The 72,089-nt window shown below is 38.9% G+C and overlaps 1 protein-coding gene and 1 pseudogene across 1 annotated transcript; both read left to right on the forward strand.

Annotated features, from left to right (window-relative positions):
• The first annotated feature begins 5,071 nt into the window (after window positions 1-5,071).
• On the forward strand, window positions 5,072-24,861 carry mslna (mesothelin a). Its single transcript, XM_039775052.1, has 11 exons — window positions 5,072-5,161; window positions 8,581-8,665; window positions 9,838-9,887; window positions 13,494-13,578; window positions 13,800-13,984; window positions 14,725-14,880; window positions 15,611-15,744; window positions 17,358-17,491; window positions 18,068-18,162; window positions 21,635-21,833; window positions 23,016-24,861. Exons 2-11 carry the CDS (start codon window positions 8,608-8,610, stop codon window positions 23,102-23,104), a joined length of 1,185 nt encoding a protein of 394 aa, XP_039630986.1. The 5' UTR covers window positions 5,072-5,161; window positions 8,581-8,607; the 3' UTR covers window positions 23,105-24,861.
• On the forward strand, window positions 23,771-32,692 carry LOC120543347 (annotated as a pseudogene).
• Window positions 32,693-72,089: the final 39,397 nt, after the last annotated feature.

Genomic DNA, 72,089 nt, shown 5'->3' on the forward strand with positions numbered 1-72,089 from the left:
CACCTTATATTCCAAATCGTAACCTTAGATCTTCAAATGAGTGTCTGCTTAGAATTCCAAGAACAAAACTTAAAAGAATTGGTGAGGCGGCCTTCTGCTGTTATGCACCTACAATCTGAAATAGCCTGCCAATAGGAATTCACCAGGCTGATACGGTGGAGCACTTTAAAAAACTGCTGAAAACACATTACTTTAACATGGCCTTCTCATAACTTCACCTTCATTTAATCCTGATACTCTGTATATTCAATTCATTATCATAACTATTCATGGTGACTCTAAAATCCGTACTAACCCCTACTCTCTCTTCTGTTTCTTTTCCCGGTTTTCTGTGGTGGCGATCTGCACCACCACCACCTAATCAAAGCACCGTGATGTTCCTACATTGATGGATTGAAAGCCAGAAGTCTACATGACCATCATCATAAAGTCCTTCCATGAGAACCCTAAATACAAAATGGACTGTTTCAATTATGTTACGTAGAATGCCCAGAGGGGACTGGGCGGTCTCATGGTCTGGAACCTCTGCAGATTTTATTTTTTCTCTCCAGCCGTGTGGCTTCTCAAAGGGCCATCTTTCTTTTTGTCAATGTTACTGCTGACTTGAGGAACTCCAATGTAATATATCTACTGTTAATGTGTCTGAGACAGGCCTCTCCTCTGCTCACATGTGTGTTGCTTTTCTTACGTTTATTATGAGCAACATGCTGAACATAGTTCTCTGGGGTGGACAGCCCTTCAGGCTTCTTCCTCTGACTGGTTTGTTTGGAGTGTTTGCTAAATTAAGCTGCAGACGTTGTGGCTGAGGAAGCTCCACACCTTTGGCTCTTCAAGACCGTTTTCAGCCTGCACTTAGTGGCTTATATGTTCAAATCAGTTGTATCTGTTATACAGAGCCTTTTCTTTCTATCTGTCTATCTATCTATCTATCTGACATTTGGACATGAACCAAGCATATGCAGGATTGAAAAGAAGAACATGCAAATAATGAATAAGACTTTATGACCAACACCCTCCAAACCCCACCTCATCAATCCCACCCCAACCAATCATCCACCTGTCCTCCCCTCCTTATTTTATATATAGATCCTTGGGTTCCTGTAAGTCTACTCATTTTCCTCTGATAATGATTCCTGTTAGGAACCAAAAGTTTAGGAATAAAAAACTATTTAATATACATGATTCATGTACTGGAGGCATGGTGTCATAGTGGTAGCGCTGCTGCTTTGCAGTAAGGAGACCCGGGTTCACTTCCTGGGTTCTCCCTGCATGGAGTTTGCATGTTCCCCCCGTGTCTGCGTGGGTTTCCCCAGGGTGCTCCGGTTTCCTCCCACAGTCCAAAGACATGCAGGTTTGGTGCATTGGCGATCCTAAAAATTGCCCCGTGGGTGTGTGTGCCCTGGGGTGGGCTGGCGCCCTGCTCAGGGTTTGTTCCTGCCTTGCACCCTGGGATTGGCTCCAGCAGACCCCCTTGACGCTGTGTTAGGATATAGCGGGTTGGACAATGACTGATTCATTTGGTCCTTTTGTGGATTTCTAGATACAAATAGGCATCTATCTATCTATCTATCGTATAGAGTGCCTATCTATCTATCTATCTATCAATCGTATAGAGTGCCTTTCTATCTATCTATCTATCTATCTATCTGTTTTCCAGCATATATTTATCTTAAATATGTATCTATATCTGTCACATATACAAAGCACAAAATGTGCTTTTGAATTAATTTTAAATTCCATTAAAAGAAGTTCCCAAGAAACGACCATATTTCCCTGTTACTGTATAATATAAATTTTCTTATTCTATTTAGCTGTTAATTCTAAACAAGATTTTTCAGGTAAGGGAGTGAGACATTTTAAGATTGTTCAACTCACTGATCATGGTGATGTGTTGTATGTTATATGGACAGAATTTTGCTTTACTCTGTCCATGTGACATTACTGACCCTAAAAGCAAAAGCCTTCATGTTTATAGAGAATAATTTATATTACTATTGGCTTTATTTGTTCCTTACTCTGATATAAAGTTGTTTAGTTATTTTTTTTTTTTGTCCATGAACATAAATATTGGTTCACATATAGAAGTGCAGTCCAAGCAAGTTCCTTTCTTCAACTTGTTCTCACACACCATTACCTGCAGAAACTACTGATAAAATAAGACAAATATGTAAATATTTCAGGAAAAATTCAGATTTAAAATGGTTTGATATAATGCTAGTAACTTTAAATATTTATATTAATGATGTTAAAATATATCACTTTATAATTGTATACAGGTCACAAAAATCTAAATAAGTATAAACAACCCTACCTTTACTAATAGTGAAGAAGAGTCACAAGAGAGAGAAACAGAATTAATAATGCAAAACAGAGTGAAATTTGAAAATATCACAAATTCACAGAAATAATAATTATTTCAAATGAAAGCTGTCGTATTAGTTAGCACGTTCAACTTGTTTATTTTGTTGTTTTTGGCGTTGGCAGTATGGCAGTAGCCATGGTGGATTTTAAGTTTCTACCCCTTTGACATACAGTATATTTTATGACTGTTCCAACAGATTGGTCATAGCTGTAATTATAATTCATTTTCTTTCTCAAACCTCCCTTCTGAAATTAATTCCTGTCTGCCCCTCAGGTGGTATGGTGGTCTGCACTGCCTGCTCAGTCATGGCCTGTGTAGAGTTTGCATGTTCTGCTTGCCTCTGCACAGCTTTAGGTTTTCTTTGGGTTCTCTAGCTTCTCTCACATATTCCAAAGCTTCTATGGTTCCTCGCTTGTACACAAAATTGCCAGGATGAGGTCTTGACCCGATACACTCAGTTGGAATAGTTATAATGGATGGATAGTTTTCAAAATATCTGTGATCTAATCTGGCTATTCTGAAGGCATCTTTCTCTGAGGTGTGTGAAATGTCAGGCCTGAAATGATCAACCATCCTTGTTGGACTGTGATGCATTAAAAACAATTACCTGTCTTTTCGTGGGCAGAGTCATCTGTTTTTCGCTTTGTTTGCTGCTCTATTAACATTCTTTTGAAGGCTGCATTCCATTCAGGTCATTCTGAATTCAGTTTAACAAAATGCACAACTAATAAACGCAGTCTTTTAGGGGTGGAGCTCTTTAAACAATCAAAACCTTTTCATGCAGCCCTTTGCATTTATGTTTTTGGCAACTGGATGGTGCAAAAATAAATAACATTTAATTGCAAGTAAAACAAACAATCTTTCCTAAATGATCACAGATATGAATTGTAGAAAAGTTGTTTAAAGTATCAGGGTTACAAAGGTTCTCACAGATTTGGTTTGTGTTTGACAGGCTGGTGTGCTTCACATGCAAAGAAAAGTACATTTAATTGCTTTGCTTTTGTAAAGAAGCTAATAATTATATAATGAATCATGCTAGGCTTACACATTGAGTTAGAAACATTTATTGAAATAAATGTGCATATAATTGTAACAACACATGTAGCAATAATATTTTTGTGCAGATATGAAAAAGCCAAAAAAACTGATAAAAGGAAAAAAGAAAATAGATAGATAGATAGATAGATAGATAGATAGATAGAAAGTCATTCTATATGATAGATAGATAGATAGATAGATAGATAGATAGATAGATAGATAGAAAGATAGATAGATAGATAGATAGATGTGAAAGGCACTATATAATAGATAGATAGATAGATAGATAGATAGATAGATATTTTTTTTTATTTTTAAAATGACCTTTTGTTATGAACAATAACAAAAATACAGTCATAAGACAAACAATCCCAATATTCAGGATATTAACAAAAAGTCTGTATCACACAACCACCACTGCTCCCCTTTACACTCCTCCTACTCCGCTCATAAATATAATCAAAAGTTGACAATTCATTATAATACAAAGACCACCACTACTCCCCCTTTATACTCCTCCTACTCCGCACATATAATATTAAAAATTAAACTTTACTTCGTGCAAACAACAACAAAAAAAAAAAAAAAAAAATTGAACACAGCAGTAGTATGCAGTTAATAAATATGTTGCATTACTCCACTACTATTGCCCCGTGCACACTTCTTACTCCACACATAAAGTACAGAATTCCCATATTAAATAAGTAATTCATAATTTGTTCATTAACCCACTATTCCCTTATACATGCCTCCTGATCCACACATAAATAATAAATAATTGTCCATAATAAACACACAATTCATAATCAGTTTACTCCACCATCACTCCCCCTGTACTCGTCTCCTACTCCGTACATCGCTCTCCATTATACACACAGCATTGTATTCCCCAGGAGTCTCCTATTCTGAGCTTTCAATCATCCAGTATTTAAATATTTTGAAGGACATTTAAAGAAGTCACCACCCAGTCACCAGCTTGCCCTTCTCAACAGAACACAAAGCCCCCCCAAGCCCCCATAAATCACAGAAGGTCTGTATGTCTCCAATGAGTTGATGGTAAGTGATAGATAGATAGATAGATAGATAGATAGATAGATAGATAGATAGATAGATAGATGTGAAAGGCACTATATAATAGATAGATAGATAGATAGATAGATAGATAGATAGATAGATAGATAGATAGATAGATAGATATGAAAGGCACTATATATATATGTAACTATTATACAGTAACATAAACACACAGGCGTGCATTCATTTTCTGAACCATCTTAATCCAATATAAGTTTGTGAGGGATGTCTACTCCACTCTGCGGTGATTGTACAGGGACCACTGCTTTCATGTGCTACCAGATGCAGATAACCAAATAATTCACTTTTTTATTTAATTTTATTTTTCTTCAGTTAGTACAGTAAAGGCTTTCTTAAATGTACTTTGCCTTGACAGGGGCACAGATTGGATGAGCTGTTGGCATTTACGTGAGAAGTTTTCATTATATGTTTCGATAAGGCCAGTAGGCCAGAGAGTAATTTTGGTCAAAATTAGAAACCAGCAAAGCGTCCAGCTACCTGCGCACATCCCATGGACGTCACGCCGAGCTGAGGTGCGGTCGGTCCGTGACGCTGTTGTGGCGCAGTGTACAAGCCGTGCCTCTTGGCAAGCTGAGACGCGCCCACCCGCACCCAGGAGCCGTACACCTGCTCTCTAGGCGCTAAATCCATTAGCAGCGTCCCAGGGCAAGTGGCAGCCACGAACAGGTGCGTTTTCATTTTACTCCTTTTGGATTTATCTGTCAGATTTACTCATAATGTGCTGCTATAAGACGAATACTGCGGATGATATTGTAACTCTTCTGCTGGGTTCAATTTAACGCCGATGGGTTCAAATGCTTTGCAAAACTTGACTGGTCATTTGCGTTTTATTTTGGACGCTGGATGTCCAGTGGAACATTCTAGGCGGACATAAAAGATAATATAGTAAAGAAGAGATCTGTGTGCTGGTGTGTTTTTTATTTACTTATTTGTTGCTGTTAATAATTCACACCCTGATAGACAGTGTATCGACTTTAATACGCGTGATGGGTAGAGTGACATTGTGGTTATGAGGAGTGTAGTGTTCACTAAATGCGTTTCCACTTCTGTCTTCACACTATTTAAATATAGAAAAATGCACCATAGTGTGGTAGTAGCGCATTGGGGTGAGCCACACGGTGCAAAGATAAAAAAAACAATCATCAATTGTTCTAAATTATTCGTATTATTCCTAGTATAGTGTAGTATCTAGATTATAAAAGGTTCCACACTAGCAAACACGCTGTCCAGTAGGAGTCTCGTATTGTTCCTATAAGGTCCTTGTGTTGATGCAACTGATCGTTAACACAACAGGCTGTTAGGGAAGGCGCTACATCAGTACTCATAATGAAAACTAAAGAATATGCGCGTTTTAATTCGAAGCAGAGGAATGCAGTTAAGAGTGTAAGCAAGAACAACGCGTGTGAAGCGAGGTACGCCGGACAAGTTGTCTCCCTGTTTTAAGAGTTCAAATGATCACTTACGGAGTTTGCACGTTCTTCTCGTGTCTCTTGGGGTTTTCTCCCACGTTCTTTGCGTGTGATGTCATTTGGCATCTGCAGATGGACCCCGATTGAGTGACCGTGGGCGTGCGAGAATGTCAATGGCTGGCTACACTGCCTTGAACTGGCGTCCCGTCCAGGGCTGATTTTATCTTCCTGCGTCCATGAACTGCATAAGAGGATTAGAAGACAGACGGAATGCTGGACGCTATATAGCCTCAAAATATCAATTTAATGAAAGAAAAGGAGGCAGAGGGCAATGGCCCTGCACTTGCTCTGAAACATTCCGATACTGAATACTGCGATCGAACCGATAGGTTTTAAAAAGTGCCATTAATTCAATTAAGGATACGAAACATGACGAATGGCCTAACCGTCGATCCGATGAAATTGTTAAAGGTGTAATGTTGTTTTATTACACGAATAATGTTAGATGGCTTCAATAAGATCATTACCGCGACAGTTAAGTTCATCACTCCCGCAGGAAGCTTAACTTATTTAAAAGGATTTCCATTGTTTTACTAGTTAACAAGTTTGCAATGTGCGCCTCTACGGTATGCTTGAATAGGGAGTGAAACCGCCATACAAGTTGTGACACATTTAATTAGGAGGGGAACTGGTTTAGCAGTGACAGCAGTTTTGTTTTCTTATCTGTCACTTGTAATGCGATCGTGAGGTGTGCCAGCTCGGCTAGGCAGTCCACCCAATTCAAGGTAGCAGGGGGCATCTCATTTTCACTTTCTTTATACATTTCTTTTAACATTTTACCACAGGGGGTTCAAGGCAGTCCAGTAAGAGGGTATTGTTGTTTCATTACCAGCTGACCCTGATTTTAGTTAGATGAAGTTTCATTGGTCTTTACATGGGACCAACCACATGGTTAACTTCATTGGCAAGCACTGTCATGCATTAATTCTAAAGTTGTTCCCCACATTGTGCCCATTGCTTCTGGGCAGGATTCTATAAAACAGATTCAGGAAATGAATGGATGGCCCAGATATGTGGGGGTATTTGCCTTGTCTCCGCAGAAGTTCTACTTAACCCATTTCAAAGTTTTCATGGTAATCAACCAGTTACAAGAGAGTGGCAGGGAATGCTGCCATCAAGAACTATAGGACAATCTGCAACTAGATGAAGGATTGCTCAGTTTTTCTTGAGGACTGTTGGCAAATATGGGCACCTGTGGAAATACAAGAAAAGTGGCGACTGCACATTTATGAAAAACATCCAGGAATGGAATTCATTATGGTATGATAGCAGAGTGATTATAGCTGCTTCTTCACAGCTCCAGGGTACTGAGTTCAAATCATGCCTTGGCCACATATACTGTGCATTCCTCCTCTGTCTATGTGGGCTCTTCTTTCACTTGTATCCCAAAAGCATTTGTGTTAAGTGACCTTCAACTGGCGCTGTGATGGACTGGTGTCTGATCCTGGGCTAGTTCCTGCCTTGCACCCAATGCTGCCTGCATAGTTCCAGCCCCTCTGTGATCCCCAGCTGGGCTGGTGCTGGATTGATGGATCCTACATAGCTTCAGAAATATGCTTTGAAAGAAGGCAAAGGACTGGGTGACACTGGGTAGCAAAATGAGCTTTTTTTGGTCACATGAAAATCTATATAGATGAATCTTACAGTGTTTTTCATGCTGAATTAATATAAAATACAATACAAGACAGTTTATTTTTGTATAGCCTAAAATCACACAGGAAGTTCCGCAATGGGCTTTAACAGACCCTGCCTCTTGACAGCCCCCCAGCCTTGACTCTCTGAGAAGACAAGGAAAAACTCCCAAAAAAAAACCTTGTAGGGAAAAATGGAAGAAACGTCAGGAAAGGCAGTTCAAAGAGAGACCCCTTTCCAGTAGGTTAGGCATGCAGTGGGTGTCAAAAGAAGGGGGTCATATCTAAGCAGACATTCTCTATCATACAAGGATTGTAACTTTCACACAATTAAACGTTACAAAGTACACTTTATAAACATGCTGGGAACATATCCCCTAATTAATAGAAGTGTATAATTTTCTGTTATATTTGCCCCCAAGGATATCCCTTTAAATGGTCTGGATAGCATACTAGGACTCAACTGCCTTGGTACCACTTTACCATTTTAGAAAGGAAGTATTTGCCATGCTTGTCATTGACCACTCTGAGATTTTCTGGGGGAAATTCTGGAAAATGTCCACAAACAGCAATGGAAACATTTTAATCCTGACTTTAACTTTGAAAGCCTTGTACACCTTAATAAGGGTTTATATACAGTACAGTTTTAAAAAGATGTAATACAAAAACTATGGGTCGAAGAAAAATTCTGAGTACATTTCTGAAATCGTCATGAAAAAGTACTTTCAAAACAGCCATAGGATGTTCTGTGACTAAATTTTGGTTGGCCAATGAAGTTAAAACTGTGATATAAAGTGCCAGCGCTTCTCACTTGGATTACAGGCTGCAGAAAACGCAGCTTGCTTAGTCCTATCATTTTTATTTTCCCAAGACAAAACATTTCTTGTACAAAAGAGTTGTGTGAAAGAGAGAAAAAAAATGGAAATAGCAAGTTTGGAGAGTAATCAGATGAACGAGTCTAACTTGTATTATATTTTGCTTCCAGGAGGAGACTTTTTTTTCTCGGAACAAGATGCTGAGACACTGTTTAAAACAGGCAACTACCACAACGGTTCTCACCTTCCTTCTGGGTAAGCGTGTTTTTAAATTGAACAAGATTGATTTTCAGTATGGATTTGCTTTGCTGCAAAACCTTATACAAATAAATTAAATTTTGTTTGTCCTTTGGTGTTTTATGGTTGATCAATAGATAGATAGCTAAAAGATCTATCTATTATATAGTGCCTTTCATATCTATCTATCTATCTATCTATATATCAAGTTTTATATAGCCCTTTATCTATCTATCTAGTTTTATATAGCCCCTTATCTATCTATCTATCTAGTTTCATATAGCCCACTATCTATCTATCTATCTATCTATATATCTATCTCCAGGGTACCTTGGCAATCTGTGTTTATGAATAGGCCAGATCTCTGAACCCCTTGTAACTGCAGTCATCCCAGATGGTTTGATCAGTCCACTTGATTTTCATTTCTTATGAGATCTCACACTAACTTTATCATTCGTGATAATGTCATCTGCATTCTAGGCTCATCTCAAGGACAAGAACCTATTCATTTATCTATGTACCTTTTTAGTCTCTGTGTTTGATTGCTCTTAGCCAGCTCATAGATTGCCCTACTTTGCCAACTGAGCATTAGCCTTAGGCTTCTGGTCTTACTAAAAATAAAATGGGACAGACTCTGGCAAAGCTTTACTCTGTAGAATCTTTACACAATTGGCTTTTTCCACTCAAGTTGCAAATAGAGAAAAAAATGATAAAAAGGAAGTAGGGAACATCTAGGAGTAAAAAGGATCCTTCAGAAAGGGCCCATTGTCAAAGCAGGTTACTGTGCCAACTCATGCCACTTGTATGCCAGGAATGATTCCAGATGTTTCCCCGTATTTCAACAGATCACATCAAAGGTATACTGTCAGGTTATTTGGCACTGGAAAAGTGGTGACTTGAGTGTTCAAGATGAGTTTTTGCCTCCCATTGCTAAAAGCCCAAAATGGCATAAAGCTGGTTTTGAAAACAGATATAAATTTTCCCATTTGGACTTAATGTCTCTTTCTACCTGCCTTTGGTCCAACTGAAAAACAAAATAATTGTAACCAATTGTATCCCAGGTGTTTTAAGTCGCTTTGGATAAAGGCATCAGCCAAATCATTAAATAATAATAATAATCATTAAATGCCTCCCAGTATATTCTGTCTTGATTTGTATTTGAATCTAATAGTTTGTATTTTTTGTTACAGGAAGCCTAATGTACCAATCATATGCCAAGGCCAGAACAGCACCATTGAATGTAAGTAAAGTTGTGTCTCTCCTTAGTTTTTGCTAAACTAATAATTTTCTTATTTAATAAATAATTAAATGTGCTTGTCTGGTTGGTAAAGTTTAGCTTGCAGAAGGCACAATCTACATAAACATGAGTTTTTAAGAGGGCTAGCATGAAGCAGTTTAGTTATTCCAAGACAGAGGTAACTGAAATGTGATGCGCTTGACATAAAAGGTACTATATATATATATATAAAGCTAGCTTTAAGTAAAATGATTACTGTAGCTTTTTTCAAGGTGCTCTTTAACACAAATGTAATATGGTGCTAAATAAGGTGAATTGGTTTGACTGGGTTGGTTAATGAGAAGGTCAGAGGAATGGTGAGGATGTAGAGAGTAGAGTTGATGAGTTTCAATACTTGGGATCATTAGTACAGAGGAACGGGGAGTGTGGAAGAGAAGTGAAGAAGAGAGTGCAGGCCAGGTGGAGAAGTATGTCAGGAGTGATTTCTGCTAGACGGTTACCAGAAAGAGTGAAAGGGAAGATCTGCGCGGTGGTAGGTAGCGAGACCAGCAGTGTTATATAGGTTGTAGACGGTGGCACTGACCAAAAGACAAGAGACAGAGTTGGAGGTGGCAGCGTTACAGATATTAAGGTTTGCATTGGGTGTGACAAGAGTGGACATGATTGGGAATGAATACATTAGAGGCTCAGTTCAGGTTGGACGGTTGGGAGACAAAACCAGAGAAGTGCGATTGCGTTGGTCTGGACATGAGCAGAGGAGGGAGATGTTGGGTATACGCCAGGCAAAAGGAAAACAGGAAAGCCTAAAAGGAGGTTCATGGATGTGGTTAAAGAGGACATGCAGGTGGTGGGTGTGACAGAGCAAGATGTAGAGGACAGGAAGATATGGAAACAGATGAACCACTGTGGTGACCCCTAAAGGTAGCAGTTGAAAGAAGATGAAGAAGAATGTTTGATGAGTTTATGTAGCTCACAGAATTAAACATAGCTTTTCATGATATATTTCACTTTGGAAGATATGTTTTGGTTTGCTTGATGAAATATATATAAAATCAAACTAGATTGACAGTATTGGTTAACATAGCTATTTGTGATGTTCATCTCATGAAAGATGCTATACAGTAATGGTCTCCAACACCGATCCTGGACGGTTACTGTGGCTGCAGATTTTCATTATAACCCTTTTCTTAATTAGTGACCTGTTTTTGGTGCTAATTAACTCCTTTTCCTTTCATTTTAATTGATTCGTTTTTTAAGATTCAGTCCTCTGAATTGCTTCATTTAGGTAGCAGTTCATCTGTTGGCTTGCCTTGTATCTCTTTATGTCTTGGCTGCCAGTTCAAGCAAAGAACAATTAAACATGTCATCCATAATTAAGGCAAAAGAATTATGATAAATTAGCAGCTGTAATTGATTACTAATGAAGGAAGTGGCAGAATGAAAACCTGCAGCCACTGTGGCCCTCCAGGATCTAAGGCTGACACTCTTACCATGAAAGTATTATATGAAAAAAAAAGAGGGAAATGGTGTTCTGCACTTTATATTAATCCACTCTTTAAGAAGTTTTAAAACATACTTAAGTGGGTTCTTCATAAGGATCCTTGTCATGAAAGGTGCTAAATAAAATAAGAAGACTCAATTAAACAGAAGGCGGCATGGTGAGCCTCCCTGCTAACTCACTACTCAGGAGTCTAGGTACTGCTTCTGTAAAATTCCTGCATTCCTTTAAATTACTTGGATTTCACCCCACATTCCCAAAATGTACATTTTAAATTAATTGGCAGATTGAAATGTGCATGAGTGTAGGGGTGGGTGCTACTGTGCCCAGTGATGGACTGATGCCCCATCCAGGATTAGTTACTGTCTTGCTAACCCCGTAAGGAGTTGACAACATAGAAAATAGATAGATGGACAATTAAGTTGATTTATGCAGCTTCTTGTAATGATTAACAAAAAGACTTTACATAGATAGTCATTTGGTTGAATTGCCTAATATACAGTAGCTCTTGTTAGTGATGTCTGATAGACAAAGAGGATGTGATTGAATGGCTATATAAAGTGCTCTGTACTGTAAGGAAATCTTGGAGACAGGAGTTGTATTGTAATTACTTCTCAGACCCTTCTAGTCCTTAATCGATTCACTAAATCATCAGCAGCCTGTTTTATACTTGTTTTTAGATTGATAGTTTTGGCCGATTCTATTCTTAGCCCAGCTAGTCCACATAACGTTTTCTTCTGGGTTCTCCACAGATTTTAACAACACGTGGAGTAAGGTGTCTGTCACCAGTGAATTGGTCCATTGCTGATGGACATGTTAGCACATCTTGCAGTAGACTGGCATCAGATCTATGGCTGGTTCCTGTTTTGTGCTCAATTGTTCTGGGAAAGGCAAGGTTGATGGTTTTAGAAGGGAAGGTAGCAGTAGCTAAAAAGGTCATATTTAGTAGTGGCATTTACTGTCATGCATAGTGACTACACAAAAGAAGGCAGCAATTAGATAAGAAGCTAATTTGTATTCTTCTGTGGTGAGCTGGTGCCCTGCCTGGTGTTTGTTTCCTGCCTCGTGCCCTGTGTTGACTGGGATTGGCTCCAGCAGACCCCCGTGACCCTGTAGTTCGTTTATAGCGTTTTAGATAATGGATTGGTGGTTGGATGGATTTATATTCTTTAATCTCACCATTTATCATATTTCAGAAACCTGATGTTATCAATGCATGGCTTCAGTATACACTTACAACATATAAAACAGGGAATCTGAGAATAATTCACATATTTGTTTGCTGTTTGGATAGAAAAATAAACAATAAACTGGTTAAGTTTGCAGATGATGTGAAACTAAGTGGATTGGCAGGTAAGGTAGAATCCGTTGAATCATCACTGAGGGACTCTGAGTGTATAAAGGCTTGGGGAAATCTGTGGTAAATGAAGTTAAATGTAAGTAAATGTGAAGTATTACACGTAGGAAGTAAAAATGTTAGGTTTGAATACACATTTGGAGGTCTGAAAACATACACCATATGAGAATAATTTAGGAGTCATAGTGGACTTGTAATTCTCAACTTCCAGACAGTGTTCAAGGCCATTAAAAAGGCTAACAGAATGTTAGGTTATATAGCGCCCTGATGTGTGGAGCACAAGTCCAAGGAGGTTACACTCACGCTTTATAACACACTGGCGAGGCCTCATCAGGAGTACTAAGTGCAGTTTTGGTTTCCTGGCTTCAGAAAGGACATAACAGCACCAGAGAAAGTCCATAGAAAAGCAACTAGGGTTATTCCAGGACTACACGGCATGAATTATGAGGAAGGATTAAAAGAGCGGGGCCTTTTCACTTTAAGCAAAAGGAGATTAAGAGGTGGCATGACCGAAGTGTTTAAATTATTAATGGAATCAGTGCAGTGGATTGAGACTGTTACTTTAAAATGAGTTTAACAATAACAAAGGGCCACAGTTGGAAATTTTTTATGGTACATTTTGCACAGACATTAGAGTTTTATATTCGCTGAGGTATCTATAGACAAATGGAACAAATTACCAAGTAGTGCAATGGATAGTAGGACTGTTCTCATTCAACATTCTAATGTTCTGAAATGTTTAACTTGAATGCAGGTGGAAGAAGAAGAAAAGATACCATGTCTCTTTCAAGACAACAGAGAAATCTGCGGTCATTTCAGAGTCAAGCGAGACACAAGTAGTAAGTAGTGGCCCTTGATGGCTGATACTTGTATCACATGGCAAGTTGTAGACCATGTAAGGCCACTCTCCAGCACTTGTCACTTGCAGTGAAGTGCGCTCATTGTACACTTGAGCACATTGAGAAGAGTGGGCAAGTACAATTTGTCATCTCGTTTAATGGGGTACACCCAAGGCTGGTCGTATTAATTTATTTTTTATTATATATTTTTTTCCCTCTAGGTTGTGACAATAACGCTTACATAACTGCAACTGTTATAAATAGTTCTCTTTTTCCAATCACGTACACCTCTTCTCAGTTTGATGCGTGTTTAAGCAACCAGACGGTGAAGGAAAACTTGCATATTTTAGTTGGAAAAATTTATATGATAAATTTGCAGCAGACGATTCTGAACAAATTGGATGAGGTAAGTTATTAAAAATATTTCCAGACAATTTGCAGGTAATTCTATATTGGAAAGAATTAGTTGACTTTAAAAGTGGAAAATTTCTCAGTTAAACAATAAACATTTTAGTTCATTATTCATGACTTTCAATATGGTACACTGGAAAGTGGGGGTGAGGGTTGCCATTTTTAGAATACAATTTTATCTTTGCAACCCCTGTACCCTTAAGCACTACAGCTTCCATGACAGCATTTATGATAGAATTTATTGGGCACTAACTGGTGTACCAGGCAGTGTCTGGGACGAAATAAAGCACATGTGGGGTCACTAAATTAATTCCACAGGGGAAACAATTTTGTTTCAAACCAAACCACAATTTCCCTGATAAAACTCACCATGGGGACCAACTTTGCATACCTGTGGTAAGTCTCAAAAACGCCTCCTAGGGACACTTCCTTAATAAAGCATAGGTTTGGTTCACAGGGACAAAATCGGAATTAAACATAGCCTGTGGTCTTACCTTGTACAGATGGTGAAGCTGTGCAAAATTTGGGTGACAAATGTGAATTTATATACCAGATATTCAGTATATTAGACTTCCTTTCTATTCTATGCCTAGAAGTTGTTATTTATATCCCTTTTAAGGTCAGTTTCATTTAGTGGAATAAAAATGGATTCAGTCATTACGCCAACACAACTTGTTTAATGGTTTTCTGCATCTGTTATCCCACTGACAAAGTTATTTTTTATTGTCTATTCAGGCCTACCCATTTGGAGTTCCAGAAGATCAGGTGCTGGTACTTCAACCTATTGCAACAGTGGCCTCTGTAAAAAATATCAATAACTGGAACATTACAAAACTGTCAACACTGAAAACCTTATTGAACACATCCTATGGATCATGGACTGCTAACCAGGTAATAATGTAATGGCTGCTCCTGCATACTGTACCTAGAGTCCTCTAAAAGCTACAATGTCTTCTAGAATGATCTGGATTTAGCTCATTAAATGTATTAATTTACATGGACATACATACAATGTTTGCTTTTTCAGGGCAGCACAGTGCCACACTAGAGTGGCTACTGCTGCTGCCTCACAGCTCCAGGACTCGGGGTTCAAATCCTACCTGTTTGGAGCTTACATGTTCTCCCAATGTCTATGAACTTTGGCTTCCTTCCACATCATAAAAGTTTAATTGGCCTATTATGAGTGAGGCAGTGTGTAGTGAATAGGAGCTTCAAGGTCAACTTTGCACAAATGTTAACAATTCAGAACAATGAGTGAGGTCTGCATAATGGTCACTGAAAAAAGAGCGGCCTAGGACTTTACAACGCTGAAATACTGAGCTAATAAAAGTAGGCCATCATCCATCCATCCATTCATTCATCCAGACATCTTCTACACCAACTGTATCCTGAACATGGTCACTGGGAAGCTGGAGCTTATCCAGGCAAGCAAACCATCTGAGGACAGGGTGGCATCAGTGTAGGATAAACAAAATGTTTCAGTCACTCAGTCCCAAAAGTGACCGGTTCAGTTCTAAATGAGTTGCCATGCTATTATGAGATGAGGTTCAACAGAATGTGAAATAACCCAAGTAACTCCTAAAATCGTACTGATTTTCTTTTTTTCTCTCCTCACTTGTAGACGGCAGCACTCATTGAACGCTATTTAGGTGCTGGCAATCCTCTTGATTTAAATTTGTTGCGAGTAATTGGAGGGCCTGGCATTTGCTCATTTAATATAAATACAATGAGTAATATAAGTGAAGAAATTCTGAGGTAAGTTAATGAGTTTGTTACTGTGAACTACTGAACTGTTGGAGTGCAAGTCAAAGATTAATTAAATCCATGAGCAAAAAATAAAAACATATTGTACTAATAAGTTCTTTTTTCAGTTAACACAATATTTTGTTGAAGTCACTTAGTCATTTACTAACCAACTGAACAGGGTTGCAGGGGTCTGCCGGAGGCTATTCCAAAGTATTATTTAAATATACTGTAAATAATTTAAATGTAATATGTAGATATTTATAAAAAAGGACACGGTAACCTTGGCCATGCCCTCTAATAAATGAAAAAAATATTGTTAAAAGTTATGATTAAGTAATGTTAACAACCTATAAGATGCCATGTCAAGTCCACCAAAATATTGCCTACTGGCAATTAGCTGCAGTTGGTTTTATAATCTGACTTTTTTGGGGGTTCATGGAGCTGCCAGGAATGTATTTTTCTCTTATGGAATTTGAGTAGATTAAAGATTATATTTCCTTTCCACTCCATTCCTCTATTGGAATCGGGAATCAATCTTGATAGACTTTGCATTGCCGTTTTACTGATATAATATTTACACTAAGAGGAATCTTCAAATATACGTTTCACATAGAATTTGGTAATTTTCTGTGTGGACTTCAAAAGTGTATTTTCATTGCACATCACAAAAATAGTTGTTAGGGTATTTAATGACTCAAAATGAGCCTTTTTTTAGTATACTGATAGATACAGTATGAGAAGGACCACTATAAAACAGATGGAGAGATAGATAGAGACAGGCACTATATGATAGACAGAGAGATCTTTATTTGTCCCAAGGGATCATTTAGGTGTTTGCAGAAGTTCAAGAAATATTCCACAAACACATACATGCACATTATATATTATAACAAATCTGGTGAACTTGTGAGTTTGCTTTATAATGATATCCGATCCAGTTTTGGTTCCTGCCTTGCCTTATGTGCTGTCACAAAGGAATTAGGCAACCCAGAAATATATTAAGAGGAAATTAAAGGGTGGATATATAAGTACACACATACAAATTAGCTATATAAGGATTAGATACGGTAAATGTACAGATGGAAGTGCATACACACATGTGTCCATCCACTTATCTATTGTTAAATTTAATTAAATCATTTCAGGGTTCTGAGTTTACTGGGAAGTAGACAGGTATCAACCCTGGGTTGGGGGCTGCACCATTACAGGCCATACTCACAAATACATCCAATTAGACTAAACTGCACAACTTAGAGAAGTAGAAAATGGGAATATTAAAATAAAAACTCAGGACATGCAGACTCCACACAGACAATTTCAGGGCTGGGATTCAAAGCCAGACTTTTGGAGCTGTGAGGAATCATCAATAACAACTATGTATCTATGCGGGCATGTGATGTTTTATTTGAAATAATAAAATATTAAGGAATATAGTGCTGTAACAATTTTATTTGGAAATCATGCTGACTAGAATTGGATCATCAATGTTAGGGGTGCCCTTTCTAGAGTTTTTTCCTACCTGGCAACCAATGCTGCTGAACTCTTTATTTTATGAACCTGGATTGGGCAAAATGGGTAGTGAAAATGGATAGTTGAACAATTAATGTTTTCTTTTTTAACAGAGATTTGGGGCCAATAAACATTTCTACATGTTCTCTTGACAAGAAACAACTGTTGTATGCTAAAGCCAAATTAGCATTCATGGGTGAACGGAATAACACCAAGCAGTACTACTCCGACTTGACCAGTTATCTGGGTAAGCTTTGTGTTCCATTTACTTTTTTGAATGCACAAGCTTGAATTCATGTGCTCAAGTAACTAATAAATGGAAGTCAAGTATGTAACTATTTACAAAAGCTATGTTTACTCATAGCTAAACTTGATAAAACTACTGTACTGTATGTCTTCACCTTCTCACTCTCTCAAATGACATTATTCTTTACTAGCCTTATTAGATGTTTCCTGCTAACATTGGGATTTGCTATTGTTTGCTTAAAATGCTATTAAACTGTAGGCAGTGAATGTTTTACAGAATGAGGTGCTGCAAAAAATGAGCTACACTTTAACAGGATCCTTTACTGGTCTATCAATTCATCTAAATATCTACAGTAAATAAATAATGATAGCAAGGAAGGAGCTGCTTATTTTGAGATGAAATCCTGCAGCAGTTTGCCTGGCCTGCACTGAATAGCCCACTTCTGGGAGAGTCCTTGCCCTTGTTTAAGAAATAAATGATTAGGAGTGGGAATTCTAGAATGTTCTGCAAATGTCTTTGACTGATAAAGAACATACACTATTTCATGGACCTATTATGTTTTTTTTTTTGGCACAGGTGGTGCTCCCCTGGAAGATATAAAAGGACTCATTAATGATAATTATACTCTGGATATGCCAACACTCTTAACCTTAGACCCCAATGTGTTACTGGTAAAAGATTTTTTTGATTTTTGCCTTTCAATTCTATATTATACAGACAAATAAAGTAGAAGAACACTAAACCTTTCATCCATCCACTCCATACATGTTCTGTTATGCCAATGCCTTCACCCAATCACAAAAGTCCAGGTTAGAGTTCCCCATCAGCTTTAATATCCATGCTTTTAAGATATGGGAGAGAACCAAAAGCACCAGCATAATTCCTGCAAGCTCACAGGAAGAGCATTGGCGATAGTTAACTTTGGACCAAAGCTCCTGGAAGTGTGAGGCTGCAGGTCAATCCATACCATGAACTTGAGCCATGGTGCTATTTTTTGTTATATGGTGATGCAATTAGAGCATGCTACTTTACATGCAGCCTCCATACATGTTTCACTGTGACCTGAGGAATGATGGTTGCACCCACCAATAAACACCTGTATGGATGTGCAGCAGTTTTCAATGTGTGATGCATCCACCTGCAGACCCACAGCACCATATGTTTCCAAAGGTCTATGCCAGCAGTTGTAGACCAGACATTTCAGGACTGCAGTGATGTCACCATCACCTTGACCAGTGGTTTGGTGATTAGAAGTTTATACATTTGCACAGATCACACCAAACCCTAACCTTAACAACACTAACAAAGTCCTAATGTTAAGTAACCGCTTATCTTAACTGTTTATAGTGCACGCTAACCATTCTAACCCCTAACCTTAACTTCCATCTTAAAATTACTAGTCTAGAACAGCTGGCATAGACATGTGATGAAGTATGGCTGTGCAGCACTGCCATTGGATGTTAATCAAGTAGATGTGTTTGCAGACCAGAGCCTCCACCTTGCAGCTCCAAGTAGGTGGAGTTGACTGCAATAGGTTGCTATAGAGTTTACCCCACAGCATCTCCCAGTTACACTATGGTTAAGTTTAGGATTATAGGAGGGCTATCTGACGCAAATATTGGCAGGTACTGTCATGTAAGTTAACTCCACCTACTTGGAGCTCCAGGTGGAGGCTCCAAACCACAGATACACCAGATTCATATTATTGGGCAATGTTAATTGACATTAATGTCATAGTGACACCAGTGGTCATAGACAAGGCACATACAGCTCTGTTTAAAAAAGGGGAGCACTGTCTATAGGCAGAAGATGCAAGGACACAATTAAGGGATTATATCTCTTAACTGTTCTAGGAGCTTAGAGTGGTCTAGTCAGTTCTGCTCAGCATCTGACCACTGTGGCCCTCATCCAGAGAAGTGGAACTAAAATAAATACATTCATGTGCTTTCTGAACCTTCTTAACTTTTCTTAAGTTCTCAGAGTCTCTAGTCCTTCCTGGTAGCATTTACCATATAATCATCCTTCTATATAAAAGCGGTCGGGATTGTCCTTCCGTCCCGTGAGTGCTACGCAGGTGCGGAGTTTCACACGCCCGTCCATTTTGCAATGCACGATGGGATTTGTAGTTTCGTTTTTCCAGGTAAAAGTTGATTTTCTACTCCAGACTGTGCGATATCTTCTTCTTCTTTCTTACTATATAAAACCGGTCGGGATTGTCCTTCCATCCCATGAGTGGAAAGCGTAGCGGTATTCCGCTTATCACAGACTTACTACTTGCAGCTCGCGGTACAAAGCGACATGATGTGAGCAGAGTTCTGGTGCTCCCATCGTTCCCTTGCTTTTGTGCGTGATGCGCTGGAAAAATAGACAAAACTATGTCTCTGGAAATAATTAATGTTGATGGAGTACAAATGCCTCACCGCGTAGTAAATATCAGGGGGGTTCAAAAGGCGACCTCAATATAGAAAAAAAGTTTAAATTTCATCACAAAAATAACAGAAACTACGAGTATTAAAGTAATACAGCTCAAATGCAATATAACCAAATTAATGAGTTTGTATGAAATATCCAATTGATCTACATATTGAATTGCCTTAAGAAGTGGTCAACTTAAAAGTCGGTCGCCTTAAAAGGCGGGTCAGCCTAGTATATACATATCTACTGAAGCTGCTATGTCCTAAACCTAATTACCTTGGTTTACAGTCAGTCACCTTTTCCTCAGCAAAAATAGCCTGAGGCACATACTGTAGTACATCTGCTTACATGTGTTTGTGACAGTTGGAGCACAGTCATCTTAGGCGATATGCTCAGGGTCACACTGCGTGTTGGAAGTGGGAAATGAACTGGCAAACATAACATTTCCTAGTTGAGTTTGTATGCACTACATCAGATGTTCTCATGATCAGTCCTGGTGGTCCCCTGTGGCTGCAGGTTTTTGTCTCCACCCACTTCTTCTCTTAATTGGACTTCAACCTTAATTAGGCAATCTATTTATTTTCCTGTTTTTATTACTTTTTCCATCCATCCATCCATCCATAAATTGCAAACTGGTTTTGCTATGTTTTACTGCATGTAGCAAGACTTAATATGTGTTAGACTGCTAGGAATCCATTCTTTTTCTTTTGAACATTTTTTTAATGTTCTGGATATTGAGACATTTAGTTACTAATAAGCACCTTTTTTTTTACTCTATACGTAAAGCGACCTTGGGTTTGTGAAAGGTGCTCTATAAATGCAACTTATTATTATTATTAATCTTACTAGGGTCGCACAAGCCAGTGTGGTCTTAGTGCCGGTCCCAAGCCTGGGTAAATTGGGGAGGGTTGCACCAGGATGGGCATCTGGCATAAAATCTGTGCCATGTCAAATATGTGGACAAGAAACAGAATGTCCATACCAGATCAGATGAGGCCAAGGTTACCAACAACTGTCACCAATACTAAGCCAGGTATCGGAAAATATGCTACTGCTGGGCAAACAAGGTGAAGGAGAACAAGAGGAAGAAAACAGGTTCAAAGACATTGAGAGAGGAGAAAGGCTAAGAGTGTGGAGTTCAGATCCGCAACTTTGAAGAGAGGTGGTGAGGGAGGACATGAAGGCAGTTGGTGTGACAGAACGTGATGTAAAAGACAGGGATACATGAAGACGGATGATCTGTTGTGGCGACCCCTAAACGGGTGCTGCCAAATGACAAAAATTTACTAATAAGCACACAAGTGGGTAACACTGAAGTATCTGCTCCTTTCAGAGTCATCTGCGCTTTTGTCATCCCTGCTCACCATTAATTGCTGGTATTCAGATACAATTAAAAAATCAAATTCCACAGAAAAAGTGATTTTAAAAAATAACCAAAACTGAACGCATTTAAGAATAGAAAAAAATATACATTTATGATTTAATTTCCTGTAAGTGTATATCTGATTCTGATAATACAACCCAAAATGTGCAGTGCAGTTGCACCCGTGTTCCTACAGTAGGAGGACAGACAGCTTACGTGTTTTATGCAAGGTCACACTGTGTATCAGCGATTGGATTTTGGCCAACCATCTTGTGATTTGTAGTCCAGTCTCTAAGGGCCACACTGCCACACAAGCCTTGCATCAATATCCAAATATTAATACTTAGTTTTAATTTCTTTTACAGCAACTCAGTGTCCTAGATGTCAAGAGAATTCTTGGTGAGAAAATAGTAACACTGCCTCAGTATGAGAGTAACCCAGTAGTACAACAGTGGATTGATAGACAGCCACAGTCGGCCTTGACGTTCCTGAACCTCAACCTAACCGGGGGCTTGGTATACACCAATCCTCCATGGGTATTCTCCTTCCCCATATATACACCAGGTTGGTTTCACAATTTACTGTTTTTCTTTTGAAATGTCTGTTGTCTCTTTTTTGTATAAATGGGGCATTGTGTCTCGTCTCTGTTTAATGCAGCTGTTCATCCAATTAATTACTGAGCCTACGTATTCCAATTAACAGTCACATCAAACCAGTATCTGTCCCAAAAGCGCTGATGTGAAGGCCGCAGCCAGCAAATAATACGGTGCACCAGTAGTGGTGCCAGGATTTAATATTAGGGTGGGCCTAAATTTGCCATGGGTGAAGATTGTGTTATTTTTATTATTATTAAATAAAAAAAAAACTGAAATACAGTCACAATGCCATAAATGGTATTTTTTTTCTTTTTTTGCACAACCAGTGTTTTGTTAACATTGATTTAAATCCACTGTACAAATGGTGAAGATAAACTGGCTGCCTACCTTTTGTTGATATCTACGACATACCAGCACATCACACAGCATAAACGAGCAAATAATATCCGTTATAATTTTGACCAGTACAGTTAATTATTATTATTATATTATACTACACCATTATTATATTATATTACATTACATTATGCCAAACATTATATTACGTTATATTACACCAAACCTTACTGCCATCTCTTGTGATCTGTACAGGCCGCATATCTGATACGTGTAATTATTGACATTTGTCCTCAATTTAACCGAGCACACTGAACTGTTGCCCACCTTTTGTACTGTCAGGCTCTGTGGGTGATCACTTCAAGTTACATCCCCTTTCTTTGCTCTTTGGATGGGCACAAGTGGGAGGGTTCTCTTCTATTCTGAATATGATGTAGTATCTCATTTATTGATTGTGATGCAATAAAGCATACAATAAACTAATTGTGTAGATTCATGTCGGAAGGTTTAGGGTGTTTTTGCTCTATTTACCTTTATCTATTGCTTCTGTATTTATACATGTCTTTGCATTAAGATTCCGTTTTTCAGCAAGGATCTGAAAATGTCAAAGATAGTCCAGTTTTCTTCTGTTATTATACGAAACCTGGACTGACTTGCACTGTCGAGAGCTTTTTATGCTTTTCCGTTTGAAATGTGTAGAGCAGATTTCATTTAAAGTACATGTTGTACTCTTTGTGGTGTTAATCGACATTTAAACAACTTGTGGTGAAACGAGACCCTAATGAAATGTTTTTCTTTTTCCGGTGTCTTTCAGTTCCTGGAAGAGGCTGCGTGAACTTGCCACAGGTGTTGGCCACAATTCTGACTGCTTTGCTGATGGCCTCATGGCAGACGTTTATGTGATGGAGGCACTTCAAAGTGGCTGAAATGCTGCTAAATGGACTAAGAATAAAGCGGGCTGCTGGAATATTCTGTTCTCTTTAAGAAAGAAAACTTGAGGCACACAAAGCAGGCACCTTTTGGAGTGTTTTTTTTTTCTTTTTCATTTTTTCCTGATAAATACATTTTTTATTCCAGCTTTCATTGTGCAATTTAATTTTGTCTGTAATCTTTATAATGTAATAATGTTAGAAAATGTTAATATAGCTGAACTGAAGCTGTTATTAGGACTTGCTCACAAGTGCTTCATGTCCTAAAGCTTGAGCAGCATGGCAAGCTCTGTTGCTTTCTCGCTCTTAATTTTAAAGAGAAACATCACATCATTGTATTATGAGATATTTACTACATATTTATTGTATATTGGATATAGGATTTACAGGGAGATTACTGCCATACCATGAAATGAACGGGGTCAGGGACATCTTGCTCAGCTTTCCCTTCCCTTATGTGTTATATTTGAATTTGCAATGCCAATGAATCCTGTAATGAATATTTTTATTATGTATTGTTAATGACTTCATCTATGTTAAACTTAAAATTTGCCTTAAAGTAACAATTACAGTATATAGACATTTTTCCTTTAGGCATTTGGAGCACAGACAGGTTAAGGGACTTGCTCAGGCTCACATAATGAGTCTGAAGTTGATTGAAGCAAGAAGGGTTCAGGGCCTTAGCCACTACGTCATACTGACAGCAGGCAAGTGACATTTACTTCACCATGTACCTTTCTCTAATGACCACCATGTCAAGCACAAAGCTCTTGTACAGCCACTCACATATTGTTTAAGATTTACACAGGGAATCAGAAAAGAGAACTTGACTACCAACCTTGTGCTTTAAAGTCTGATGACTTGGTCACTGAGACACGCTGCCTACCACATTAAAATTTCTTTTCAAAATGCTACCCAGATACATTTTTACATTAAACTAGAAACTACATTGCATTTAACAACATACCTGGAGCATTCAACTACAAGTAAAACTCCCTGTTCAATAATGCTTGTGACAAGGCAGCCTATCACTGTTTCAACTTCAGAAAACATTTAGTGGCTAAGAGCCAAAGGTTTGTGGGGTGTCACCCCATGAACCAAACAGGCAGTATTACTAAAAGAAAGAGGATTTTAAAATAAAATATAAAAACAGTGCTTTCTGAGGTATTGGGCACAGTTTTTAACTAATATGTATAGCTTCTACAAGTAGCAGAAACTGGCATTCAGTAAAACATACTTGTTAGGCAAATTCACAGAAACATAGTAGCGTAAACTTCACATGCAGGACTGTACTGACCAGGCGTCTATGCCCAAAGATGAACTAGTCAGGATTATCTGGAGACTTCCAGCTGGCCAAATGGGTGTGCAAATGTCACAGGGTTCTGCGATGGCCTGGCACCTTGTCTAGGGCCGATTCCTGCCTTATGTTCTGTGCTGCCAGGGCAGGCTCAGCTGGCCCCAACTTGGAGTAAGTGGGATTGGAAAAGTGCATTTATGTTGCGTCCATCACACTTGGTGTAGTTCAGGGGCCGTTGACTTTCCTAGCAGTATAGGGCACAGGGCAGGTTCAAACCTCGGAAACCCTTAATAGTGCTATGTGTAAAAACATGCCAATAACACAATTACTTTGAAAGGTGGATTTTTCCACATTTTTTTAGAAAAGTCCAGCATACATTTTTATTAGGATATGATTTTTTTTTACTTTTCATGCCATCACAGACTACAAGTACAGCCTCGAAATCAAAGGTTCTCAAGTTTAGAGCTGGGGTCCCCTGTGGCTGCAGGTTTTCCACCTTAATTTGATCTCTAATTTTAATTTTTGGTCCTTTATATTTGTTTTCTTATTTTACAGTCAGAAAGGTTCATTAGTGTTAGATATATATATTGATAAGAAAAAAATAAATTTGTTTTTGCCATATTTTCAGATGATTAACTCATGAACTCGTTTTCCTTTCAATTCACTTGTTCTGTGGAGTTTGCGATCAATTGTATCCGACAAATTTTGACGAAAAGCGCATGCGCGTCAGTGAAACTCCCGATTGCTCAAGGACAGCTGTTTTAGTGTCGCCACTCACGTTAATAATAAAAAATGGTGTAGTTTTTTAAACTGTGACTTGTATGAAATCGGGTCGTACTGAATCATGAATTACAATTGTACTGAATGAGAAAGGGTCGTGAACGGTTAGGGGAAAGCCTTGCGGTGGGTCGCCGCTTGCAAAGGAGGAAACAAACTCCCGGACGGTGACACTCCAATGGAGAACGGAACAACGATGGGCCGCTGTGCGACCAGTGTTCTGACGATTTGTCCTACTTTGTCAAAGTATCCTACCGTAATTAGGATACGGTCATTACTCGTGCATGGATACAATGGCCTGTACAAGATTAAAAGTCACACATGCAAAATATACAACTTATAAAATGTTGACAGTAAATACCTATGCAGTAAACTGTAATAAATGCATTAGTAAATTAATAATTAATTAATAATAAATAATAAATTAATAAATGCATTAAGAAGGCTAAGAAAAGCATACATATTACTGAAATACAGTAACACTAGGTAGGACAGATCGACGAACAGTTGGTAAGCTTCGAGAAAAGTTGCGTAATTTTGGTCTGCGCATGCGTAGTATCAGTGAGTAGATCATTTTGATGGATAGGATGTTTCGTTAGAACACCTGCACAACTGGGTCGTGAAGAAAAAGAAGTTTAAGGACTACTGATTTGGATAACTAAACAACTAAGAAGAATAAATTAGTTAAAAGTAAGAAAAATAGCTGCTACGCTTTTAACACAAAGCCCTGCTTCATTTAATAAAAATTTTGCATAAGCAGTTTGTACCCTTGCTTACTGGATGTGTACAAATAAAAGATAACAATCGGTCGAGATGAACACCTACAGCAACGTGGAGTCTCCAGGACTGAACTTGAGAAGCACCAGGCTAAATTATGTAATCTCAATAGCCCAGGTTAAAAAAAGAAAGGCTGAAATAGAAAAATGATTAAAGCTATTGCTTCTTGAATACAGGATGATGGATTTTTAATAAATGTACAAAGGCAATGGGGCTATAGATATCACAGTTCTTTTTGTACTGTATTATTTTACAATGCTATGTTTTTTTTTCTTTATGTTCCTCTAGCCAAATGAAAAGATTACATTCTCATGTCAAGAAAATGCCTTCTAATTTTACTATTAAGGTTATACTTTTTTATGTGTTATACCCTTCTAATTTAAGCGAAAATGTATAAGTTAATAAATTGCAATTTATATACATAAATATATTTTGTCACAGTGTGAAAGAGTACTGTAATAAGTAAGATGAATCAGTCTTCACTGCATTTTAAAATGTCGGTCAGGTTCCCACTCTGTCTGATATAAAGTCACACTCAAGTCTTCATGTTCTCACACCAGGCCATCTGCAGAAATCCACGGTTTTAAAATCTTTTGCAGGTTCTTCCTCCATGGACCTTAAAGTTCATGTAGCGCCTGAAGCTCTGATCATCCTTCTGATTATTTTCAACAGCAGTTCAGCCATAGGAGCAAACAGAATGAGATGCCAACAAAGGGGAGCAGTTATTGCCACACCTTACTTCTTTATCTGCTCATTGAGAATCGTTTCTTAAAAGTGAGCAAACAATTTAATATCACTAGTTTGAGACAAACGAGGGAGCAAACTTGTCAAACATGGTAAACGTCTATCTTCCATATCCAGGGCAGAGTAGTGGGGAATTAAATGGAGTACAATTAAAATCCAGGAAGATACACTAATCATGAAGTCAGAGGGTACAAAACCTGAAGTTAACAGGGTCCCCCAAGACTGAAAATGGGAACACCTACTATAGGCCATTTGGCACCCTCTTGTCCCAATTAAGGATTAGGTCAGGGGTGTCCAACTCCGGTTCTGGTGGGCTGCAGTGGCTGCAGGTTTTCATTCAAACCCTTTTCTAATCAGCGAGCAGTTTTCACTGCTAATTGGCTCCTTTTCCCTTCATTTTAATAGCCCCGTTTTTAAAGACCCAGTCCTCTGAATTGATTTGTTTCTTCATTAAATGGCAGCCAAACAGAAACGTGATGTGAAACGAGCCAACAGATGATCAGCTAAATTGGAACGTCAAACTCCAGCCAATTTCACTCCAACCAGTTTGTTAATGAGAAGCCGATTCTTGCTGTTAATTGAAGCTGTTATTGAATATCAGGACTTGTTGCTCCTCTCATTCTGCCACAGCAGACTGTTGATTTTCTGTTTTTTTGAGGTTTTGGTGACCTGAGCAGACCAACATGACCGGGACCTTCACCTTTCTTTATTTTCAGGTGAGCTCAGCATGTGGCAGCTTGTTTTGTGTCTCATTATTGTTTGGGTGCTCATTAACGAAATAGAAACAACTAAGGGGCCTGAGTCACGTCAATTAAAACTAAGGCAAAACAAGTTAATCAGAAGCAAAAATGGCTCACTAATGAGGAAGAATAAAAACCTGCAGCCATTACGGCCCACCAGGTGTCTCATGCATAACGCTGTGCGTAGAATTCACACTAAAACATGGCGTACGGACAAAAGTGGAAATGTGTGTACGCAAAAATACATCCAAATGCATAAATCTGTGCGTGCGCCAACTTCCACGTTCTTCCGCTCCATAAATCCTGGTCAGCGTGAAAATTAACGTACGGCATGCGCCTGCTGTCCCGCCCCAACAGAATTATGCCTCTTTGAATATGCAAATCAATATAAATAGCCCAGCGTTCTGTGAAAAGACAATGGCAAAAGCACAGGGGAAATAGAAGAATTTCAGCGACTACCAAATGGAGGCAAGGAAAAACATACAACGTGTTGGTTTAAGCAGTGATATAAACAACAAAAGGAAGTTGATTGAGTAACAGAGTGATGGAAAAACTTGAAAGTTCAAGTTCAGAAAGTTGCAAAGTGTCAGAAATAAATAAGTGGTCAGATATCAAAGTCGCCATGAAAAGGTGAGTTGTAGCTCACTGTCTGAGTGTCATATGGAAGCTTATTAGGGTACAGAGAAAAGCAAAACAGAATAGGAACACAGTTGGAAAAAATGTCCAAATGTCAACTTTAATCTCGAAATTTTAATCATGTACTTTATTTTCTCATCAAAGTAGAACATCATGAACTTAATGTTAAAATCGTTTAATTTTCTAGTTTCTCAGATCATCGTAACTAAAATAGCACGTTAAATGTTTCTTTCTATGTGTTCTATGTGTGTGAATCACTTCATACTTCTTAAACTGACTTTCTCTTCCTCCGATAGGACACAGAATCCATTACATTCATAATATACAAGCTTTCTGAACAATTTAAATACTGAGATGTATACTTGATATCATTTTCATAATGATAGGAATTAAAGCATGTATTAAACATGGGGACACAGTGACGTAGTAATAGTGACAAGCTGGTGCCCTGTCCTTCCGGAAGATGCTTGCTGCGCTGTGCACGACCTTCGATGAAACAGTTTACTGTGGCAGTACTGTCTCTTTCAAATGTACTAACCCCCAATTCCTGTCCTTCCTTTTCTTTCTCCAAATAACGACTCGCCACACGATCAGCCCTGTAATAGATGCTAAGCCAAATTCTTCAAAACTTTTAAGGAACTTTGAAATATCTTCGTAGTATATGTTTAATTATTCCATCCATCTATCCATCCAGGGTCGCGCCAATCCCAGAAAACATACAGTACGAGGCAGGAACAATCTCTGAATGGGGCGCCAGCTCGTCATTAGCGCTGTGCCACCGTGTCCTTGCATGTTTAATTATTAACAATATATATTATTTTAATGAAGTTTAAAACTTATCTGTATAATGTAATAAACATGTTTTACTGCATTTCACCTTTAAAATGATATCAAGAGCTCCAAGAAGATAGTGCTTGGAAATCTAAATCGACTTAGAGGCCAGTCGTTATCATAAGTAAATAAGTGACTCAGGTTGCGCAATATTATAACTGTAGTCCAAGTTTACTTTGAGGTGATTGTACTTATAAGTACAAACAGTTCTACCAAGAACAATTGATGGACTGATTGACTGCGTTTAGAGCACTTGGGATGAAACTGTTTATGAGCCACGACGTCCCTACAAGAGAGGCTCTGAAGTGTTTGCCGTATGGAAACAGTTCAAATAGATTGTGTGCGTGGCTGAGACAGCGTGTGCTAGATGCTGTACCCCGATAATCCGATCAGCTGCTGTACAGCTGTGATTCCACACTCAGATACAGTGGGTTAAATACTCAGTGGTGCACTGGGAATAACAACACTAAAGCAGTGATAGTATTTAGAATAGTTTGGCCATTCAGCGCACCATTACATTCTTACGGGTTAATTACAATCAGGTGCCTTAAACTAATAAACAATATGTGGTTAATATCAGTGTACTTATAAAGCCATGTCAAGGATGTGGATCTAAAAAAAGAAAGGGAAACCACACAGGAAAAGTCGCACTGCTTTGACGCTGGGTGCCGCCAGTTTGCAAAACCAAACAGAGAACTTGTGTATGCCAAGGATTCAGCTGGCGTGAAAATATGCATGGCTTTACGCCAACTTTAGTTTTTATACATCGCAATGTGAGTGTTGAAACGTTTGTACGCAACATTTTTGTGTGTACGCACTGTTTATACATGAGGCCCCAGGACTGGAAGTGGACACCCCTAGATTAGGTGGACGGAGCTCACATGGCAAAAGACAAGAAAGTCTAGGTATGACAAGACTGCAGAGATTAATTAACACTTTAAATTCTCCCACTTCCAGCCAGTGTAGTATAAATTTCAACTTTTGTACAGGCTGATCAGCAGTAAATTACACTCGGTGGGAGTTTGTACCTTTCTTTCCCCACCAGCTGAAAACCACTTGTGAGTGCAAAATTTAATTCAGGACATTGTGGTGGAGTGGTTAAATATTAACTGGCACACTTCTGGCTTAATATGCCATTCTCACTTACCTGACTGTGCAAATCTGAACATATCACTTACCAAGCCTCAACTCCAAATGTAAAACTCGATATCACATCTCAAGCCATCTTGGATAAAGGCACCGGTGAAACTATTCAGACATCAGAGCATGTGGTGGAGTTCAACTAACATAATGTCTGCCCTGCTAAACATTTAAATAGGTATGTGTGTTTAATATCATTCTATAACATATTTTAAGCAGAGTCAAAATGTAGCTCATGAAAGAACAAGGCTGGTTAATATCAAACTCTTTCCAAATAATATAGTATAAAAATTAAAAATTACACACATAGTGTAATATCAGAGCACATTCACAGACTTGGTTAACACTTTGGGAGCTAGACAATGTTTACTTTGCTTACTTCTTTAAAGACAAAAATTGTTCTTTGAAACAGTAGAGTACACAACAAATTTTAGTATTTGAGACTTGCATGTAATTAGAAATCAATCCCAGATAGGGTGATAATATTTCAGGCAGCTTTCACAGTCCGATTCCATCTCAAGTTATGCAAAAAGTGCACTGATGTCCTATTGCTAGCTATTAGTTGTGGAAGGCCTATGGATAATTGTAGTTCAGATTTCTTAAATGTAAGATCTGAACATATCCCTACTAATGAGTTACAAATCTATAAAGCCTTCAACTTAAAAAACCAAAACAAACACCCAAACTGTAAGACTGTTGTACAAGGTGCACTGGCATTTTTGACATCATAGTTCTGGTGAAACCAAACCATCATTTTCCTTTCTGTTCATACATAACCAAAGGTCATCTGCCCTCCTCAGGGACTAGCAAGACATGAACATTTGTGGGCCAAAAAGTGCTGGTGCCTGGTCTGTCCCAAATATCATCAGATCATTGAGATACACAACATGCAGACACATTGATACGAAATGTTTGATAAGCAGAGAGCCTTACAACCACACGCTGGCCCTGAAAATCTACTGGCTTTAAATTGCCTAAACTGAAACAGCAAACTCCATGTTTAGAAATGAATGGCATGGGCGTGAAGATGTTGAAGCCACACCAATATGGCAATGTAAGTTCCAGCATTAACAGATAAACATGTCGCTTTCGAACACGGGGTGCTGAATACCGAGAAGATCAGGGGGGTATTCCAGAAAGCAGGTTATGTGACATACCCGGGTAAGTTAGTGGATAACCTCAACTTTCAGTTCCAAAAACGGAGGTAACTTTCTGGGTATGTATGTAACCATAGCAGCTTACTCTCTGAAGATAACCTGCCACCGAGCAGGTTATGTTCCAGGGTAAGTTTGTTTCAGAAGGTTACTGAGCATGGCGTGCCCTTTTGATGACGATCCTGTGGACGTGGAAGCACAAATTATCCGAGGTTTTTCCCGCCGGGAGAGAGTAATAAGACCGCGTATTGATGTCTTTTCATTTCCAAATGATTTTTTAAAAGAGCGTTATCGGTTTTCAAAAGAATCGTTAATTTACTTGACCCATCTCTTGGCACCGCATATTGCACATGTCACAAACCGCGGGTCTGCGCTTAGCACAGAAAACATTCTGTGCATAGCACTTCAGTTTTTTGCCTCAGGGCATTTTTTGTATAATGTGGGCGATGCAGAGCATGTGGGAAAGGCAACTGTGTGTAGAGCCGTTCGCACAGTATGTCTGGCACTGAAACACTTCTTACACACGTTTGTACAGTTCCCTGGCCATAAACCTCTGCGTGTAATTAAAGAGGAATTCCACAGAGTGGCAGGTTTGTCCTTTGTAGTAAAATTCATGACGCATATTTAATATGTAGTCATACTATTTATATCTATAGATGTATTCATCCTGCACACACTTGATACTTCCCTATATGACTTTCTATTTCAGGGTTTCCAAATGTAATTGGGTGCATTGACGGCACCCACATTCCTATTAAAGCTCCTTCAATGAATGAGGGAGACTATGTTAATAGGAAATCTATTCATAGTATCAATGTGCAGGTAAGAACTGGATTTTGTGTCCTTAATTTTTTGCCTTGTTAAAATCAGTAAACTCATTACAGTTTTCCACTTTTCAACCACAGGTAATATGTGAGGCAACCCACATTATTACTAATGTTGAGGCAAAATGGCCAGGATCTGTGCACGATGCCAGAATTTTCCGAGTCATCATTATGCCAGACATTTCAGCAGGGTATGTTTCGCTTTATGAAATATTGTTTTTTTTCCTTTGCACTATATTTGTGTTGTACACTTGAATCATTACAGGACAGTACAATGGTTACTTGCTGGGGGACAGAGGATACCCTTGTCTGCCCTGCTTAATGACACCCTACCCTGAACCTGATCCTGGACCACAGACACACTTTAACCTGGCTCACAGCCGAACACGGGCCAAGGTGGAGATGACCATAGGGATCCTCAAGTCTAGGTTTCAGTGTCTGCGTGGGCTCCGGGTCAGTCCAGAGAGGGCATGCGACATCATAGTGGCTTGTGTTCTGCTTCACAACATTGCCACTATAAGAGGAGAGAGCCACCCTCCTTGTATTGAAGAAGATGGCCCAGAGGAACCCCTACAGATTTTTCCATACAACAGAGATGGAAGACTTTTGAGAGACAGGATTTCTCAGAATTACTTTTATTAAATTGTGTGCACTGGTCTGCGGTGTGGTTCATTTCTTTATTTCCTGAAAACCAATGAAAGTGAAATAAAATGTGTTTTTTGTATTACATTGCTTTACATTTTTATATATATATATATATATATATATATATATATATATATATATATATATATATATATATATATATATATATATATATATATATATAACACATGCAACAGATTAATAATCACACAAGTTCTCACCTTAAGGCGATGCTCCAGTAATTCTATTTCTAATGTTGCTTTTTTTATGGATAGCCTTTTCGCCTCCATTTGAAGCTGTATAAGGTCCATCTCCATGTCACTTTTTCTTATTTGTTTTTGAAGATGGACCTTATACAGCTCCTTTGCTGGCAACTAGGAAGCCAAAAATAATTAAATGAATGAGATTCTGTCAGACAATAACATTAAAATATGGACAAATGCACAAATTTTTACACTGCTTAGATCGTGCATTGAGGTTGAAGGACCGTCATCTGTGGGCAAATCCCCAGGTATGTACTGTGAAAGGACAATGACAGTTTGTTACTCTAATGTAAAAAGGGGGCATGCATTATAATGGTATGCATCATACCTCAGTGGATCCACCAGCATTGTCCACTTCTGTCACAGCAGATGTGGTCTCTTCATCGTCATCTTCAACCTATAGAGTAAATATGCAAGTATACATTATCTGGCAAAAAGAAAAAAATATCTAAAAGCAACTAAAGGTACCTGACAACAAAACACTTACAGCTGTGACAGACTGTGTCCTTTCTGTAGGGTCCAATAATACAATCCCTCTATCAGTATCTATAGGAAAATACAACCCATAAAATTCTCAATATTATCAAAGAAAAACCAAAAATGCAGGAAAAAAAACATGTCACAGTAATACAACTAAGCACACAGTAGCCTACACAGCATATGCAGTTCAATAAAGTCAGCCTGCATAAAAACATTAAGCATGTTGAAGAAGCCTTTAAGTGACAGAGATAGTAATTTATTAAGTCATATAATGAAAACAAATCATAGTGGTAAACTTACATTTCACCATGCTACTTGTGGTGCATGGTGTGTGTGACAAGTGCCCCTGGAATGCCAGCAACCACTGGTCGCCCTTTATTAAGGGACAGAGCCAGCTCCTCAGATGGGGTGAGGGAGGTGGTGGTGGGCCCCGCCAGTTAGACGGGCTTCAGCTTGCTTTCTATTAGCTACATGACAGACAGAATATACTAAATCGTGTTTAATCAATAGTTCAGTGATCGTGTAATCAACTATTACCTTTTTGCAGTATGTTTTTATGTTTCATTTTGACTTGCCTCAAAGTTCTTCTGCATCCAGACGGATTACACCTTATTAAATAAGAAACCATATATTCCTAGTCAATACACATTGTTATTTTAACCTAAAGAAATGAATGGCAGGGAAAAGTGAATGCATTCAAAGTGATTTAACAGTGAAAAGGGTGCGGAAGGGGTGTTTCATTATTTTACAGTATAATAAAAGGGAGGCGATGTCAATTTTGCAATTTAATACACTCACGCATTTACTCTGTCCGTTATTTTTTGCCAAGCCAACTCTCTTTCTTTAGCCGATGCAGCCGTATTACTTTTTTTCATTATGATAGGCTTGAATTCTTCAAACGCCTGCATTAACACCTCCAACTCCACCTCTGTGAAATATGCCGCTCGCTTTTTTTCTCCTTGATCTTCCATTTGGACTCGTGAAATCGGCGATCCATTGAAAACGTCTTTATGTATGCACGGTGCACGCGCATTAACTCTGGGTAACCAGTAGGAGGTTGATTGAACTTACTCTTCTCAGGTGTTTTGAAACCGACATACTCATGGTATGCGGGTTTGGGGTAAATCAACCCAGAGGTTATGATTTACCAAATGGTAAGTTAACCAAGCTTTCTGGAATACCCCCCAGGACTAATAGTTAAGATAACCTCTGCTTCGGTGCACTGCGTTGATACCTTCTCTCGGGGCAGAGACCGCTGCTGAGCCGATGATTCGTATGAATAACTGCCTTTTGCTGTTTCGCGGCTACCCATCGTCCTCTCGGGTTTAGCTGGGCTGTACCATTACTCATACAAAATGAAGCACTGAAAGTAACAAAACAACTTTACGCTAGTGATGGGCCGCTCGATACTCAGGTTTCGACACTGTGTCGAGCTATCGAAGCACTGGAGATCGAAGCACCGCTTCGAGGCTTGCTTCAAATGCGCCCGTCACGTGATTTTGAGCACGCTAGCGTAATGACGTCATTGATATCCGCGCAGTCAGCAGTCGATTTGGTCAGTAACTAGTCTGCTGAAGTGCTTTGGCTCAAAGCGTAAATAGCGGTTGTCTGTGTTATATTGATAAAATACGCTAACCCGAGTTCAAATCCTAGTTGGGGCTCGCATATGTTGAAATAAGGATTTTGTATAAAACAGTTAAGTAGTACTTGTTTGAAAGTTAACAAATATATTTTGGAGACATTATGAACGATTTACATGGGGCACCTTTTTCCTCGGTGTGGAATTGTGTCCACCAAGAATCTGTAACAAATCGATGAGCATATTTTGCGTAAGGTAGCACGTATTGTAACAATCCAGAATCTATTCTACCCCATGTCGATCATATCACAGAGGCTAAGAAATGCTTCACTAAAGCCGACGTGGTCATTACACCAGTATATGCGCAAGACATTCCTCATTAAACGTTTTTACTATTCAGTGATTCCCAGATCTGTTGCCGATTTGTATTATTGATTTCCAAAAAGCAATGTGAGTAAAAGCGTGTTCTGCATAACTAATCACAATTGTCTTTAAAACAGAATCAGCGCCATCAACAGTGTCTTCTGCAATTTTAGGAAAGCCTTGGGATTTCTGCGTTAATGAGACAAAAAAGTTGTAAAGAAACTTTGCAAATTCATCCAAAGGTGAACGTAAAGATCACTCAAGTACTGAGAAGAAGGAGAAGCTGGATAAGCACATCTGGAGCCAAACTTTCAAAAAAGCACCTGACTTTGTCATGAACATTCCTTTAGTTGTGAATTCATCTTATCAAAGGCTGCGCTGGGGGGGTAAATAAGTAATCTTCCGAAGTGCAGCACAACAGAGTAAATAATTGATGTAAATAGAATTACTGAAAGACTAAGTTTTTGCCGTTTCTGTATTCTTAAACCATCTTCCAGTTACACAATCCCCCGCAGTCAATATCACATTCAATGTTCTCTGCTCCTTAACCTGTCTTGTTACCCAAAGCATCAACACTCAGTTTCATTCAAGGCTTTACCGTCCTTCCTTTCATAGACATAAAATAAAACACATTTCCTCTACATGTCCAATAATAATAGTAAACTTGCAGGAACGAGAAAAGCACAAGATGGGAATATTTATGACAAGAGCCTGGACATCAGGATGAGAATGTGCCTTGTCACCCGGTACGTGAGCTCGTCTGCCATCCCTCGGTTACACTGGCACACGTTACACTCGGGAGCAAATGCAATGGAGAATATCATTCAATCTATCAATCAACATTTATTTATATAGCACATGTTCATACAAAAAAATGTAGCTCAAAGTGCTTTACAAAATGAATAGAAAAATAGAAGACACAATAAAAAATAAACATAAGTCAACATTAATTAACATAGAATAAGTAAGGTCCGATGGCCAGGGTGGACAGAAAAAAAAAAAACTCCAAAGGCTGGAGAAAAAAATAAAATCTGTAGGGGTTCCAGACCACGAGACTGCCCAGTCCCTCTGGGCAATCTACCAACATAAATGAAACAGTCCTCTTTGTATTTAGGGTTTTCATGGAAGGACCTGATGATGATGGTCACGTAGACTTCTGGCTTTCAGTCCATCAATGTTGGTGCATCAGGATGCTTGAGTAGGGGGTGGTGGCGCAGGCCACCGGAAAAAAAACAGAAGAGAGAGTTGGGGTCAGTATGGATTTTGGAGCCACTGTGAATAGTTATTATGAAGAATTGAACATACAGAGTATCAGTATTAAGTTAAAGTGAAGTTATAAAAAGGCCATGTTAAAGTAATAACATGTAATAAAGTAATACCGACAATGTACACCTTCAGAAGTGGAATAAATCGACTGTATACGTAGAACATTTCAGATAAACGATGAATTTTGTTAATCATAAACAATGCAACATAACTATTATATGTGTTGTTACTTTTATTTATACTCACCAAACGTTACAGATCTACATGGGAAATGAACACAGGTTATGTTTATAATCATTCTCACTAAAAGACACTGTCAAAATATATTAATGAGAAAATTGAGACACATTGGCCTTTAGGAAATATAAAAAAGTGTGTGCGCTGTCACTTAGGACAGAATGCATTGTTAACGTGACGCACTCTCTACTGACACGATGTCACGAAAAAAAAGAAACAGTGCAGTCCATGCTAACTCAAATCCTCCTTGATGTTTGACCTAATGATTAATTGTCAATATCAAATCGATAAAATCATTTTAAGAAGATGACAAGTCTGCTATAGTCAGTTTAATCAACGCTACTTTTAAAAAGTTTCCTTATACAGAATATAAAACAGAATCTCAATGATACGGGACTCGCGAGTAGTAACGAATAATATGTGACACTGAGAAATTATAATTCCTAATAACGGGAACAAGTAAAAACTACGACTTCCTAAAACGGACACTGTAAATGTAGGCATTTCAATAAATAATTTAGGAGACTTGTGTGTGCATTTCAATATCGATTTAAGAACTACGTAGGCCACCTGTTGTACTATAAACGGTAGCTCAAGCAGCACTTAACAGTAAATAGTCTAACAGGACAATGACTGACTGAAACGAAGATGCTGCGCCGCAACAATTAAGGTTCACACTGTCGTTCTGCATGTTTAGAAGGTTGGCTGAAACTGTTTATAGCGAATTGTCCCAAGTTGGAAGTGCCATATAGCGATCAGACACGAAAAGACACATTTAGGCATAATGGACAGTAGTATATTTTTCTACAATACAAATTCAGTACGACACCTGGGTCTCCAAACACACAAATATGAAGCTTATTACATTTTACAGTGAAACTCTTTACATACACAATATAATTAGGGGCGTGTGCCACCTGCCCGACTACGGTGGCCCAACCTTCCCTCGATAGCTCGATTCGCTCACTATCCGTCCAAGCTTGTTAAATGGAGGAATAGAAAAAAAACTTTCACAAGAGGAGGATCAGCGACACGAACCTGAGCGACAACACCACTGAGCCACCTAATCCGGATAATTAACGAGCTCTGCACAACTGAACTACTACTACTGTTCTTACTGCGGCGGATGAAATATGTTGTTTGACATATGCACGTTAAAATGGTTTAATTGATACGAGAGTATCATTGTTGTATTCTCCTAATGAAGACGAAAAAATTATATGTATAGATGTATACTATATGACGACGGTTTTGAACAAAATTAAGTGTTCCATAAAAGGTTGAACGATTTACCTAATCTTTTCATATATATATAAAGTTAATATATGACAATATATCTTTGACACTATGTATCAGACAAAGGAAATCACAGCAATCCACAAGAACAATAATTAATTCTCAGCAACTACCTGAATTGTAGCTTAACCATATCAACTGAAATGTGTAATGTCAATACGAATTACAAAATATAACTAGAGAGTTAAGTGTCAGATAGACTCTCAAAATTAAGAGGTCAATGCCTTTCAGTGTGCTGAGGCTTTACAAAGATTCAGTAACCAGTGACCATGTCTGCTCGAAGCCCTATCATGATCCAATCTCGGTACTACGCATGTCTGAGGCTTCAGTAGCGCGTCATCATCTCAGTAGTACGCATGTCTGAGGCTTCAGTGCCCGTCATCATCTCAGTAGTACGCATGTCTGAGGCTTCGTGCCCGTTCAAAGCCTGTCATGACGCAATCTCATTTGTACGCATGTCTGAGGCTTCAGTAGCGCGTCATCATCTCAGTAGTACGCATGTCTGAGGCTTGTGCCCGTTCAAAGCCTGTCATGACGCAATCTCATTTGTACGCATGTCTGAGGCTTCAGTTGCCTCGTCATCATCTCAGTAGTACGCATGTCTGAGGCTTCGGTGCCCCGTTCAAAGCCTGTCATGACGCAATCTCATTTGTACGCATGTCTGAGGCTTCAGTAGCCTCGTCATCATCTCAGTAGTACGCATGTCTGAGGCTTCGGTAGCTCCGTCATCATCTAACTAGTACGCATGTCTGAGGCTTCGGAGACCCGTTCAAAGCTCGTCATGACGCAATCTCAGTACTCTGCAAAGCTTCCACTCATTATTTGTTCAACGAGCTCCCGTTTGAAGTAGGCTACATATGGCATCAACAGAGTTAAAAAACTCAACAGAATTCCCATTGAAATGAAAGTTTGTAGATGATCAATACATGTTAAATGATCGTGCCCGATTATACGTTGTGGCAAAAAATAAAATTATAAATTATACATCATACAAACGCCGACTTGTTGAATGCATAATGCTGCAAAGAAGAGCTTTAGCAATACGGGTGACGACACATCTCTCACTATAATACTCTCCTAAATATCCATTCTTCGCCTCAACGTTTTCATGCAACACTGAAGGTATGTCATATAGTATACATCTATATATAATTGTTTTCGTCTTCACTACATACATACATGTATACATTAAAAAACATACATTATATACCATCCTCCTGAAAATAGTAGTGGTGCAGCGGTAGCGTTACCGCTTCATACTAAAGCATACGTGGGTTCGGGTCCCACGTCCACTCCCTGTAAATTATGACCCAAAAGAGTCTGATTTTCTTTCTTTTTTTATTAAACAGCAAATTCCAGCGTGGACCGGGAGCGAACAAGGCGAGAACACTAGTAAAGATATATCAAATGGAAACGTGCATCTTGTTTTATGTCTATAACAAAAAATATTTGAGTAACGATTTCAACTGTTTTTGTAGTTGTTGATGGCGGGTTTAGCGGTTTAAATTTTAAATATTAAATTGATAAGGTGGAATGTGTTCTTGCTTTGAGTGTTAATGTGTTAGTAACTGGGATTGCGCCTCTATTACTGGAAGATTGCTTAGGAATGATACAGACTGGACAACTATGTGTTTTAGGAAATGTTTTATTATTGCACTGTGCTGTGACTAAAAACTTTTACTGATCACCTGTCCGGACCTTGAAGATGTGTTCACCAGGGAGGGATGCTGCTGTTAAAAGCAAATGCTTTTTCAACAGCAGGTCCAGATGTGTTTATCCGCTGCTTTTGTTGCCTCAGCACTCAATCTTTAATGCCGACCTTGATATGTGCACTGCTCACCTTGGAGTGCCCCGTGTGTGTCTGTGCCGGTGACTGATCTGCGTCGTGTCTCTCAGCCTCTCTGATGTGCTCTGGATTGACACCTTTGAATGTTTGGTGCAGCAGAGCAAATTCAACCTGATCTACCACAGTGGCTTTGTTATCACCTTATTCCAGCGTTTCTCAACCTTTAAGTATTTGCAACCAGAGTTTTCATAACAGTTTTAATCGCGCCCCCAACATTTTTGAAATGTAGATGCATATTTGATTATACCTACTTAACTTTTATCGACATTTATCTAACTCTATACAGTATTTATTGTTCTATTATCAGAATGTAGTTTAAGTTAATTTGTTTTGGTTCCAACAGATGTTTTCTTTTTTTCACATCTTCGCGCCCCCCTTTTTGTTACTTCGCGCCCCACAGGTTGAGAACCACTGCCTTATTCAATGGAGGGGTTCATGGATGTCAAATGGCAATGAATAGAAATGCATTAATGTAAATATGTGAGCTGCCATCCGCAATTAGACATCGCATTTTGATGGTGATTTTGGTGATTCCCGAACAGATCTCTTATGCGATCCTTCCACAGTATCTCTCAAAATTATTTAGTTCAAATTGGTTATAAAGATTTCAATTCTGATCATTTTTTTTATTATTGTTAATTTTGATGAGTCTTTAAGTGGGATCGAACTCGGGCTAGCACTACGTTCAGAATTTGAAAAGCAACCACCTTAGTTAATTGTGCCATTGACGGCGTCATTTCGTTGTAGCTAATTCGTTACTTTCGTGCTCCACAAAATATTGTAAAGTACTAATAAATGAAATATTTCAATACTTGATCGAATAATAACAACTGATTTAAGGATTTCACCTTTTCTTTCTCAAATGTGCTTACCTATATCATGGCAAAGTACAGGGATAAACCATTATTTTCCGTCTACTCCATTTTAATTAAGTCAAACCAAGGAAAACATTTAAGGCTATTAAATGTGATCTCAAGAAAAGATGAGGGTTAATTCTAATACTAATAACAGGAGCGATTATAATGATACAGTGCAAAGGTAAATACTAATTGAAAGAGCCGGGAATCCATGCGTGAGGCGTCTTATTTTAACTCTTGCTATCGTATAGTGCATTCTGCTTGTCGGCGTTAGTTATATATATATATTTATATTTTTTAGACATCAGACACTAGAAGTTGCTGACGAACCCTTCTCTTCGTTGTCAGTCTGTAGCAGCGAAAAATAAAAGCAATAAGAGTTATAACAGACGTCATTGAAGTGGATCATGAGTTTGTGTAATGTTAATGAAAATGGCCAGGAGGGGTCACTAAAGAGGTGAGTGTCAAATGCTTCGAAGCTTCGATACGATTTCCGACACAATTGCTTCAAACGTTTTGATGCTTCATGAGGCTTCACTCCGCCCATCACTACTTTACGCCTCATGACGATCCACTAAAAACAACAAATCGTCATATCCCCATCTCACTCGGCTGCTCAATTAATCCAACGTGAGTTAATGCGCCTCTGCTGCCTGGCCTGTGGGAGCGCAGGTGCCGCTCCTGCCTACAGACACGTTCTGAGTTTATCAGTTGAGCAGAAATTTAAGTTGATTTGAATAAAATGAAATAATAATAATCACGTTTAATGCCGACGTGCTTTGATAATAGTAATATTGATAACTGAACTCCCGCTTGAATGAAGTGAATTGGATAGACTTTGATTTAAAACACAAATAAAATGGATGCGATACAAATCAGCTGCGCCCACTCGACATTTGCACTTCATTAATTGATAGGAGCCATTCAGCCACGAGATGAATTTGCGGTCGCTGCAGTATCGATTCCTGCTTTGTCCTTGGCATGGTTCTTGATCTGAATTGGATTACGCGGGATTTCATAACGCGTGAGTGTATATAACGGCTGCATAACAAACCTTTAATTACAATAACAACAGAGAAGGGTCATCCTAACTTTGCCGCTTTACAAGCACGAGTCCTCAAGTGGCGCAGACGAGCTCGCTGTTGGATTTCAAGTGGAATGACACAAATTTAATATATGATTGGCTGAAGTCGAAAACGATACCTCACGCCCACTTTACTCCGATCTGCAGAAATACTTATTTGCCTAAAGTTGGCTGCTCGTGTTTTTTATTATTATTATTTAATTATAACAATAATAATAATAATAATTCTTCTTCTTATTATTATTATTGCCACGCTTATATTAACTTTACATGTTTGTTGTATGGTACAAATCTTGTAATCGATATTTAACCCACTTCCTATTGTTCAAATAACTTGAAATTTTGCACAGTTACTCACTTCCGATTACAATACATGAATCAATAATCAGTTTCACAAATTGATCAATAAATCCAGTGGTTCTCAACCTGTGGAGCGGGCCCCCCTATGGGGGCGCGAAGTAACAAAAAGGGGGGCGCGAAGATGTGAAAAAAAGAAAACATGAATCTAAAATATGAAAAAAACATCTGTTGAAACCAAAACAAATTAACTTAAATTACATTCTGATACTAGAACAATAAATATAGAGTTAGATAAATGTCGATACATATATATATATATATACATATACATATATATATATATATATTTGTATTATTTTAAATTCCACCTGAAATCCTGCTGCGTTTTCGATCTGTAGCCTGCAGATGGCGGTGCATACCTATTCTTGAACATACAGTACAGTATTAAGATTTGGTGCGGTGTAAATGGCTATGGCCTTAACACTTCCGTTTAATGACGTCTAGAGCATTCTGGCACTTATGAATGAAAGTGCACGCGTCCTGGTGTATATTCAGCATGCTGAATTAGAAGAATTTTTACTATGGAATTTTTAACTTTGGCCCACTGAATATGGCACATGTGAGGAGGTGGACACCTAGCACCCTAACACTCACACAAACAACATAGATAGTTAGATAAAACTTTATATGTTGCCAGAGGGAAATTTGGGGTTTTTTACAGAAGCTCTTAGAATAAATAAATACATATATAAATAGTAGTAAGTAGTAAGTATATAAATAAAAATACACATGCACTTTGGTCTGAACACACACCAGAATGACTATAAAGTAAAAAAAATTAAAAATATATATTAACGGGAACTATAGCGTAGGTAAACCAAAATAATGAACATACACTTAAAAGGTGCCAGGGTGGTTCTTCAGAGTGAACCATTTCCAGTTCTAGTTCCTAAAAGACCCATCCAGAAGAAGGTTCCTGAAAAACAAACATTTATTTAGATTTGCATCAGGCTCCATACAGTAAATCAAAATGACTAGATGGTAGCAGACTTGAGAAATACCAATAACTCTTGATTTTAAAATGAATCTCACTGCATACAATAACACAGGCTAAATTTGGGTTGTCTTATTCTGTTATAAACTGCCAGGTAACTTTACGTGGCCGAAAATTTTCAGATTTTCTTTCTTTTTTACCCCCTACCTCTATATTAGGTAGTTTTTCAATGCAAAAAGAACCAACTTCATATGGAAAGAACCCGCCCCTAAATTAAATGAAATGATGCGTGATCAAGCAATGGCTCTATGAGAAACCACACAACCCAATAAAGAACCATAAAGTGTCTTTAAAGACCCTTTATTTTTAAGAGTGTCGGAACTTCGATGACAATACATTCAAGAAGTAGAGATAAAAGGACCTGGTATGAGTGATTTCCAAATTGCCACAAGTGTGTGAGAAAAGACGTTTTCAGAAAGAAGCAGCACGGTGAGTGGGCAGCAGCTTCAGTGACGTGCGGTGAGGTTCATGGCTGGTGAGGCACTGACTCCTTCAGAGTCAGATTTACAAATATATGAACCCCAAAGAGTAGCTTATTGACTATTCAGCGGGCAGCATGCACATTGACTGCTGGTTATGTTTCGTATCTCATCAGCATTCTTTACACACACACACAGGTAAGGTACATATCTGGCTAAGAAAGAACGTTACATTTATGAGAGAGAGCGGAGAGAGTGCATTTCCTCTGCACTCTCCATGTGTTCTAAATTTGCTGTTGCAATTCCACAATTCATACTCATTGGTTACAAATGAAAGTATTGATTAGTGTACCAAAAAACGGATTTCAATTTCAACCTTTTTTGAAAAATTTACTTGTTTTTAAAAGCTTTTAATTCTGATGCTTTAATCAATTTTAATACAGACAGTTCATCAAAAGGATAACAAAACAAAAAAGAATAATTTAAGGTCAATATTTATTTTTTAAGTGTTGGCTGGGATTGGCTCCAGCAGACCCCCGTGACCCTGTGTTCTGATTCAGCGGGTTAGAAAATGGATGGATGGATATTGGATTGTTTTTTCTTAGTCTGATACCATTTTTCATAAAACTGAAAACTGTTTATGGTCTTACCTTTATTTATAAATGAAGTTCATGCGCCTATCCTTCTACACGAACATCTCCGTCAATTTCTTGTAAAAGTCCACCTTATTTTCATTTAGTTTTAAAAATCTTAATTTTCCATTTTGGGAGTCAGTCGGAACAAAAAATAAAAATAAACGGACCACTGCAGTGCACTTGACTTTCTGATATCGCTGACTTATTGGCGTCGAGAGCTTCTGCATAGAAGAATAGCAGCAACAAGCACCTGCTGGGCTCACATCCGCCTCCTTCAGGGCGGCACAGTACTGTCTGCCTCACCTTGTGCCTTCTCACTGCAGTTTTATGACCGATCAGCAAGACTAAATATGTCACACACATTCAATTAAAGATATCAGCCATACTGTGGAAAGTCAGGGTGTATAATAAACGTGTCTGCAAACATTATATTGGCGACATACAGAGAGACAGCAACAAACACGCGGCAATTGCATGCATAAACCCAGTGTTTGAGGGAGAACGCAGTCTGAGGTCAGGTGAGGCTTGTCAGTGCTGCACCTCATGTTTTCCTCATATTTGAACAGGAAATGTGCCAATTCAGCGATTTTGACTATAACAATGGTTAAAGTTATTGGAATCATACAGAAAACAATCTTACAGCACAGACTGGTGGATAAATTTATTTTATCATTATTAGCTTTTTTTTTACTTACTTTTTTGAGTCCCCTGACCGCACGTCCCTGAGCAGCTTGGGTGACTGGCACAGGTGTAGCTCAGCTCTGCTCTGCTCTTTGCTTGAAGCAGCTGTTCATGTTCAGGTAATGCTGTGCACATGGGACGCTCTAAAGCAGCTGTTTTAAAGTACAGGTGCATTTAACACTTGCCATATAGTCAGGAGAACTTTTGGGGAAATCTTAGCTCTTAATTATTTCAAAGTGTAACAGACTTAGGATAGCCCGATGTCCAGCTTTTGGCCAGACCGTAGAACTTAAGTCCTGTGGTCCTTTCTGAACAACTTCACATCGCCAACATGCTTCCTATTGCTATCTTCACATACAAGAATGTTGCTGAAACTTAATATTTGTGAGTGCTTAAGAAGTGGGTATTATGTTTGTAAGCTCATAAAACATTTGTCACCCTTGGCTAAATCTTACCTAATAGCACGTAACTCCCCTATGAGACCAAAGAACAGCCACAATTCTGTCTGGCATGGACTGCACAAGTTTGCAGATGGTGGGTGTTTTATCTTGGTAGAGTAATATATGTATTGCTCTACTTTCCCCTATTGTATTATTAATATGTAGCCTTAGAATACCTAATCTCACAGACTTACCACTGTATATAAGGTATTATTCTATTTAACTTCTCCCTACCTTCCCTTCTATATCTATAACCTCAGGCAAATAGATGTAGTAAAAAGACAAGCAGGAGTTAAGTCACACATAAAATAATGTATCACTGATAATATTCATAAATAATAACTAAATGCAAAGTACATTTGAATATTGGCAACCATACAACCTGATAAAATGGTGATGTGTAGCTCAGGTGGCACACAGACTTGCAGTTACTTAAAATGTCTCTAGTTAAGGCATCATTGGTGCTCAGCTTTCAGCCACATGCCTGTTCAATATGGCTGCTGAGCTGTGCTCTTCATTGTGTTGTCTTCATCATCACAGGTTAGCAAGAGAGATGCTTCTTCATCATATGTGGGTCAGAGAGAGAGAATGTGGTTGAGCAAGCAAATTTATAGGTTTTCTGTCCAACTCCCTACAGCGAATAGGATATCATGGTACTTGAAGGCCTCTGAGACAAGCCAATTCCAAACAGCCATACCTCAGACCAATGGTTGAAATAGAACATCTTATCTCCTGCCCCCCCACAAGACCATATATTACACTAACCAGGCTTTGTGTGGGGGATGGGGGAAAAGACTTTAGCAAAGAAATGCTCATCAAACTGGTTTAAGACACATCCCCCAAATCCTGTCGTAAAATTACAAAGAAAAGTCGTAAAACATGGGGGGGATAAACAAGAATGCCTCTCACCAAGGTACCACTAAATTACATTGGTTTGCCTAAATTATAAATAAAGACATACAAAAAATTTATCAAGTTATATGCAAAATCCCACATCACAACAGTGGGTGACATCAATTTTCAACCGCTTTTCCAGCACCAAATCCTGCTGTCCTATTAGTCCTTTATGTGCAGATAGAAGGGAGGTTCGCATTCCTTAGTCAATGTGGTAGATTTGTAAACAGTAATAAAGGTTCATTTGCTATGTTAATGTCACAGCATAAAGTAAAAGACCAAAACAATCTATATCTAAAATTTGATATGCTCATATCAGCAAATTCCCTACAGTTAGCTCAAGGCCATGTATTAGAGTGCTGTTCCCATGGTGTGTGCTAAACAAAGCAAGTTCTTAGGTAACGCTGAACATTGTCAAATAGGTCACAGATACCATCTTCATGAGACTTCATGAGGTGGTTACATAACCAAGAAAAACTCTTAAAAAAAAAAAAAATTCTGGCTATCTTTTGCTAAAAACTTAAAAAGACACTTTAGACAAGTGCTACTTATTTTTCCAAGAACCATATCATTGTATGTATAATATCAAGTGACATTCAAAACCTTAAGTCACGTAAAGACCGTACCAAGAAGATCAATCTGAGAAGACCCTTCTGTGGCCGGGGCCGGCAAGAGAAAATCTGGGCCTCGGTGCAAAGAAGGTGTGTGGGACCGTATACAAAATTCTACACACATGTATGTGTGTATATTATTATTTATTTCTAACAATCGTAGATTACATTGATACATTTAGACAAGTATGTATAGACCTTTTATTGCTTTGCGCTCACTCAACACTTCGCAGTCTTGTACGTAAAAGTTCTTGCGCCGTTCTTTGTCTTAGTTTGTGAGGACGCCTCCTTCTCAAGGTAACAACACGTTTCGGGTTTCGTGATGTTTCTTTGTATTATGCTCCTTCGGCACTTGTTTAGTTTCTCGACAGTTCACAATGGTTCACTCAGTCCGCTTTCCTGAATTCGCGGTGTCTCATAACGTGGTGACTACATGATGTACTTGTTTACCTGCTGATGACTTTTTTCTCACTGCGCCCAGAACTCCCTACTCCTCGTCACTTCCCACCGAGCAGGGAATACCCTTGTAGACCACGTGACTTCTCTCCCAGGGCGGCCTTCATGAATGTCTCTTACGTTGTAAACTGTTGACTGCTGCTAAGTACCCTGTGGCCCACATGCCTTTTTAATTTTGAAACTAAACAGTCTTGCAAAATTTAAAAAAATACAATAAAAATTAAATTAATTAAATAAATACATGTTCAGATTATAATAAAAATTATGGGACACGTTGGGCTTCATGGGCCCTCTTGAGCTTCATAGGCCCTGGAGTGATGTACCGGCTGCACCCCCGTCTCCTCGGGCCTATCTGTGGCTGGAGCTAATTTCAGAGTTTTCATTTCCCTCTCCTTAAACTGATCTTACTGAACTATGTCTGAGTATTCAGTTTGTTTGTTTTTTTTTTTTAAACTTTTGTGTGAAATATTTGGATGTGTAGTAGCAGTTTGCCTTATCAAAGTTTTCCTCAGCCTGCCAAATTAATTGAAAGGTTCAACAGTACGGCACACTTACACGATACCTCCTGAGGACAGAGAATTACAAACATAACTAGTGTGACATATTTCTTTGCTTATCTATACTGTAAATACATCTGATTTTCTTTCTTTTTATCAATCAATCAAACTATTCATCTTTATTTTATATCATGTTGTGCTATTAACAGAATGTTTTATCACCAAGTGCTTTACAAGCTTCAGAAGATTATAGCCCACTATTAAAAATAACATGAAAACTGAAGTATTATTAATTCTTTAAACTCAGCTGTTTTCTCCTACTTAGATTTAACTGGCCATAACTTCAATATTCCTCCGTCAATATTCATGTTCGTCCCCTCAAAATAAAGGTCATGTTATGTTATACACATCTGTTACGGCAGCAGAAGTTGCAAGATTCAGTAATATTTTTTATCAAACAATGCGCTTTGAATGTTCTTATTTCTAGAGGTGTTGCAATAAGCTTCCAATCACCACAAAAGTGCCAACGAACATGTCAGGAATCCCCAGAAAAAAAGTCATGAAATTTCTAAGTAATATGTCTAGTTTTACTATTTTGAAGTAGTATAAAAACAAGATTGTTTTTGTCTGCTATTACTGCTTTCGCATAAGTATCAATAGCATACATATCTATTTTTAAAGGCCCATGACCCATGTGTCACTTTGAAGGGCAGATCTTACTCTGTCAGAACATATATAGTCGGTATTTACTGTGTATCGAAGTTACCACAGCAGTTGCTAAAAGTTTTAAAAACATCTTTACAAAAAAGAAAAACTAATTCCTAAATATGCCTCGCAGTTAGGAGACCCAGGTTCGCTTCCCGGATCCTCCCTGCGTGGAGTTTGCATGTTCTCCCCGTGTCTGCGTGGGTTTCATCCGGGCGCTCCGGTTTCCTCCCACAATCCAAAGACATGCAGGTTAGGTGGATTGGCGATTCTAAATTGGCCCTAGGGTGTGGGTGTGTTTGTGTGTGTCCTGCGGTCGGTTGGCACCCTGCTCAGGATTGGTTCCTGCCTTGTGCCCTGTGTTGGCTGGAACTGGCTCCAGCAGACCCCTGTGACCCTGTATTCGGATTCAGCGGGTTAGAAAATGGATGGATGGCTGGATGGATAATTCCTAAATATAGAATGTGGAAAACATAAAAGGGGGAATGTGGTCTCATTTGAAAGCTGTAACACCCCTCATTTAGTAGATAGTAGTCTGTCCATGGCGGCATGGTGGCACAGTGGTAGCACTGCTGCCTCGCAGTTAGGAGACCCAGGTTTGCCTCTCTGCGTGAAGTTTGCATGTTCTTCCCGTGTCTGCGTGGGTTTCCTCCGAGTACTCCGGCTTCCTCCCACAGTCCAAAGACATGCAGGTTAGGTGCATTGGCGATCCTAAATTGTCCCTAGGGTGTGGGTGTGTGTGTGAATGACCTGCGGTGGGCTGGCGACCTGCCCAGGGTTTGTTTCCTGCCTTGCGCCCTGTGTTGGCTGGGATTGGCTCCAGCAGAGCCCATGACCCTGTAGTTAGTATATAGCAGGTTGGATAATGGATGGGTGGATAGTCTGTCCATTAAATTGTACACAATTGAATCAACATGTTCAAGAAAGTCGTGGTGGGAGGTTGGAGGCAGATGTTGGTGGGATACAGCAGTTGAGCCATCTTTGAGGGAATGTGGTATTGGAGAATGCAATATGGTGTTTTAATGGCAAAACACTGTCCTTCAATTAGAGCAAACTGGAAACTAATGATTTTATGCAGTTTTTTTTTTTATAAAGAATTGCATTTTTGTTCAGTCCCATTAGCAGGTCCAAAACAGTGGGGCTGAGTTTTAAGGGTTAAATACTATTGGCAAAAATTGTTTACACTGGTTCTGAGACATAACATGAGACCCTTCATTACATAGAAGAATTTCAGTTGAGGAGGAAATAACAAGGGGATCATGGTAAATGGCTTGAATGTCAGAAGTCTTCCAGGCTAGAGAAATGTACAATTAGAAGCTGCCGGTGATGCAGACAAAATGTTTCACGGCAAATTAGAGTGAGGAGGTCCATGAGTTTCGCACGAGTAACTCGCATGCAAAATATTCCACTGGCCCATAATAAATTTTTAAAGTGAGGGAAGTGTACTTCACATGTAGAAACCTAAAGTGTTGTGGCACATGAATAAATAAAGGAAGGCAGGAAACAACACCTTCTACGTGTTGAATATCAATTGGATGATTACTTTATTTGCTACTTACCTCACCCCATCATTGTTCCAAAGGCTCCATTAGTGTTAATATTACAGGTTTTCTTCCAGATTATCTTGTTTTTTAAGTTAGTGTAACAGAACATACATTAAGTAAATCTATTGGGAACTCACCCCTAGTAGTCACATGAGTAACAGGTGTTCTCATTTGCTGAAGATGGGCACATACCAGGGTCACATCATGGGAGAGGGGGTGACTTGTGGTGAGGGTGCCAGTGGTATAAGAAGAACTGCATTACATTAATTCAATGGTCCATCACATTGACAGTGATGTTTAGCAAGGAGAAGGTCACACAAGTTGACTGACTTGCAGTGTACTGATTACAAGATGACACAAATAATTATCAACCTGAACAAGCTGGTGAAGAACATTACAGCACTTAGCAGCTCAGATCTTACAGTACATAGTCTTCGTGCACAGGTGGGTGAAAAACAAAGTTAACATATTCTGTACTCATTTTAAGGCCAATCCGTTAAAAAAGAAAAAAAATCCTTTTGATGCTAAGTGGCCCGGTGACACATTTATACTGTATGTACAGTAGGTGATGCTACCAGACTGCAGGCTCTTAGTTATAGTGAGGCATAAAAGAGACCAGGAGATACAAAACACACCCAAATTGTGGTCAAAAAGGCAGGCAGAGGTTGTAAACTGGACTACTTTACCTACAGAGACACGACAGGCTGACACCATGGAACATTTTAAAAAACCCACTTTTTAAATTTGGCTTCTACATAGCTACATTTTATTTGTACTCCTAAAAGACTAGACATGCATAAAATTAAGAATGGTCATATTCTTCAATGAATGATTAATTTCTGCTTTTCGCTGCTTTCTTTTTCTTTTCTTTTTTTTTTTTTAGGGTTACCTGCCACCATGAATGAAGGCAGGGGCACTGCATCGAATCCTCTGGGACAAAACCTGGAAACAACGAGGAACTACTTAAGAACATTGATGCTGGGTAGAAGACCGGTGGGGCCAGGCAGTCTTTAGGCCTTTGAACCCCCACAGATTTTTTCTTTTTTTTTCTCTCCACCCTGGCTGTCTAAGTTTTTTTATCATACTACCCTGGGTCTGCTTGAGCAGAGCTAGTAAGTCTTTTTGCCTGAGGCAGCTGGTCATAAGGCTGCATGTGTGGGGCTCTATAAAGCCGGTAAGACAATTAAGGCAAATTTTCACAACAATTAAACACATCTGACATTGATTATCTCCCAGCATTTATATGGACTATTAAGGAGAAAATGGTATATATATATATATATATATATATATATATATATATATATATATATGTGTGTGTGTGTGTGTATATAAGTATATTGGGATGCCCCTTCAACACTGGATCTGGGAGAGCAGCCATGGGATGCACTCTACGTTTAAACATTTATATATATGTATTTGTGACACACGTGCACATGGGAGGCAGGTAATGGGCACTCAAAGGATTGTTACACATACACTTTCTCCTGTAGACCAACCAAAGGAAATCCCGCCTGAGTCTACTGACGTCACTTTCTCCAGCCCTTCTATATAAACGCCATGTTGCCTCTATTAAATCAGCTCTGTTGTGGACTCAGTCTGAATAAGACCTGTATTCTCATTTTTCAGCATTTGTTTTTAAGTATATGGGGTGACTACCGCAAACGTTTGTCTGTTTCTGTTGTCTTTTCACTACATACATACACACATACACCCACACACACACACACACACACACACACACACACCCTATATATATATACAGTATATATATATATATATATATATATATATATACACACTTGTAGATGGCAGTACCTGTCCAGATGTATCGTAGGTTTAAGTTTAAAGGCATTAACATTTGAATACAGGAGGTCCAGCTTGCTGACAAGATCCAGTCTAATGGTCTGCCAATCATTTTCACCTGATCTGATGCTCCTGATTCTAATTGTATGTATTTGAGGTAGTGATAAATGTAGGGGTGTACTTACTTTTTCTACATGCTATGTTTATTTATACAATGGACTACAAATTGTAAATATGGAGTGTTGTCTGATGTATTATACATTTATATTTAGATTCTGTTGTAATGGTTGGACTGGTGTTCTGGCCAGTATGAGCTCCTTTTCCTTATTTGGCCAGGAGGCTAAGAGAAATGTGACACAGTGGGAGACAGCCCGGGTGGCGACCTCTGATTCGGACACCTGCAGAGCAGCATGGGAAATTTGGATCCCATAGTGTTGTCCTATTGGTTTATGTGGTGGCTGCCTGGGAGAGCTGTCAAGAATTGATCACCTGTGACCAAAGGGTTCTGCCTGACCCAGAAGTGCTTCGTGGAGATAATAGATTCACCACTGAAAGTACTCCTGGCTCAGGATTAAAAGAGGGCCCTCCACTTTGCCCAGTGAGTCAGAGTCGAGACAACACTCGCCTGGGAAGTGTGGTGTTGAACTAAAGGAAGAGAAGCCTATTAAAGGTACTTTATGAAATAAATGCACTTGTATTGAGCCTGGGACTTGCGTCTGTGGAGTTGTGTCTGGAGATTTGGGCTCGGTGGTGCCCTCTAATGTCCACACTGTTGAAGCAAAGATCAAATCTTGATATGTCCACATATGCCAAAAATGAATAAGCATTTCACGGAGTTTACTTAGGGCGGCACGGTGGCGTAATGTGTAACGCTGCTGCCTCGCACTTAGGAGACCCGAGTGTCCAGATGTGTAAAGCTGATAGAAAGAGACCTGAGCACTTAGACTCAAGGCCGTCATGACTGCCAAAGGGGTGTCTCCTAAAACTCACTTGAAGGGGGAAGAATTCTTATATGATCAATTATTTTGAGTTTTATATTTGTAACTAATTTAGACCACTTTATATCAATCAGTTTTCACTCTGATATTAAAGTGTCTTTTTCTTCAGCTCACTGTAGTCAAAGAAGCCAAATTAAATTCATTGTGATTCAATGTTTTATAATAATAAAATGTGAATACATTTTGTAGGTACTGTAAAAGTCCTCCCCTCTTGGAGTTTACATGTTCTCCCAGTGTCTGTGCGGGTTTCCTCCCACAGTCCAAAGACTTGCAGGTTAGGTAAGTCTTTAGGATTGGCGATCCTAAATTGTCCCTAGTGTGTGCATGGTGTGTGTGTGTGTGTGTGCCCTGCAGTGGGCTGGCGTCCTGCCTGGGGTTTGTTTCCTGCCTTGCGCCCTGTGTTGGCTGGGATTGGCTCCAGCTGACCCCTGTGACCCTGTAGTTAGGCTATAGCGGGTTGGATAATGGAAGGGGGCGGCTGCGTGGAGTTTGCATGTTCTCCCCGTGTCTGCGTGGGTTTCCTCCAGGTACTCCAATTTCCTCCCACAGTCCAAAGACATGCAGGTTAGGTTTGTTGTACATTGGCGATTCTACATTGTCCCTAGTGTGTGCTTGGTGTGGGTGTGTGTGTGTGTGTGTGCCCTGCCCGGGGTTTGCTTCCTGCCTGGCGCCCTGTGTTGGCTGGGATTGGCTCCAGCAGACCCTCGTGACCCTGTGGTTAGGATATAGTGGGTTGGATAATGGATGGATGGGTGGAGTTTACTTACTTCTTCACATGACTGTTGGAAAATCTACTGTATATTTCACTTAGAATTTCATTTGAGATCACCACCCTGTAGATCTTCCCCCTTCACTAGGCCACTAAACTTGGAAGGAGCAATTAAATGTTTGAAATGGCTCATCCTGTGTATTTTTTTACTGTGTAGCCACAAAGAGACAGAGCTGTAGGCGTCACACAGAAATTAGATTCGTCTTACTTAATCCCATTTTTTGAAAATCTGATAAACTCTTGTTACTCTTTTTTGATTCAAGCAAATTAAGCAGAAAACCCTCTTTCATTAAAAAGAAAAGCACAGAAGAATCAACATAATTAAAAACTGGTATTGTAGCTAAATACAGAATAAGCACTTCAAGATCTCTCAGTTTCAATTATTTAGTACAACATATTCACTGAATTCAAAACAAATGGCCCTGCACACAATAGGATTGACTTTACGCCAGATTATGACATGTATGATATAAAGGGAGTTCCCAAAGCGAGTTCAGCAACATTTCTTTTTAGAAAGTGATTTCTGCAGATAGCAATCTCAATTTGAAGTGGCATACTGCAATTCAAATTTTTACTTGAATTGCAGGAGTTTAGTTTGGCCCTTTGTCAGTCTGAAACTTGGCCAAACCATTGCAGTGCATGTGCCATACAAGAACAGATCCAACACTTCGGTGACTCCTGTTTTACTTCCTTTATAGTAAAAGAAATTAGACAATCTGGCACAGTTACTGCAAAATGCAGTTTTCATGAATTTTGGAAGAGAAGGCTACCGACACTGTGAAGGAGTGCTAGCCCGCCCATCCTTCACTTTTTATCAGTTGTTAAAATGAAGGCAAACTTGTAGCAGAATTTTGTAGAGAAATGCCAAGGCGACTACAGCAGCATCATTTGTGCAAGTGCAAGGGCTGTGCCACCTTCTCCTGTTTGTGATTCTCCTGTTCACTGGTCCACCTGTCACAGTACAATTAGATGTGATGAAAAATAAACTAAATGAACTCATTCACTAGCAGTGAGGTAGCACAGTGCCAAGGACCTAATTTCTAATTTCTGACTGTGACTAGTTGTCAATGTACTCCATTTCATTCCACCTAACCTAAAGATGCTCAGAGTAGGGTAAGTGTTGACTTTACATTGAAATAAATAATTTAATCATTTAAAAAGCAGCTTACTAACTAAAGTATGCATGAGCACAATTGCCCGTCACAAGCTCGCTGTTTTACATTATGTACATTGGGCTCATTCTGCAGTGCTTAACAGGCTGCATTTCACATTTGAATAAGCTCAGTGTCAGAGGCGAGGTGACAAGCTAAACACAGTGATAATTTTACTGCAGCACTAATGAAAGTAGTGCTGGATTGGAAACAAGCCTGATAAATTACATGCTTCTTAATGTGTATGCTAATGTGGCATGACTAACTTGGCATATACCTATAAAATTTCTGTTTATTATTACAAAGTATTATCACTATGTTACGGTACTTGCTTTTAACTTTTATTAAGCATTGCTTGCATTTTGTTTTCATTATCATGTCATACAAGTCTATGAGAGAGAATTTCTTGGACTCTGCCAAGTGAGAAATGTCAAGAAGGGTCTTTGCTTCTGGAAAAGGGAGTGGTGAAACTCCTAGTTAGACACTAATTGATTTATTGTACTAATGTAAGAAAAAGTGTCACCACACCCTGGCTTTGAGAACCTCACAACTACTGAACCCCAGACAAGCTGGGGCACCACCACTGCTAACCTGCTGAATCTTGTGTTATGGCCACTCAATGGATGAGTTTTGATCTCTGACTACCCTTAGAAGTTCAGGGTATAGTATATAAGGATATGTTTCAAAGGTAAAAAAGGGAAGATAATTATCTCTGTCTTCTGTAATTAATGTTGTACATTTCTAGTATCCCTTATGTCACAATTTTTATTAATTTATTTTATATGTGTTTTCCGGTATATAATAATGAGCTTGCTATTAATACATTGTTAGTTATTGTACTGGTGTATTATCATTGTAATTAATGTTAAGGTGTACTCCTTCTATTGTGTACACACACTGGAATTCAGCCTCTGAGGTTCACAGTCTGGAATATTCCTGTTTGGTGAGCATTCTTTAATTGTTAGACTTTGAATTAAATGTAGCACATGTTAAGTTAAGCTCCCTAACCTCTGAGGTTTTATTCTGAGACACATGCTAAAAAGTGGTGTTTAGCCTCTGAGGTTACATATGAAATATAATTTATGTAATACACGCTAAAATAACTATTTAGCTTTTGAGGTTTCATTATATAGGGTGGTCCAGATCTAATTATGCAATTTTCATTGCGCTATAATTTATTAAGTTTATTACATAGAGAATTCACAAAAAAATCTTTTTGTTGCCGATAGATGACAGAGTAATCAGTGAATTAATTCAATGTAAGTCCATTTTCATTTTTTAAAAGATATTTTGAACAACTCTTTTGTTTTGTATTGTTTTCCTGCATTGCATTAAACGTTGCATAATTAGATCTGGACCACCCTGTAGAGCACACACTAGTTCAATAGCCTTAACCTCTAAGGTTATACATAAAAAAAACAACTACCGTAGTAATATTGGATCCTAAGGGAATATAAACCAAAGCTTTTCAGTCAATCATTTTCTAACTTGCTTAGTCTACTTAGGGTCACGGAGGTCTGCTGGAGACTATGCCAGCCAGCATAGGACACAAGGCAGGAACAAACCCTGGACAGGGCACCTGTCCATCACAGGTTGAACACACACACCACAACCCTACACTGAAGCCAGTTCAGGATTGCCAATTCACCTAAGCTGCATGTTTTTGGACTATAGGATTAAACCCACACAGACATGTGAACAACATGCAGACTCCATGCTGGGAGGACCGGGGATGTGAACTCTGGTCTCCTTAATGTGAGGCAGCAGCACTACCACTGGGCAACCCGAAAGCTGTTAAGATGATAGTAAATCAAGCTAATTCAATTATAAAAGTAAAGATAAAAATTGGTCTTTAAAACCAAAAGCAATAAATTGGAGTCAGAATAATGGTCTATGCTCCTATCCTGTTATTGGTTAGGAGACGTAAAGTAGTAGTGGAACTAGATGAGTTGAAACTTAACATGAACTCATGAGTGTTCTGACAGCTACCAGAACAATTATCATTTTGGTATTCGAAAGGAGTTCTCTCAGCAATACATAAACTGAATTATACATGGCAAAAGAAAAAATTCAAGCTAAGCGAAAGAAGATTAGCAAGGAAGGCCACCAAGAGACCTCTGAGAGCTCTAAAGAAGCTACAAGGAATGGTGGCTGAAAGTGGAGAGACTGTGCAGACAACAACTGTTGCCCAGGTTCTTCACGGGAGAGTATCACGGAGGAAGCACCCAAGTTGTCTCCACCAGAGATTGCTAGAAGGCATGTGGGAAACTTTAAAGTCAGCCAGAAAAACGTTCTGTGGTGTTATGAGACCAGAATTGAGCTTTTTCACATCAGAGTGAGCACCATATTACACTGCATATTAACAAAGACACTTTGTTACTATCATGAAGCATTGTGATGGCAATATTATCCTGTGTTGAAGCTTCTCTGCAGCAGGTCTTGGATGACTTGTGAGGGTAGAAGGTTAAAGAAAGCAGCAAAATACAAGGAAATCCAGGAGAAAAACTTGATGCAGTTAGAAAGAAACCTTCATCCTGGGAGAATATTTGTTTTCCAGCAAGATAACAACCAAGAGCATAAAGCTCCCCATAAATGGCTTCAAAACAACAGTATTAATATCCTGGTCACTCCATGGTCATGGTCTAGATCTCAGTACAATGGAGAATTTTTGGCTGCACTTCACAGAATCTGTCCACTCACAATCTCCATGAAAGATGAATGAAGGAAAATGTCAGTGTCCAGATGTGTAAAGCTGATAGAAAGAGACCTGAGCACTTAGACTCAAGGCCGTCATGACTGCCAAAGGGGTGTCTCCTAAAACTCACTTGAAGGGGGAAGAATTCTTATATGATCAATTATTTTGGGTTTTATATTTGTAACTAATTTAGACCTCTTTATATCAATCAGTTTTCACTCTGATATTAAAGTGTCTTTTTCTTCAGCTCACTGTAGTCAAAGAAGCCAAATTAAATTCATTGTGATTCAATGTTTTATAATAATAAAATGTAAATACATTTTGTAGGTACTGTAAAAGTCCTCCCCTCTTGGAGTTTACATGTTCTCCCAGTGTCTGTGCGGGTTTCCTCCCACAGTCCAAAGACTTGCAGGTTAGGTAAGTCTTTAGGATTGGCGATCCTAAATTGTCCCTAGTGTGTGCATGGTGAGTGTGTGTGTGTGCCCTGCAGTGGGCTGGCGTCCTGCCTGGGGTTTGTTTCCTGCCTTGCGCCCTGTGTTGGCTGGGATTGGCTCCAGCTGACCCCTGTGACCCTGTAGTTAGGCTATAGCGGGTTGGATAATGGAAGGGGGCGGCTGCGTGGAGTTTGCATGTTCTCCCCGTGTCTGCGTGGGTTTCCTCCAGGTACTCCAATTTCCTCCCACAGTCCAAAGACATGCAGGTTAGGTTTGTTGTACATTGGCGATTCTACATTGTCCCTAGTGTGTGCTTGGTGTGGGTGTGTGTGTGTGTGTGTGTGCCCTGCCCGGGGTTTGCTTCCTGCCTGGCGCCCTGTGTTGGCTGGGATTGGCTCCAGCAGACCCTCGTGACCCTGTGGTTAGGATATAGTGGGTTGGATAATGGATGGATGGATGGAGGGGTCGGCACGGTGGCGCAGTGATAACGCTGCTGCGTTACAGTTAGGAGACCCGGGTTCACTTCCCGGGTCCTCCCTGCGTTGAGTTTGCATGTTCTCCCCGTGTCTGTGTGGGTTTCCTCCAGGTACTCCGGCTTCCTCCCATAGTCCAAAGACATGCAGGTTAGGTGCATTGACGATTCTAAGTTGTCCCTGGTGTGTGCTTGGTGTGTGTGTGTCCTGCGGTGGGTTGGCGCCCTGCCCGGGATTGGTTCCTGCCATGCGCCCTGTGTTGGCTGGGATTGGCTCCAGCAGACCCCCGTGACCCTGTGTTTGGATTCAATGGGATGGATAATGGATGGATGGTACTATAAAACACACATCTTAACAAAAGTTTTTAAGTCTCTTGCTTGTGGTCCTTGGTCTGTTGTAGCCCACCTCTTACTCCATTTGTTGAATCATCAGTTTACTTTGAATAGCTGAAGCATATTTCCTTTCTGGCTCTGGTTGGAGTGTTTGCACCATGTAATGTGGACTAATCACTTTGTATTTGTTTTAGTTGTTCTCTGTCCTCCTTGCTTCCTTTGAACTGAATACCTTCAAGGTTGTTTTGTTCTCCGGCTGTTAACCTACCACTTCAATGCACTGGTCTTTACACGTGACATAGGATGTGACTTTATCAAACCAATAAGTCACTTTTGGGAAATCTGGAAGCCTGCTGGAGATTAATGACATGTCAGTATTTTCTGCTGCTGCCTCAGGGCCCTAACTTTTCTTTTTAATATTTCAGTTTCAGCCTGTTCCATTGTTTTTGGTTGACATGCCCAGGTTTCCTCCCACACTGAGAATAACTAGAACATAGGTAAGGAGTGACTGATGACTAATTATTAAAAATTCACAATGGCATTGTTTTTAAATTTGTGGGATATGTACAGATTAGCTTAGTGCAGTCAGCTATAAACACATGGAATGGTGACTCAATATAAGGGGCCTTGTTTCAGTGTGTGCTTCCCTATGCTGTAAGAAGAGAATTTGAATAGCTTCAGGAACCAGACCTCAATCCCTAAGGTCACTGGTTCATTTCTAGATTTGGTCTCATTGTGCTCTGTCAAAAATATATAAAAGGTGCAGTGTCTATTAGCTTTATTGTGATATGTACACAGTATAAGGAGATTCTTACTATCACTACAAAGATGATTCCTTTCCTGCCAAATAAATTCACGTAATACAGTTTTCTTTTAAGACTAAATCCTGGAGTTGGTCTCAGGTATCAAGGCATACCTCCAAAATGTGCCCTCTTATCCTGGTTTTCAGGGTTAAAGACTATTAAGGGAGAAGAACATGGTCTGAGACATCTGGAGTTCTTCATCTTATTCCCCAAGCTCCTAGTTTTCATCTCATGGGAAGTGGAGTGTACCTTGGTACACCATATATTAGATGCACAATCAGGCAATGGGAAGATATTAGAAACCCACTGGTCTAATTTTTGTTGTCAAACAATATAAAAGAGTAAAAGGAGATTTCATGAAATGCCTAAATGCGGTTATAGTGTTTCTATAAGAACAGGCAGCAACAAGTATAGAATTTGGGCATTGGAGGATCTACCATCACACACACCAGAGGTGCCTTTTCACCGCTCAAAATTCTGTCCCCCCATATGCTGAAATTACTGGGGGGATACTCGATGACATGATAGGGTGTCTGTGTATATTGAACAGCAGTTGGTACATATATAGCATTGTGTATGACCAGCTCTCTATGCCAATGAGCTCTATTCATTAAGTCCCCCAGTGCCTGTGGTGTTCTTAATCTGGCCTTGAAGTCAGCTGTAACTTGTGTGCATTTCAGTTGATTATTTTTGATAAAATACATTTCTTTCTATGTTTTGATAGCATTAAAATGTGTGGCAAGCAGCTCGAGGTGGTACCCAGATGGGACACCCGGAAGGACCAGAGGAGCGATTATGCCTCCTCCAGATCACGAGGGTCAGCCGCCCTGGTGGCTATGGGGACCATGGGAAAGGAACATGGAAGTTCAAATCTATAGGGGCCTGTGGTCACGGCCAGGGGGCGCCCTGATGCCTGAGGAGCTCTGGCCCCCAGCACTTCTGCCACACCCAGAAATGCTGGGGGGAAGAAGACCAGGGACACCTGGAGTGCTTTCGGGTGCACAGATGGCACTTCCGCCACACCAGGGAGTGCTGGCAGGAGCTCATTGGAAGGCACCTGGAGCATGTCCAGGTGGGTTTAAAAAGAGCCGCTTCCCTCCATTCGATGGCTGGAGTAGGGAGGAAAAAGGACAGAGCTCGGGAGGAGAGGAGTGGAGGTGGCCAGAAGAGTGAAAGTTATTGTTGTGAGGCCTGGACATTGGTGGTGAAAGTGGGTTGTGTGCTGTGTCACTTGTAAATAGTATTGTAAATAAACGTGTGGTGGTGCTTTAAACGATGTCTACCTGTCTGTGTCTGGACCAGTCTCCACAAATGATAATCAGAGTTTTCAGTTTTCACTTTGCAACCATATAAAATCCGAAAGCATTACAAGTTGTTGTAGTGATGCTTAGATCACAGTCAAGCAATTGGATGAATGGGTAAGCAAAATCAAGCCAATGAGCAACCATAATGCTTGCACTGTCTAAAATCAATGTATTCACTTAGTTACCTTAGTCCCGTCTCTTTTAATCCTCACTCACTATATCTTTCAGTATAAGTGTAACAGCAGGACCCTCATATATAAATGGTGTGTACGCACAAAAATGTTGTGCATACCCATTTCCACACTTGCATCGTAAAACTAAACTTGGCGTAAAGCAACGCTCATTCACATGGCAGCACAATCTATTGCTTAGACAAGTTTTCTGCTCAGTTTTCAAAATTGGCGGCATCCAGCATCAAAGCAGTGTTACTGTTCCGGTATGGTTTCCCTTTCTTTTCTAGATTCACATCCATGAGACGGCTTTATCAAATACACTGAAATTAACCGCATATCATTTAAAAATTTAAGGCATCTGATTGTAATCAACTTGTAACAATATAATGGTCCACAGAATGGCCAAACTATTCCAAATACCATAGCTGCTTTAGCGTTGTTACTCTCAGATACCTACTGTATCTGAGTGTGGAATCACAGCTGTAAAGCCGCTAATCGGTAATCTCTATGGTCGATTGTTTCGAGAGCGGAGAGGATTATCGGCATACAGCATCAGCCACTAGCATAGCCTATTTGAATTTCTCCCATTCGGCAAACACTTCAAAGCTTTTCCTGTAGGGACCTCGACATTCAGAAAAAGTTTCATCCCAAGAGCTATAAACACACTCAATCAGCCAATCAAATGCTCCTGGTAGAACTGTTTGTAATTTTAAGTACAATTACTTCACTGTAAACTTGCACTACAGTTGTAATATTACACATCCTGAGCCACTTTATGAACCATTTGCACTATATGTACATGTTTATTGTACTTATGTTTTCATAATGTATATTTTTAATTTTTATATCGTATTACTATTATTATTGTTGTTGTTACTTTATAATTTTATATGAAAATAAGTTTATGGAGGATTTGAATATTGAATTTCATTGTACTATACAATAACAATAAAGGAATTCAATTCAATCCAATAGAAAAGAGTGCATATTTACAGGTGTTGATGACTGGCGTCTAAGTCGATTTAGATTTCAGAGAGCTATCTTCTTGGAGCTCTTGATATAATTTTTAAGAGGAAATGCATTAAAGTATGTATATTACATTACACAGATACATTTTTAACTTCATTTAAACACTGTTACCGTTATACTGGTGGTGCAGCAGTAGCGATGAGCTGGAACCCCGTCCAAAGATTGTTCTTGCCTTGCGCTCTATGCTTTCTGGGACTGGCGTTACCCTGGATGGATAGATGGATGAAATAACTAAACATGTACTTTAAAGATATTTCAATGTTCCTTAAAAGTTTTGAAGAATTTGGATTTTAAGCTTACAGATGATTTGACATTTATTACAGAGCTTATTGTGCGGCGATTGGTTATGTGGAGAAAGAAAAGGAAGGACAGGAATTGGGGGCTGCTACGTTTGAAAGAGACAGTACTGCTGCAATACATTATTTCATTGAGGGTCACACATATCCCAGCAAGCATCTTGCGGGGGGCAGGAAAAATCTCTGGATGGGGCACCAGCTCATCACTACCACTGCACCAGCATGTCCCCATGTTTAATACATGCTTTAATTAATTTCATCATGACAAGGATATGAAGTATGCATTTAAGTATTTAAATTGTTCAGAGAGCTTTAATATAATAAAAGTAACGTATTCTGTGTCATGTCAATTAAAAACAAAGCCAGTTTAAGAAGCACAAACTGATTCACACACATAGAGCACATAGAACACATAGAAGAACACATAGAATGCAAAGTATTTAATGTGCCACTTTAGTTATGATGGGAGCTGAGAAACTCTAGTAAATTAAACATCGATTTTAAGATGAAGTTTATGATGTCCTACTTTAATGACAAAATAAACTACGAGATTAAAGTGGACATTTTGACCTTTTTTTCACTGTGTTCCTATTTTTTTTCTTTTCTCTGTACCCTAATACGCTTGACGCTGGGCTACAACTCTACAACCACTTCTTTTTTTATTCTGGGCACATTGCAACTTTCTGAACTTGAACTTTTGAGTATCTCCACCAATCTGAATCACTCGATCAACTTCCTTTTGTTGTTTATATTACTGCTTAAGCCAACAAATAGTATGTTTTTCCGTGCCTCCACTTTTGCTGAAATTCTTTTTTTTCATGTGCTTTTGCCGCTGTCTTTTAACCAAATGCTGAATAGAAGGAGACATTTATATTTATTTGTATGTTAAAATATGTAAGAAGTCGGGGTGGGACACCAGGCACTTCCACGTGCATTACATTTCATGCTGACCAGGATTTATAGAGCTGTTGTGCGTGGAAGTGGGCTTATGCATGGTTTTGTGCATTTGAATTTTTTGTGCATACGCACATTTCCACTTTTGTCCGTATGCCATGTTTTAGTGTGAATTCTACATGCGGCATCATGCATGAGGCCCCAGGTCTTGTCTCTTGCAGAAATTCTTTAAAGATTCTGCACTAATGAGATATATTGATAAAGGAAATGAGACGGAGTATAGGAGTCAGATGCAGAACTTTGTTTCTTGGTGCTGGAAGAATTGTCTATGTCACAACAATAACAAAACTAAGGAACTGGTTATGACTTTCACTGCACCAAAGAGCTTCTATGTCCCATCACTACTCAGGGTGTGGATGTATTGTACTAAGGAGTCCACATCAATGACAGACCAGACCTGCCAGTTAACACAGAGTAACTTTATAGGAAACTTTGTAGGAAAGGGTTGGGCGGACTCTTTTTCTTCTTTTTCCTTTAATGTGGACAGTGACCTCCTTCGCATCAAAACATATAAAACATTGACCCAACAGAGAAGTAGGAAAGGATGAAAAGAAATGACATTCTTTACGTGTTCTAGATCTCTGTGATGGCCAGTATGATATTTTGGGTTGTGTTGAGATAGTAATATCACTTCAATAGAAGCCCACTAAATCAATTAGCTAATTAAGGAGGCAGACTCAGCTATAGGATGCACTATTGACCCCTTGGAAGTAGCAAAGGAGAGAATGAAGGTAAAACTGAGCACCATTATTAACAATTCTGCACATTGTCTCTCCATTAATCTAACACCAAGGACTTTAAGCCTGTGGATTATTCAGCAGAAGTGTGGCAAAACACCTACATAATACACATTTTGCTGCTATCTATCTATCTATCTATCTATCTATCTATCTATCTATCTATCTATCTATCTATCTATCTATCTATCTATCTATCTATCTATCTATCTATCTGACATTTGGACATGAACCAAGCATACTGTAGCCAGGATTGAAACGAAGAACATGCAAATAATAAATAAGACTTTATGACCAACATCCTCCAAACCCCACCTTATCAGTCTATCTATTGGTACATAGTCAACTCCAAAAACCATGCATCTATTAAATGTCAATCTGCAAATAAACCTCACACAGGCTTTACCAGACCCAGGCTTAGCAGAGATCAGTTTGAGAAGAAGAGACTAATTAAAAGATTGCCTGACAGTCCAGTAGTTAGTTCTGTGTCCCCCACAGCTCCCAAGACCTAACTTTATTCCTAAGCAGAGTCCCCACACAATGACAAGTTGTACATTCTAAACATGTCTGTATGAATTTTCTCCCACCTCACAAACATGTACACATTTCATTATTTGGTGACTCAGAATAGGCCTTTCAAGATGGGAGTCTGGGTGTGAGTGAGTGTGCTGACAGCAAATCATTTTAGATGAAGAAAAAGGCATGTGCATCAACTGGATGAACAACTTGCATTCTTCTTCTTCTTCTTCTATAAGAGTCACAGATCTTCCTTAAAGCTCTCTGAAGCTTTTTTAGTGTTATGCTCTGGCTGGAACATTCTTTACACTTCTTTCTAGAGTAATCTATTGTTTTTACGTCAGCAGTGCCACTGTCATTAGGGTTTTTAAGTTATCAGTTTGTTTTTCTTGAAAGGAAGTTAATTGTTATCTCTTTACTTATTTTTAATTTTAAAAATAGCATTCTTTAGAATAAATAAAAACAGCATTAAAAGGTATTGACCTAATGGGCTGATAATATTGTGCACCCGTTGCTTCTCAGTGTTCTTAAAGGGGCTGGACAGCCAGTCTAGGTGGAGTCGTTTCTAATTTTTGCTTTGTTTTTTCCGAGGACATTAAAGCAGCATCAGTAATTTTTCTGCTCCTTTGTGTGGGAGGGCATAACACACTGGCATTGTGAAAACACCTATGCATACAATGATTCTGTTGTGTCTTACAACATTCTACCTTATATAAAATTGAGAAATGCTGTAGAATAACCGCTTTCCATGTTTTCTTTTTATTTACTTGTTGTATTACCAGGAAAGCTTATATGAAGCATATGCACACATAATGCTTAACAGTATACATACAACACAAAAAGTAGATCCACTAACACAATATACATAACAGGTTCCTCCAAAGTGAAATCTACAGAGGAGTGATGCCCAGAAGAGAGTGAGGCTCCCTGGGACATCAGCATCGACAGTTGTACCACAGCCATGTTGTACTACTTGTGCAAGGCAACAGCAGTTTTACAAGAGAGTGGAATCAGAAGATGGCATAGAGAGTCAGAATTCACATAGAGATCACAAACAGAAACCCTATAATTAAATTAACAGGATGTATAGATAGAATTAAAGTCAAATAACAGAGAGAATGGAGAGGTAAGTCATAAGCCAAAAATGGTACATGTAACAAGAACCAAGGAACACAAGACTGAAACCATAATCAGAGAGCAGAAAAAATTCAATACAAACATGAAGAAGTTACACAAAAATGATTTTTTTTTTGGTGAATCCAGTCTAGGATGACCAGTAACATGTGGCTCCAAATTTTAAAATTTCACACTAATGACATCATGATGCATAGCGTTCAGAAAGAAAATCCCAGCAACGAGGTGCTGCTTCTTAACAGCCATGTACCACAATGGAGGGGTGCATACGAAAAACAAGAGGGTGCAGAGGGAGAACGTGAATTCTTTTCAATAATGTTAAAAATACAAAAAAAAAAATATAACCACTAGATTCCTTGGCAACACAAACACTGAAAACCACAACCAATATTTAAAGGCTAAGGAATAGTCGGAAAACAATTAAAATCATAAACCAAGTCACTATGTATTTTATTAAAGGTCAGTATATTCTGCTTTGAATACAGACAAGAACCGGTAATTTTGGTTCCAATAGAGATCAAAAGATGTAATCATAAAAACAAGCCAAGCTTACAAAAGAAACTCAATTAGATATATCAATAAAGTCAACGTGTTGAACCAGAATGAAGCGTAATGTTTGTGAGCATTTAAAAGTATAAAAAGTCTTCACCTTCTTGAAAGTTTTCATATTTTATTGTTAGACAACATTGAGTCACAATGGAATTTCGCATTTCTGACAATGAACAAGAGAAAAAGACCTTTTAATGTCAAAGTCGAAACAAATCTCTGCAAAGTGGTCTACAGTAATTACAAATATACTGTACAGTAAAACACAAAAGAATCGATCTCATAAGTATTCACTGCCTTCAATGCAGTATTTAGCAGATGCACCCATGAAAGCCATGACATCTCTGATCGGTCTCTCTCTCCTTCTCTCTCTTTCTCTCCGTCAGCTTTGCACCTCTGGACGCATCAGTTTCTTCTCATTCTTCTTTGCACAACTGCTCCATGTCTGTGAGTTTCAAAGTTTGTCATGAGTGGAAAGCCTTTTTCTATTGAATTGAGATCTGGACTCTGACTCGGCCACTCCAAGACATCAACATATTTTTAAGCCATTCCTCTGTAGCTTTTGCCTGTGGTTGTTGTCTTTCTAGAAAATAAATCTTCTCCCAAGGCACACATTTCTTGCAGGCCCCAGCAGGTTTTCCTAAAGGATTTCCATTGTATTTTTCTGCATTCATTTTACCCTCACAAGTTTTCCACGCCCTGCAGCAGAGAAGCATCCTCAGAAGCAGCCTAATGCTGACACCACCACACTTCACGGTGGAGATGGTGTGTTTTCAATAATGTGCAGTGTAACAAGGCATTTACTCTGGTGGCTGGAAAGCTCAATTTTGGTCTCGTCAGACCATAAGACCTTCTTCCAGGTGACTTCAGATTTTCCCGTGTGCCTTCTGGTAAACTCTAGCCGAGATGTCCAGTGTCCAGTGTGTTTATTTCTCTTTGCTGCTCTCCCATTCAGCTCTAACTAGTGAAGCACCCATGCACTTCATAAAAGATTTCTGGTTCTGTTTGATTTTGTGGGTTATATCTCCAATTGTGAAAGGCTTAACAACACTCAGATAAACACATGCTAAATGTAATTATTACTCATATTGATGCCATTCAAAATATTATCGAAATACTGCAATTTAAGCTCTAATTGAAATACATTTAACCTGTAGTACAGTAAATACGTAAAGTGCTGTAAGGACCATACTCAAAACTTCATTTACAGACACTTGATACTGTGTGAAGTGACACAAGATTGCCAGAGGCGTGTGTTTCGTAAGGATGATCAAAGAGCAAAGCAAACTTCCTGTGCAAAAAGAAAGACCTGTACTAACCCATTAGATCTTGCCATGTTTTTTCCCCTATATTTTAAATTTTTATTTTTTCTGCTTCCATCCAACCTAATCATCGGACTCATCTTTAGAGACTTAAAAACTGATTCAATGTATAAAGACTGTACTTCTCTATTAATTGTATATCTTAAGTGTGCACTGTTTAGTTTTTGTATTTTATTTATTCTTTTGTTTTTTTTTCATTTTAAATTTGTGGTTTGTTTGCTTTTAACTATTTCTTTGACATCTTGTTTTTCTTTGTATAAAAATATATTATAGAAATAATGTTCTTCCTGGGATACCAAAAGAAAAGAGAGCTGGCGGCACCGTTCCCTGAAGCTGCTTAAATGGCTGTCAAGCTTGCAGATGCTTTGGGTTTCTTGGTGTGAACCCACAGAAAATGTTTACTGTTCAAAGGTTGATCTTTGATGGCTCAGGAGACGTAAAAAAAAGATTCTCTTTGATGTTTCATTTAAGAATCAGTTCACAGATGTTTCTCCTTAAATTACTTAGGAGAAATAGGTTAAGACAGAAAGGAGACATGAGAGACAGCTGAGATCAAAAGAAAGCTTGAGAATTTGGTTTGAAAAGCAGGTTAAATTTTACAACATCTAGTTTTGTTTGAATCTCTTTCAAGACCTCATATTTTTAAGTTTACTTTATCTAAGCTGGCTTATAACATCTGAGATACACTTGGTTAGATTTTTTTTGTAGCACAGGTAAGTGAAGTGCCTTGCTCATGTTCACATGGTGTCAGCGATGGGATTTGAACCCACTACTTTAGCATTTAAAGTCTAAAGCCTTTAACCACTATGCTGCAACACTTGCCTTTTTGTCTAGAATGATTATGATCTAATTGGAACAAAGCAATATAATTTAGAGGAACTAATAGTATTATTCAGAAGCAAAAGCGACAGTATTGTAATCACAGTAAAGTGTTTTATTACCACAAACAACTGTTTATATATTTCATCATGTATTACGGGGCACACAATGCAAATACTCTCAAACTGCAAAAAAAAAAAAACAATGTCAAGACACTACATGGAGGATCTCAGTCCATTGTGTGAGTCTACTGAGATCGCTATGAATGATCAACAAAATGATAAAGCACTGATTCCTGCCATTTTTATTTCACCACCAACACAAAATAGCCAGGACCCGATTTAGACTTCATAAGGCCCTAAGCTATTTGAGACATGGGGCCCTTTATAAGTCCAGATATTCTATATAAGTGCCAAATATGATTTGTTTTGGGGGCCCCCAAGAAGGCGGGGGCCCTAAGCTATAGATGAATATATGTAAATCCTGCACTTGACTGGACTTTTTAAATGATTTCTCATACCACCCAGAGAATAAAAATAGAATAAATAATTTGGTCACAATCAGAGTTTTGTTTTTAATAGCTCAGGGTCTCCAAACAAAGCATGTGAAGAGAGAAAGAAAAAAGTCTCGATAAAAAAATTGCCCTGCAAGGGATGAACTTTTTAATTTTTGCCACTAAATGAAAGATAAGTTCAGTGTATCACTTGACATCTTTTATTTTGGGAATTGTGGTGTTAAAGAAGTTTTTTTAAGGTGAGTATATTAGCCCTGGGGAAAGGCTGCGTGCAGTAATTATTAAAAAAATGAGGAAATATTATGGTTTATTTCAACAATGAATAGTTTGAGAAAGTCACGTGGTGATAGGAGTCTATACACGTTTTTTGAGACAATTTCATCAAAAGGTTAAATTGGTGATTAATAAATAATTACATGCATTAAACCATATAAGTCATGTTGGCTTGAATATGTAACAGAACAATCCTCTTATTTTTCTGCTATTGGAGTGTGGTCACCAGAGTGAAGGAAAGTCAACAAAGTAGCAATATTTTGCTGTGCCAACACAGCCCACCCCAATTACTGAAAATGTTCAACAAAAAAACAATGGCATGAGAAAAACAACAAAAGCATTTGTGGCTTTTAAGTGGTTTGGCTCTGCCGGTGGGTTGTCTGACTCGGAGTTGCTTCCGTAAGGTCATCTCCGTGATAATGATGTCTCCTTCTGGGTGGTTGTCCTTTTGAAGCTCTTGGACAGGAAGAAGTGGGATCAGTTGCCCTCGATGGGTGGTTCCTCAAGACTGTCAAGGAGGTAAATGGCAAGACTTTTAGTGACAGCACCCCCTCTAAGCCCAGGGTGGTATCACATACCTGGGCAGAGCTTGGATGATGATCCTCGGAGGTGCATGTGTGACAGGAGTTAACAATTCACTCCAGATCCATGTGGGTAGTTTCTTTGATGGTGTTTGCATTACACTTTTATATGTTTTTATACCAATTTACTGACACCAACAAAAAATTGACACCAAATGTGACCCCATTTGTGTTTTTAGAGGTTTTCTGTTTGGAAACCATGGTAGGAATGGTGATGTTTCCCCATTAGAAACTGTGCATGACAGTGGGAGATTCTAACTTGCCTGTTCCTACGCGTGGCTTAAAAATGATTATTTGGTGAAACATTTAACAGAGATAAAGTAATGAGGCTCAAAGGGAACACATCTGCTGCAAAGAAAAGACATCTTCTCACAGAACCCTCTTCTGGCTTGTTTGGCTAAGATGGCTGCTTTGTGAGCTCTGTTCTGGGTATGGACCTGAGTACTGAGTCCTAGGAGATCAATGGAGATGTGCTGTGAAGCAGGTGCTGCTTGAATGAAGAGAATCTGTTACCTAATAAATGCGTGTAGAAGACCAACATGACAGAGTATCAGGAATCAGCACACATAACATCAGAGCCTTTCTGTTTTCTCTCAAAAGTGAAGAACACTGTGACACGTGATGAAGCTGACACAGCCTGGGCTCAGGAATGTGAAAATAGGCTGCTCAAGGCGTTTTGGCGTGTCCACCGAGCCCATAACTTTCTAAGTAGTGTAGCTCTCTGTCTCCACCAGTTAAGTGAATTAGGCCTCAGGTGTTCAAAGAGTGAAATCACCCTATACCTCAAGGCACCTTAACCAATGCTCTCTGACCAAGCAGTAACTAAAATAAAATTAATACAATGTACCAAAAGCTTCATTTAATAAGGTGCTTGTTGTATAAAAATAAGGGTTATGGGGAAGACAAAGTAAACACGTAAAGCAGCACCCTCCATCACATTCAGGTTCAAGTTCAGGTTCAAGTGTGCCATTATATGTACACAGTATAACCACACTGATAAAAAGTGAGTCTTGGGGTATGTTGCTATCACACAGCTAACTTTAATAGACGTCACTCAAAATGGGAATGTTTCTGTTCTTTCCACATTCCTTACTGGTACAACCAAATTCTTTCTTTGGGTGTCACAGTTAAACATACAATTCATGTAGAAACAATGGAAATGAATTTAATTTCTTTAATTAACAGCACCAGTCACACTAACAATATTGACTAAATTTAGTAGCTTAAAACAATTAGTTTGTAGAATATTTGTCATTACAAATCAACTTTAAGTTGATTCAAATAAAAATAAGCATTTTTGTTGGGTTTACTTATCTGTTTCTAAAACTTTGCTGGATGATTGAATAGTGCGATTAGTTTATGTTTAAATAAAGCAAAGGAATCTCTTTGGCACAGAATCAGCATCCATGTTAAAAGTCATGTTACTTCGCCAAGTGGTTTTGTTGCCCCTAGTTAAGTGATTTTCTTTAGTAACATTTTCAAAAGATGGAAAAAAAGCTTGTGCATAGTGCAATTTTCTGAGAATGTTTGAACTTTTTCAGTGGTTTTTGTTGCATAAGGTTAGTTAATTGACATTAAGGGATCACCCTTTTCATAAAGATATTGCAAGGAGAAATACAGCCATTTATACAGTATCAGAAAAAGATAAAGATTTGTACAAACAATACCACTTTAATTGAGTTTAAAGGTCTGACAATGGCCATGAAAACGGCCTTTGGGCTCATGCGTCTTCTGTGTAGAAATTGTACACTACATTAAAGGTGGGGGGGGATGGGTGTTTTTCTAATACATTAATAATCCATTTTAATAAAAAGATAAGTTCCTGTGTGTCTGTCTGTATTATCATCTGGTTGCTATGTCTCTGTCATTCCAAAAGATGATGCATTACAGACGTTTTTAGTAATAAAGTGCATTGCATTTGTCATTCCAACAGATAGAGCATCACAGAGACTTAAATTGCTTTTACAAATCCCATGCTAAATGGCATATAACAGAGACATGTGAATTGCATGGAGCACTGCAAACGTTAATGATGAGGTGTAAGTTGATTACTTAGATTTTAATTTGTCTTAGATGGGTAGTACAGCTAGCAGTGTAACTGAATATCTAAAAATCTGGACTTTTCAAACTATCTTGGCTCGAGTTGTGTATTCTGAAAGGTATTTGTATACAGAAAGGCTTGTGGAAAAAAAAACTTCTCAATTGTGTGATTGTGGCACTTTAGGTCT

This window comes from Polypterus senegalus, chromosome 13 (genome assembly GCF_016835505.1).
Source record: "Polypterus senegalus isolate Bchr_013 chromosome 13, ASM1683550v1, whole genome shotgun sequence".
NCBI lineage: Eukaryota > Metazoa > Chordata > Cladistia > Polypteriformes > Polypteridae > Polypterus > Polypterus senegalus.

Coding starts and splice junctions, on each gene's coding strand:
- mslna (XM_039775052.1), top strand. CDS start 8,608: ATGCTGAGACACTGTTTAAAACAGGCAACTACCACAACGGTTCTCACC. Junction 13,985..14,724: donor TTCTGAACAAATTGGATGAG/GTAAGTTATTAA, acceptor TTGTCTATTCAG/GCCTACCCATTTGGAGTTCC. Junction 15,745..17,357: donor ATAAGTGAAGAAATTCTGAG/GTAAGTTAATGA, acceptor CTTTTTTAACAG/AGATTTGGGGCCAATAAACA.